Below are 72,089 nucleotides of genomic sequence, written 5' to 3' on the forward strand. Positions count from 1 at the left end.
AGTATAGTGGAGCTCGTGCAGTGTGATGGTTGAGCCAGGGAGGGGGAAGAAGAGCCAGCTAGACAGAGCCATCTACATCTACATCGACATCGACATCTACATCTACATCTACATCTACATCTACATCTACATCTACATCGACATCTACATCGACATCTGTATATTTTGAAAAAACCACCGTGAGGTGCGTGGTGAAGGGTACATCCCATTATACCAGTTGTTAGGGTTTCCTCCTGTTCCATTCATGTCGGTAGTATGGAAGAATGATTGTTTGAATGCCTCTGTGGGTGCAGTAATTATTCTAATCTGATACTGACAATCCCTATGTGACTGATACATAGAGGCCTGTAGTATATTCATAGAGTAATCATTTAAAGCCGGTTCGTGGAACTTTATTAATAGACTTTCTCAGGAAAGTTTAAGTCTGTCTTCAAAGGTCTTCCAGTTCAGTTCCTTCAATATCTCTAAGATACTCTACTTCAGATTAAACAAACCTATGACCATTTGTGCTGCCATTCCATGTATGCATTCGATATCACCTATTTGTCCTATCTGGTCTACTTGTCATACTATATAACATGCTGCATCCTCCTTACCAAAACGTCCTCAATCCAGTCACAAACTTGAGCAATATTCTAGAACTGGTCACACAAGTGATTTGTAAGCAATCTCCTCTGTAGACTGATTGCACATCACCAGTATTCTACCAATAAACCAAAGTGTCCCACCTACTTTACCCACGAATGAACCTGTGTGATCATTCCATTCCACATCCCTAAAAAGTATTACAGCCAGGTATTTGTATGAGTGGGCCATTTCCAACTGTGACTCATTGATATTAGAGTCAGGATACTACGTTTTTTTGGTCTTATGAAGCACACAATTTTACATTCTGAACATTTTAAGCAAGTTGCCAATCTTCACGCGACTTCGAAAACTTATCTAGATCTGACTGAATATTTATGCAACTTCTTTCAGATGGTACTTCATTATAGATGACTGCATCATCTGCAAAAAGCCTAATTTTACTATTCATAATGTCTGCACAGTAATTAATATACAACATGAACAACAAGGGTCCCAACACACTTCCTGGGGCACACCTGATGTTACTTCTACATCTGAAGACAACTCTCCATACTAGATAACATGCTGCATCCTCCTTACCAAAATGTCCTCAATCCAGTCACAAACTTCACTTGATACCCGATGTGATAATACTTTTGACAATAAGTATAGGTGTGGTACTGAGTCAAATGCTTTCAGAAATCAAGAAATAGAGCAGCTACCTGGGAAAAGTGCAAGTTGGGTTTCACGTAATCAATGTTTTCAAAATCCGTGATGGTTGGAATTGAGGTGGTCATTCTGTTCAAGATATCTCATTATATTTGAGCTCAGAATATGCTCTAAGATTCTACAACAAATCAATGTCAAGGATACTGGATGGTAGTTTTGCGCATTACTTCTACTACCCTTCTTGTGAACAAGTGTGACCTGTGTTTTTTCCAAGAACTGGGCTCGGGCTTTTGTTTGAGGGATCTATGATAGATTATAGTTAGAAGAGGGGCAAACTCAGTCACAAATTCAGTATAGAATCGGACAAGGATTCCATTGGGCCCTGGATCTCTGTTCAGTTTTAACGATTTCAGCTGTTTCTAAAAACCATTGACACTAATATTTATTCCATTCATCTTTTCAGTGGTACGAGGAGTATTTTGGGGGAATTCTCCTGGATTTTCATTTGCAAAGGAACGTTTGAAAATGGAGTTAAGTGTTTGAGCTTTTGCTTTGCTACCCTAAATTTTGGTTTCTGTCTCGTTCACTAGGGGCATTGCTCTCTTCACAGCCAAATACATTTCATTTACCATCTCTGTATCTACAGCCCTACACTTTGTTTTACACCTATTATGCAGTAATCACTGTTTCTTCTTTAAAAGTCTCTTCATAGTGACTGTATACCATGGAGGTTCCATCCCATTATGAAATGTTCTACTGGAGACATATCTATCTACTTCACTGTCAACTTTCTTTTAAACTTGGGCCAGAGTTTCTCTACATGCTTCTGCCCTGTTCTGAAAGCTTGAAGTTCCTCATTGAGATATGTGACTACCGATTTTTTATCTAGTTTACTGAACCTATATCTTTCTGCTTGTTTCACTTGTCCTTTGTACTTTGTTAATTGTCACCACAACTGCGTCTTGGTCACTGATACCATTTTCGATGTGGAGATCCGTGAAGAGGTCACGTCTTTTTGTTGCCATTAGTCCAATATGTTTCCATCATGAGTGGGGTTCCTAACTATCTGTTCTAGGTAGTTTTCAGAGAAGGCATTTAATAAAGTTTCACAGGATGTCTTATCACACCACCCACTAACAAAACAGCAGTTTTCCCAACTAATTGTTGGATGAGTAAAGTCTCCACTGATGGTTAGGGTATGATTGGGGAGCCTACAGTCAGTTCCACAAGAAAGTGTATGCTGCTATCTGTATGAAATAAAAGAAACTATTGTAGATATACAGGGTGCTCAGGGAGGGAAGGTCAACATTTTACACAGTGACAGTTTAAGTAATTCTGAACAAAAAATGTTATACGAACATTGGTCCACAAATGCTTCGTTAGGGAGGTATGAGTATTGAAAGGAACTTTAATTCTGCAAAATACAACTGGACCGTAATGTGATTTTCTTGCTAACAATGCACGGGTACATGCCATGTTTACACTATGCAACCTACCACTATTATAGTCATGTGAAGTACATAAGAGGGTCGTTTTTCTTTCAAACTCTGATCACTTAGTATAGAAGCTATGCGAGTGGCAGAAAGTGGACATGCACTGTATGCTACTGCGCAACTCTCGTACTACACACTCCTGCCATTGCTGACCTCAAGGCATCAGTCTACATTGCACTACAGCCATGTAAACATGGCTGCCGTCATTGTTGCTCCTGACAAGTGTGAATTATGAAGTGTAACTTGGTTTCTGCAAGCAGAAGGGAATAGTGCAGCAGAAATTCATTGGAGAATGAGCTGAGTGTACAGTGATAACTTGATGACTGATGGTGTTGTGCGTGAATGGTGCTGAAAGTTTAAAGCTGGCTGAAATGACATGCATGATGAAGAGGGCCAAGGACACAAGTCTGTTGTTACAGCTGACCTTATTGAACGGGTTGTCAGAATGGTTGGAGAAAATTGTAGGTTCACCATAACTGTTTTGTCTATGAAAATTCTGGAAGTTTCAAGAGCTGTCATACACTCTATCGTTACTGAACATTTAGGCTACAAAATCTTTGTGCTTGTTAGGTTCCAAAAATGTTGACAGACGCTGACAAAAGTCACCAAATGATGTCAGCTTTGAATTTCCTTGACCGTTATCATGATGGAGAGAAATTTTTGAAAGTAATTGTTATTGGAGATGAAACTTGGATCCAGTACAACACACCAGAAGCAAAATGACAATCACAACAGTGGATGCATCCAAATTCACTAAACAAACCAAAAAATTCAAACAAACATTTAACGACAGTAAGGCTACCGGGAGTGTTGCTTGTAGAGTTTATGCAGCCCGGAACCACTATCAATGCAGCTGCTTATTGTGAAACTTTACGACCTTTGTGGAGAGCCATTCAAAACAAACAAAGAGGAATGCTGACTTCAGGAATTGTGTTGATCCATGACAACACTTGTCCACACACTGCTGGCACAGCCCAACGACTCCTTGAACAATTTCCATGGGAGATTTTCGATCATCCGTCGTACAATCATGACATGGCGCCCAGCGCCTTTCACCTTTTCCCTGAACTGAAGACGTGCCTAGGAGGGCAGCACTTTCAAAGCAATGAAGAACTTCAAAACAATGTCAATGCTCATTTGAAATCATTGGTAGCAACATTTTTTGAAGAGGGTATTGCAAAGCTTGTCCACAGGTACGATAAATGTCTCAATCTTTTCGGTAGTTATGCTGAAAAGTAACCATAAGTGTACAAAACTTTTGGTGATAAAATAATTGTTTTCTATGAACTTGTCTTTTATTTATAGCCTATCAGAGGTTAAAAAATTAAATAAATAAATAAAAAATATAACGGCCCTTGTAGCACGTAGTACAATCTCCCATTGTTTGCGCAGTTGTATCGTGTAAGCCACATTGTGTAGTGTACCAGCGATGGATTGGTTAGCAGTGTAGTGTTTGGTGCGAACTGTGTTCATACAAGTGCTGCTGACAATGCCACATGTCTACAGTAATGAAGCATACGCAGATATGGTGGATGTTTATGGCTTCTGCAATGGTAGTGCTACCACTGCAAGAGAAGAATACCACAGATGCTTTCCAACGCGACGATTACCTGATTGCAGGGTGTTTACCAAAGTGTTTATCACTTTATGTGCAACAGCCTCTCTTCCAAGTAGACATTTCTCGTCTGAGTGTGCACATCAACAAACTTTGCGAGAACAGGGAGAAATTATCGCAAGTGGGCGAATCCTTGTATGAGCATGCGAAAAATGTCCGTGCATATGAATGTCTCTCAGACATGTGTATGGGAAACATTACATGCTGAAAATCTGTATCCATTTCATATACAGCGTGTCCAAAATATCCATGTTGGCGACAATGCCCAATGACTTCAATTCTGTGACTGGGTAATTGAGAATAGTCATTTGCTTACATACATACTATTCACTGACAAAGCCCAATTTTCATGACATGGAATAAACAACACACGCAATAATCATCAGTGATCATGGGAAAATACACACACTTCAGTGAATAGCAACTTCCAAGTTCATTTTGCCATAACTGTCTGGTGCAGTATGATCGGTAACCTTTGATAGGTCCATTTATTATCAATCAGCGATTGATGGGAGAGAGGTGCCTGTATTTTTTGGAAAATTCATTTGTGGAGCTATTGGAAGACATTCCTTTAGCCAAGCGAACTGGAATATACTTTCAACTTGACAGTACCATCCACATGTTACCTTACGTGTGAGGGCCATCTCAACCACACCTAACTTCATCGCTGGATTGGCCGTGATGGTGTTATTAATTGGCCTCCAAAGCCACCTGACCTTACACCTCTAGATTTATGTTTATGGGGTTGGATGGAATCAGAGGTGCACAAAGTGAAGGTAAATACACGAGATGAACTGCTTTGTCACGTCATGGACGCTACTGAATTGATTAGGAACCAACCACAGGCAACTGAACAAGCCACACAACATGTTAACACTAGCGCACAAAAATGTATTGAAATTCATGGAGGGATATTCAAATCTGTTCTGTGAACTGTACAACATCTGTATGATAAGTGTTAAAGCCATTTGTAAAAGATGTGGTACATCTTTTTTAACTGAATGCATGTAATGTGCATGTTGTAATGCATTATGTACTAAATGCAAAGTACATAAACATTATGTAAAAATGTGTAACATAACTGTACTTCTCTGTAACATTGTTTTCAAGAAAATCACTTTATGTCCAGTTGTATTGTGTATATGTTCATGTTGTACACATGAATTTTGCAGAATTGAAGTTCCTTTCAATACCCATACCTCCCTAATGAAGCATTTGTGGACCTATGTTCATATAACATTTTTTGTTCAGAATTACTTATACTATCACTGTGTAAAATATTAACCTTTCCTACCCAAACGCCTCATATGTTTACATGAAAATACATGCTATTACAATTGCATAATTACCTAATAGTTAATCCAATTGCCTCCATTATTGATTACAGCTTGGCATCTTTTTGGTATGCTTTTCATGTGATTTTCTGCATATTCTCTCGATAAGGATATCCATAATGTACTGATTTTATATGACTCCTGCTTCAAATTCCTCTTCTCCTGCTTCAAGCTTCATTTTAATATATGACCAAACATTTGTGATTGGATTTGCATGAGAAGACATTGGAGGCCAATCCATCATGGATATCCCACTGTCTTGTTTCCACACTGTACAGAGAAGGCTGCGATGTTTCAGATCATTATCCTCTTGAAGCACCTAGTTTGCCTGCTTTCTTTCTAAGTGAAATTATTGCAAACTTCTTGAAGTCTGATGGTATTTCAACTGTCTCATGTATCTTGTACACCAGATGGAATATTTTTGTCATGGACGGCTCTCCCAATGATATCAGTTATTCTAAGGGGATCTCATATACTCCAGAGGCCTTGTTTTCACTTATCTATTTCAGTGTTCTGTCAAATTATTCTCACAGTATCATGTCTTCCATGTCATTTTCACCTACTTCCTCATTTCTTTCTTTAATATTGTCCTCATGTTCGTTTCTTTATATAGACCAAATATATATTTCTTCCACTGTTCAGGTTTCCTGTTTTTAATACTGACTCGCCATCTGAGTTATATAATGCTGCTCCTCTTTTTTTGAAGGGTCTCTCTAATTTCCTTATGGGGACATGTATCTATCCCCTAACTACGCATTCTCCTTCAGCCTTGTATTGTCCTCTAGCGATTCTTGCTTAACCATTTTGCACTTGCTGTTGACCTCATTTTTTTGTATGTTTTGATTCCCTTTCACTTGCTTCATTTGCTGCATTAGTATCTTGTGTTCTTTTGTCAATTAAATTCACTATATCTTCAGTAACCCTGGGATTTCTACTGGACGTTGTCTTTTATTTATTTGATTCTCTGATGCCTTCACTATTTCATCTCTCAAAGCTAACCATTCGTCTTCTATTGTATTTCTCTCCCCTGTTTCTGTCAATTGTTGCCTAATGCTCCCCCTGAAACTCTCAACAATCTCTGGTTTGTTACATTTCTTCAGATCTTGTCTCCTTAATTTCCAACCTTTCGCAGTTTGTTCAGTTAGTCTGCAGTTCACAACCAATAAATTACTGTAGAGTCCACATCAGCTCCTGGAAATTACTTTCAGTTCAAACTCTGTCATAAGACCAGGAATGTCTCCAGCAATGGTACGCTAGGGATCAAAAGTATTCAGACACCCCAAAAAACATACATTTTTCATATTAGGTGCATTTTGCTGCCACCTATTGTCAGGTACTCCATATCAGTGACCCTAGTAATCATTAGACCTTGTGAGAGAACAGAATGAGGCACTGTGTGGAACTCATGGACATCGAATATGGTCAGGTGATTGGGTGTCACTTGTGTCATATGGTTGTAAGTGAGATTTCCACACTCCTCAACATCCCTAGGTCCACTGTTTCTGATGTGATAGTGAAGTGGAAACGTGAAGGGACACGTACAGCACAAAAACGTACAGGCCGACCGCGTCTGTTGACTGTCAGAGACTGCCAACAGTTGAAGAGGGTCATAATAGGCAGACATCTATCCAGACCATCACACAGGAATTCCAAACTGCATCAGGATCCACTGCAAGTACTACTACGACAGGTAGGTGGGAGGTGGGAAAACTTGGATTTCATAGTAGAGCGACTGTCGTAAGCCACTCATCACGCTGGTAAATGCCAAACAATGCCTCGCTTAGTGTAAGTGGTGTAGACACTGGATGACTGAGCGATGGAAAAATGTTGTGTGGAGTGATGAATCACGGTACGCAATGTGGTGATCCAATGGCAGGGTGTGAGTATGGCGAATGTCCAGTGAATGTCATCTGCCAGCGTGTGTAGTGCCAACAGTAAAATTTGGAGGTAGTGGTGTTATAGTATGGTTGCATTTTTCATTGAGGGGGCTTGCACCGCTTGTTGTTTTGCATGGCACTATCACAGCACAGGCCTACATTGATGTTTTAAGCACTTTCTTGCTTCCCGCTGTTGAAGAGGAATTCGGGGATGGCGATTGCATCTTTCAACAAGACCAATTACCTGTGGCAGAGTGGTTACATGACAATAACAGCACAGAGTCCTGAACTGGATTCTATAGAACACCTTTGGGATGTTTTGTAACACTGACTTCGTCCCTGGCCTCACCGACCGACATTGATACCTCTCCTCAGTGCAGCACTCCGTGAAGAATGGGCTCCCATTACCCAAGAAACCTTCCAGCACCTGATTGAGTATATACCTGCAAGAGTGGGAGCTGTCATCAAGGCTAAGGGTGGACCAACACCATATTGAATTCCAGCATTACCGAAGGAGGGCACCACGAACTTGTAAGTCATTTCCAGCCAGATGTCCGTATACTTTTGATCACATAGTGTATGTGTGGTGATGTAAGCCATAATGTAATTTAATGTGTGATGAAGTGTTTTGACCTCTACAGTGACGTTTAATTACCTACTTTGTGCCCTGTATACTACCTGTAAATATTATCTCTGTGTGTTCCTATTGTATTTGCAGCTTCATTGTTTACGTGCATTGCCACCCACAAATTGTTAAATGTAGCATTTACCTTTATTTCTGATTTGACAAATCCTGCATCATTTATTTGTTATGATGGATACTAATTAAATTAAAGTTTAAACATCTTCAAAATCCGCCCAAAACTCTTAGCTTTTGATTCCACAGACCAGTGACGAGATCATACACTGTGTTGTGCTCTCTGCTTATTAATCCCAGGCAGGCAATAGCTCCCCAAGTTAGATATGCCAGTACTGCATTGTGTCCCCAAGTTAGTGGCATTGTTCATTAATTGTGCTGTAATTTTCAGTTGTTGGAACAAAACTGTAAAAACTGTAACACTGCAATTTCTAATGCAAGAGATGGCCTGTGGAAAAATCCCATTCGATTACAAAAATCAACATTAATTAATTAATTATTGATATTGTTTGTAAGAGCTACTCAAACTGCCAGTAAAAGTAGGCACCCAGGTTCCAGTCCAGGCTGGAAAATTTTTGGTCAGATATGTTCTTTTCCTGTTACACAGTCAGACATGATGATGATGATAATAATAAACTTCAATGTAATTTTTTTCATTTTTTGCTGTTTTTTCCATTCACTTTTCACACTTGTAAATTACGTATGAATAACAATGAAGTGTAGCTCAAAACAGCAGTACAAAATGCCCTTCGTAATCAAATGTAACTGTAGAAAGTACACTGTAATAAAAAAAAAGAAGAACCCACGATGCACTATGAATGGAACAGAAGTCAGTAGAAGTGAGGTACATGCATAAACAAACAAATAATTACACTTTCAGAAAAACTGGATGATTTATTTAAGAGAAAGAACTTAACAAATTGAGCAAGTCAATAGCGAGTTGTTCCACTTATAGCCCTTATGCAAGCAGTTATCTGGCTTACCATTGATTGATAAGAGTTGTTGGATGTGCTCCTGAGGGATATCGTGCCAAATTTTGTCCAACTGGCATGTTAGGTCATTGAAATCCCAAGCTGGTTAGAGGGTCCTGCCCTAAATGCTCCAAATATTCTCAATTTGGGAGAGATCCAGTGACCTTGATGGCTGAGGTATGTTTTGGAAAGTGCAAAGACAAAAAGCAGAAACTCTTTCTGTGTGTGAGCGGGCAGTATCTTGCTGAAATGTATGCCCAGGATGGCTTCCCATGAAGGGCAACAAAATCAGGATTGGCAAATGGCTTAGAAAAGATGGGGTTATAACACCCTGCATAAGGTTGGGCACCTATTGAAGCACCACGAAACCAGAGAAGACAATTGCTATGCACAATCAGGCTTCTATCAGATCCAGTGTAGTGAGTACCCTTCTGCATACATAGGCCAAACTGGCTGCTCCTTTAACATACGGTTCAGAGAGCATCAGGATCTTAGCAATTCCAAATCCGCTCTCACTAACAACCTGTAGGATCATAACCATTTTCAATAGAAACACAAATTGCAGCATTCTACATATTCAACTTAAGGGCCTGGTTTTAAACATTTTAAAAGAAATTGAAATTATCCACAGCATTTGTCAGGATCCGTCTGGCATTTTGAACAAGCAAACTGTGCTTAAGCATGCAGTCCTGCTGAATAACTTTTCTTTTTTTAAGCAGAGTCCAGCTTCATTTCCTTCTCTTTCTAGTCCCAGGTTACTGTACACCAGTGTTTTTTGCAATTATTTATGTGGCCTTCAATAGGCTTAATGAATGTACAGTATATGCCTGTTTCCTATAGTGAGGTCTGCAAGGCCCACCTAGTTCATTTTACATAGCTGTAAAATTGTCCTCACTTAGTAGAAGTTTGAATGTTTTTCATATTATCCTATGGCTATGGTGCAATATTGTGTTGCACCATTATCTATGGCTTCACTAATTGAAAATTTAGCTATCTTTCATGATGTAAAATGCATCTCATGTCTTATCTTATGCAAGCCTCAATTAGTTGTTGAATGTTAGTTAGTAGGTGTTAAAGTGACCTCACTTTTAATGTATCCTTTTAGTGCTGTTGCTGCTAGCTATTAATTGGCATACTACTTTCTGACAGTATGGACTGTAAAGCTTCGCTACTTCCCCGTTCGTCAGTAATGAGAGTTTGTAAATAGGAGTGGCACATGTACATGTTCTTTTAACTGATGACTGTGGCGCGTTGTTCAACATTGCCACTTATCCACACATCAAAAAAGCTTTGCATCACCCTGGTTCCGAGAACTCCTGAAGATACACGTTGACTGTGGATACTGTATCGCAGACACAGTCCCTTTGACTGTTAGAGATGTCACTAAACCCGCCCAAAGATGTAAACAACCATGCATGAGCATTGCCTATTAGATGGAGGGAGTCCGACAGCTGATCAATTCCAGTCATTCCACCTGGAAGGAGGTAATGGCTCGTGTTGTCTGTAGTTCAACCACGCCTAGACAATCAATACTGTTCAACCATGCCTAGACAATCAATACTGTGGTTCGATCTTGTCCCCATTGTTACTTTGTGCCAGGAAGGGCTCTCAAGAAGGAAAGTGTCCAGGCCTCTTGTAGTGAACGAAAGCAATGTTGTTCAGACATGGAGGAGATACAGAGAGACAGGAACTGTCGATGACATGCCTCACTCAGGCTGCCTAAAGGCTACTACTGTACTGGATGACTGCTACCTATGGATTATGGTTTGGAGGAACCCTGACAGCAACACAACCATGTTGAAAAATGCTTTTCGTGCAGCCACAGGACGTCATGTTACAACTCAAACTGTGCGCAAGTGGCTGCACGACGCGGAACTTCACTCCCAACGTCTATGGCGAGGTCCATCTTTGCTAAGATGACACCATGCAGTGTGGTTCAGATGGGCCCAGCAACATGCCGAATGGACTGCTCAGGATTGGCATCACATTCTCTTCACCAATGAGTGTTGCATATGCCTTTAACCAGACAATCATCGGAGATGTGTTTGGAGACAACCCGTTCAGTCTGAATGCCTTAGACACATTGTCCAACGAGTGCAGCAAGGTGGAGGTTCCCTGCTGTTTTGGGGTGGCATTATGTGGGGCCGACGTACGCCACTGGTGGTCATGGAAGGCACTGTAACGGCTGCACGATACGTGAATGACATCCTCTGACTGATAGCGCAACCATATTGGCAGCATATTGCCGTGGCATTCGTCTTCATGGACGACAATTCGTGCCTCTATCGTGCACATCTTGTGAATGACTTCCTTCAGTATAACGACATCGCTCAACTAGAGTGGCCAGCATGTTCTCCAGTCATGAACCCTATAAAACATGTCTGGGATAGATTGAAAAGGGCTGTTTATGAAGGACATGACCCACCAACCACTCTGAGGGATCTACACTGAATCACCATTGAGAAGTGGGACAACCTGGACCAACAATGCTTTGATGGACTTGTGGATAACATGCCACAACGAATACAGGCATGCATCAATGCAAGAAGACGTGCTACTGGGTATTGTAAGTACCGGTGTATACAGCAATCTAGACCAACACCTCTGAAGGTCGCACTGTATGGTGGTACAACATGCAATGTGTAGTTTTCATGAGTAATAAAAAGGGAGGAAATTATGTTTATGTTGATCTCTCTTCCAATTTTCTGTACGGGTTCCGGAACTCTCGGAGATGTCTTTGGAGGCAACCCGGTCAGGCTGAATGCCTTAGTATATCTATGTACACCAAATGAAGGGGAAAAGTTGTTAGTAAATTTCTTGACCGATTTGCTTCAGATTTATACTCAATATTCTAATAAACGGTTGGACGGACATAGGCTACATTTAGCTTTGATATACACAATATTCAAATAGAAAATGTTGTTAGCAAAAATTCTGTAAAAGTTCTTGATGGATTTGATTCAAATTTTTACTCGATGTACATATATTAAGAAATAGTTGGTAGCAAAAATCTCGGAAAGTTCTCGACCACTTTACTTCAAATTATTACACAATGCTGTTATAAACATTCCGATGGACAAAGCTATATAGTTTATAAACAACAATGTAGATTACAAGAAAGAAAATGTTGTGCTGTGCTGTGCTGTGTTGTGAAAATGTGCGGTTTCGCGTTCTTTCAGTCGCTTTTAACTACACTAGCATGCATTTAAACCATCAACAAATTGTTTGTCCGATATTTATTCTTTCTCCTCACATACAGTTTTAGATAAAAATTGTATACACAACTACATGGCATACTGTTTTCTTCCTCGAAGTCAGTTTTAACAGAAAATGGAAAATTTGTATTTATGGATTATCGGCATACGATTAGAATACTACAATGGAATCCGAATCATCCGAAACTTTTGAATCCTATCCGTTTACAGATTAAAGATATTCGAAATACTGTCATTGAAGTTACTATCCTCACAGATGCAAGCAATAAGGTTAGGGTTTATTGTTCCATTGACATCGCCGTCACTAGAGATGGACTACACGCCAAGAATGTTTCAGGGATGGGAGAGGAAGTCGGCCGTGCCCTCTTAAAGGAACCACTCCAATATTTTGCTGGAGAGAGTAAGGGAAATCATAGGAAACCTAAATTAGGTTGGCTGGACATAGATATAAACCGTCCATCATACCGAATGCGACTCCAGTGTACTGACCGCTGCGCCAACTTGCTCAGTTCACAGATCCAGCAGTAAGGCCCCTGTTCTATATCTTGCGGCCGGTCTGCCGATCGGATCGGTAGGCGAGGGCACTGAGTGGCCCTGTTTTCGAAGGAGAGCCCCGCGTTATTCTGTAAGTATTTTGGAAGCGATGCTGCACGGTTCTAGTGGTTCAAATGGCTCTAAGCACTATGGGACTTAACATCTGTGCTCATCAGTCCCCTAGACTTATTACTACTTCAACCTAACTAACCTAAGGACATCACATCCTGCCCGAGGCAGGATTCGAACCTGCGACCGTAGCAGCAGCGCGGTTCCGGACTGAAGCGCCTAGAACTGCTCGGCGGTTCTAGTGAACTGAGGCACTGTTGTCAGTTCACCTCGCAGTACCGAATAGTGAATGTAGTGTACGCAGTTCGGCTCAAATTTCGCTGACTAGGTGTTTCCATGCATGCATAATAACGATAGGGTATTTGACTGTGTTCTGTAAACTGACATAAGTGCCATATTATGTCATTTTATTCTCATTTACATCGATGTCTTGTTTTGGATTTTATGGTTCAAATGGTTCAAATGGCTCTGAGCACTATGGGACTTAACATCTATGGTCATCAGTCCCCTAGAACTTAGAACTACTTAAACCTAACTAACCTAAGGACAGCACACAACACCCAGTCATCACAAGGCAGAGAATATCCCTGACCCCGCTGGGATGGATTTTATGTTTGGGAAAATGAGTTAGAAATGATGTGTAATACCACACTGTACAAATACATCTATAAAAACAACCGAAAAATTGTTTAAGAGAGTGTCAAAGAATAAGAAGATGCATAGAATGTGGTTGTAACTCGCTCCTAGAGATCCAAATGATGAAGTAGCCTACTTCTCTCTATGAGACATCAACGATTTGGATTTTAAAAATAAAATTTAAAAAACGCCTTTTCGAGAGCGTGTGGCGAGTGCAGCTACTAAAGTTCGTCGTAGTTTATACCACGCATCTGATGACTCAAAATGTTTCGTATATGGTGGTATAGACCAAAAATATTATGGCGCTGATCTTTCATCTATCTACTGTTATTAAGGATTCGATCACAGATAAATACTTGGGACAGGCAAGAGTATAAAGATGATTGCTGCTAGTTTCATTCACAGTAATTTAATTTGTGCTCTTAGATCCCTATCTGTCCACACAGTCGGTCGCTACGTATTCGGAAAAAAATGATGAATTGTTTGTGACAAGAGATAATATAAATGTCACTGTCAGTTGTTTCACGCGCAATTTTATCTTTCAGTTCTCAAACATATGAATGTCACGAAATCGAAGATACTCCTTACTGAGAAAGCATGCTCGTAAGTCTAAGTAACGAATATTTCAGAAAAAATACTTAAAGTCTTAGAATGTGTTATAAACACGAAGAGGAAAAAAAATTTTTTTACCAGTTGGGATGCGAACCTATGACTTTTTTTTAACCTTCCTGGGGCCCAAACGGACGGGTGGGGGAGTGGGCAGGGATCACAACCTGACGCCTGGCCACCATGTCCTGTTCCCAATCTTCAGGAAGCAGGGAAAGCGTAGGGATGTGGGGTAGATGTATAATGAATATCATTGGTTTATTCATTTATTTTCGTTTTTTAAAAAAATTAATATTAATACCACCGAGAATAGCAGGAAAGCGGTGTCGCGAGGAGTAGAGCGCAGCAAGACGTCACACTCATTGAGATTATCGGCGCACAATTTTTCGGAGCAGGACATTCCGATGACCAGAGAATATATTGGATTTAAGTGTGGAAGAGGTGAGGATAAACTATTCATGGCAGGAACCCCCCAGCTCTGGAGTGGGCTGTGCGGCTGGTCACGGCGGAGGTTCGAGTCCTCCCTCGGGCATGGGTGTGTGTGTTTGTCCTTAGGATAATTTTGGTTAAGTAGTGTGTAAGCTTAGGGACTGATTACCTTAGCAGTAAAGTCCCGTAGGATTTCACACACATTTTTTTTTCTGCAGTGAGTTAAGGAAGACACTGGAGAAAAATTGTCTGTGTTTGGGATTGCAGACAACTGCAGAATGGCGTTCATTACGGAAGTGCCAAAAATCAAGGATATTCTTCTCGCCATCAGAAAACAAGTAGTGAGCTGTGTGTGCGCAAATCCATTACAAGAGTTCGTCTTCGCTTGCAGAAAGTATCCTGCGTCCAGAAAGAGGAGTAGTTGAGTAGGTATCTGATGGTCAGTCGTACAGGTAAAGAGGGCCAACATCTGTCACATCAGTAACCAGACATCTCTTGCCAATTTGCACACCAGATGACGCTCGTCTGTGTCCAAAACATGACAGGCGACACACAACAGAGTGTCTGTGAGGTGAATCCCGTGAAGGCGTCATCGGCTACTTGCTTCCCGTTGACAATAATGTACCGTGCAGACTGGACGTCAGTGTCAAGCTAACAAGTGCACACTGATCGCCAAATGACACTCCAGCTGACGAAGGGAGGCTTCCCCTCAACCATATTCGGTGACCTGTGCTGCTGAAGGAACCATAGGTTGCCTTTGTGGATGTCAAGTGCTCTGGCATTATCACAGTAGGGAGATAGCTCAGGTCGAGGAAAAAGTGGCGGACGTAAAAGAAGGGCAGCAGGGCTTCCGAAAGTGGGAGGGATGCTGAGAGAGTATGTCGTGCAAGGGCCATCAGCAATAGACTCATAAGGCACATAAGGCAATGGCGCCACAACGCCATGTGAGAGCCAATAAAAAGGGCTATTGCTCTTCCAGGCACATGATACAAACCTAAACCGTCCCTGCACTGAGGAAGGGTGAGGGTCTCATACCTTATCTTGTACAGCAAGCCATGGCAAACAAATGAACACAATGCCCCTAGCATGTGGTGGGTCATGGATGTTGGCACAGGAAGTGTCTGTGCCATATGGAGGATATGTGACTCCAAGTACACATTTACATATTGTGTCCATTGTAGAAGATTGAGTGCTCATAAATGGATATCTGAGAGCCCAGCTCGTAGTTGGGAAAGTAGGCCCCGGGAGTTGAGAGCAAACGTGCACCGCAGATCACTGGCAAAATCTAGTCCTAAGCATTGGATAATATCAGCTACACGCAAAGAAGCAGCGTTGTTCATAGGAAGTCTTGCACCTACAGCCATGGCGCTACATTTGCAGTCGTTAATGCAGCTACCAGAAGCTTCGCCGTAGTTGGTAACCCATGCCAGTGAGATCCTGACCTCAGCATTACTCCAAAGGACGATGACGAGATGGTCTGTATAAGTAGTACAGCTGAGTGCATGGCCTCCGAAGTATATCGAAGTCTGCAGAGCAACGGTTCCATAGTGAAAGCGTACAACAGTGCAGGGAGTGGACAGCCTTGACACACCGATCGTTGGATCGATATGGGAAGAGTGAAATGGTCATTGTAGAGTACACGGGACGTAGCTCCATGAAGGAGATGCATTACGACTTGTCAGCGGCATCAGGGTATCGCATATAATGGAGTAGTCCTTCCAGGTAGTTACGATCGACCTGATCAAATGCCTGGCTTAAGTCAAGAGCTGCTAAAAGACAAGGCAATCGAGTGTGAGCAAGAGCAATTATTCCCGATACAGACAGAGAGCAGTGCGAATGTTATTGGCACCTCCCAAAAAGTTTGTTGGGGGAAAACCATGCCAGTGACACCCTGACCTCAGCTGCGCAGCCAACAGCCAGGTAAAGATTTTTGTGTCGCTGTTGAGGAACATCAGTGGGCAATAATCACATATCCGTGTGGTACCCCAAGTCCTTGTGGAAACCGTTAAGGCTACCATCAGGAATTAGCACGAAAAATGACATAAGTTCCTGACAAATTTCGGTCTACACTGGCGCCAGAAGGGGGCGAAATATCTGATGAAACTCCAGTGGGAGGCCATCTGGGCCATGTGACCTGTTTGTAGAACCCACTTGGATAGCATCATGTACTTCATCCTATGTGATGTTAGCAAGCAGATCCATCGTCGCACCTACGGGAACTGAGCCAAAGGACAGTCTGGAGATTACTGTAATGTTGTAGGATGGGATGTTGTTCAGAGTGCAGCATAACATAATGTGCATGGAGGGCAGACCCTATATCTCACTGGGTATCAAAACGCCGCCCATCATCGGTAATAAGAGCATAAATCAAAGTCGTCCGACAGTGGCGTCATTCCACTATGACACATAGATAGATGGATGCTCCTGCACTATCCATTGTGTGTGCGCACCCTCACCATTGTTCCTTCAAGGTGGCGGCGAGAGAGGGGTGTGAGCTGTGCCTTGGCATGATTCGCCACCGCCTGGTGCCCTGGCGAATACATCATCATGTACATTCCCAAAGAATGATGAAACAGAATACCTGAGTTCACTGCAACCTTTCATCCATAACCAATCAAGTCCTTTTGGAGGGCAAGCTTTGCACGGAGCACTCACCATGACTAGACAGACTGATAGGCATCATGGCGTCGACTACAAGCTGTTCATGTGGTGGCTTCCATGGTCCAGGGCCACGACACACCCTTTGGCAGGAGAGATTAATGGCGCAGATATATGTGTCATGGCTAGAGAATGCAATGGGCCAGACTAGAGCAGCCTGCACCCTGCTGTCAGTATCGCAGGAGATGTAAACACGATCGAGCCGCCTGGAAGGATGGATAGTGAAATGCGTAAACCCCAGACGATTGCCATGAACATACTTCCAGGAATCCACAAGGCTGAGGTGCTGGAGAGTTGTCGCTAGTGCCACGCATGGAGAGGGGCGTGGTAGTTGGTTTTTGGGTACCTGGATGCACTTGTAACTGCCTCCCATGATCAACGCAACCAGCTGACCTAGGAAAAGAGGCGTGATTGTCTCGCAGAAGAAGGTGGAACGTTCACGTCGGCGACCAAATCAGATGGCGCATAGACATTAACAATCCTGGCGCCACTAAACGTGAGAGCCACATTTCTGGCATCATGGAGGTAGGCAACTGCGAGGATATTGTCACATAGGAGGATTGCCACCCCGCTACCAGCAGGGAAAGCATGAGAGACATGTGCTGTAAAACCATGGGGAGCAATGAAAGTTGCAACATGCACCTCCTGAAGGAGAACAATGTCAACATCTGCAGCATACAACATGTCATGGAGTATGTGAATGGTATTGACTTTGTCCATGGCTTTGCGATAAGTTTCGAAAGCTGTCCTTTCCGGGAAAACTGGTGATTCAAGCATGGGGGAAGCACAGGGAAGTCCCTGTTAGGCTCCTGTGGAAGGACACATCACTATGATAGGGAGGGAGCAGACCCCACCAAGGGGGGTCCTTCGCTCTGTAGGCCTCCAGAACGTCCATCCTCAGCGTCAACTTCATAAGCGCAGGAGACAGACGTCTCACCAGGATGGTTCAGTGGAACACCATCAGAGGTACGCCCACAGGTAGCGTCAGACACAGAAACGGAGGCAACTACATCAGATGCAGGTAGGGGAAGGTCAGTGTCAGAAGGTGGACACTGACTGGGGATGGAGGCGGGGAAGGACATCATGTAGTCTGGCACCAGGGCGTCAGAGGACAGCATACCATCAATAGCAGGGTCCTCATCTTGTGCACACATCCGATGGAGGCAATCATCAGGAGCAGGCGTTGTCTCTTCCATTTCTTTGGCGACCGTTACTTCCTAACGTGGTGTTCCATGTTGGATGGCGGTCGGTTATCATCCTACATGCGGCTAGATGGCAGAAAAGTGGAGATCATTACAGCCCCATGATCAACAACCTTAGGGTTGGGACAGACAGCTTGTGCCTGGTAATAGTCATCATTCATTTGTACTGCTTCCAGCAGGAGCGTGTGAGACACAGGCAAAATGTCCATCGCATCGTCGAGAGGAGTTGATGCTGGTATCGACTGATGCAGAGGGAGTGCAGCAGGCAGCACCTCTGAAGACGAGTAAGATAGAGGTAACACATTGTGTGCTGCAGGAACAGCGACGTCTCCAATTGGTGTCTGAACCAGTCTACATCAGAGACATTCATAACAGACATAGCCTTCCTGGCCACAACCTAAACAAGTGCCTGGCTGGCCGTCATACATGACGACAGTCCTGCAGCCAGAAGTAATCAAGAACAAAGTAGGAAGGCACATGTTTCTGTAGTTCCATTTTTATCTGACAGACACCATTAAGGACATAGTAGGTTTCGAATGTCTTCCACGTTTCGGCAAAGTGACTGCAGACATTGCCGTAAGGTTTAAAAGTGGCCACCAAAACGTCTGACAGTACCTCAAATGGGAGGCCAAAACTAGAGTGATCAACCACGACAGTCCCTATATGTTCGCCAGAGTATCAGAAATTAATATGATTAGCTTGGTGCCGCACAACATCGACACACAGCTTGTCATTTGCCAGCTTTATGTACACAATAATACTGAATATCGAAACAATGAATTCTGAAAACATCTTGTGGTGGGAGATGCATTTCATCCTGTATACAACGTTCTACTTCATATGCCTTCAGTCGTTCGTGATCGAAAGGAAAAGTTAATTTAATTGTGGCTTGGCGGTAAGAAAACGCCATGGTAGTCGATGAAGTCGGACTCTGAGACAAGCTGCTATGCAGAAGTAAACAAACGCGCACTCGCTCGCAAGAAGCACAACAGGCAAGATGCAAACAACCTGTGCTTGCCTCACCACTGCCGAAGGCAGACTGTGTCCTTCAGCAATGCAGTTCGTTGCCTTAACCGCTTGGCTAGTACAATCCGTATGCAGTAAGCGCTTTGTTCCTGGTAATTCTAATCGAGAGAGACACAGTTTGATTTCATTGCCAAACGATGCGCGCCGGCCGAGGTGGCCGAGCGGTTGTAGGCGCTGCGCGGTCGCAGATTCGAATCCTGCCCCGGGCATGGATGTGTGTGATGTCCTTAGGTTAGTTAGGTTTAAGTAGTTCTAAGTTCTACCTCAGAAGTTAAGCCCTGTAGTGCTCAGAGCCATTTGAACCAAACGATGCGAGCGTGAGATGTAAAAGCATGAAATTGTGGAAGGTTTCCACTGCCAGGCTTCAGAAAATTCCTTTGCATTGTTATTTAAAAGTTTTAAATTCGTTTCGATGCTTAATAAATAAACCGTTTGTGGGAAAAAAGTACGCAAAGTTATTAGTACTTTCGGCTAACACTCATGTAATATATGTAAGCAGAGCCGGCATTTTGAAATGTAATGATTTTTAAGCTCTTAATTACGTAAAGATATTAAGTATTTTGTGAGAATATTGACTGAGAATATTGACAGAGAGAGGGGGAGGAAATTATGGACAGACAGACGGAGGAGAAGGAGATTAGGACGTATGTCTAATTCCCATACATAGTTAGCAATTGCAAAACACTCACAGGTTCACTAATAATAATACATACGCCTTGATGGCATTCCATGTTATCTTCAGTGCGGATGTTGTTGTTGGTTGTTTTTGGGGAAGGAGACCAGACAGCGAGATCATCGGTCTCATCGGATTAGGGAAGGACAGGGAAGGAAGTCGGCCGTGCCCTTTGAAAGGAACCATACCGGCACTTGCCTGGAGCGATTTAGGGAAATCACGGAAACCCTAAATCAGGATGGCCGGACGCGGGATTGAACCGTCGTCCTCCCGAATGCGAGTCCAGTGTCCAACCACCAGTGCGGATGCACTCTAGGTCTGGCCTCTTGCAAGAATCATGCGAGATGCTGTAAACAATGAGGATGACGACAGGGGACGCTACGAAAGCAGTGTGAGAGAAGTTGGGGGTTTGGGTTGGATGGGAGCATGCTCCGATAGCCGAAGCGGTTAAGACGACCGCTCGTGTTAAGTAGGAAGTCCGGGTTCGAGCCCCAGCCTGGCACAAATTTTGACTTGTCGCCACTGAATTATTCAATGTCCTCATACGGTTTACATCGGTCTGCATTTCACCATGCTGACTACGTTGCCTCTCCCTGTGTAGAGATGACATGAAGTGTATGAACACTAAAGAATGCAGACACACAGTGACATGTGACTGTCTGGGAGGTGTGCACGGATAGCCGAAGCGATTAATGCGACCGCTCGTGTTTTGTGGGAAATCCGGGTTTGAGTCCCGGTCTGACACAAATTTTCATGTGTCACTAATAAACTGCACAGCGGACGTCTAATCGTATTAACAGTTTGCGAATACATTTAGTCTAACGGTATTTCGTTTGATTTCTTACATTCATTTATTTTCGTAATTGTATTGTACCGGAAACATCTGCAGAACATTGCAAATGTTGACATTATGCACTGCGTGTCTTGTTTGGAAACAGACTTATTCCATTAAGTCTCGGTGCCTGTTGTTGGCAAAAGTGGGTATTACCCACTTTATTCTTCGTCCTCAAGTTTACATTCAGTATTGTTTGGATCAGTTTCGGCTTTGTTTTTCTCCGGCTGTCTTAGCTGTACGTTAACAGTGATAAACTACAGTCTGGATGGGTTTACTGATGAAGAATTGGCCGATGAGCACCTCGTGCGTGGGTTCATTGGATGCAGTGGAAGAGCAGCACCAGCAGCCAAGGCAACCACATCAAAGTGCGATTGCATCTATCCGAGTGTTGGTGCCGTACCCTGTGTTTTGTGCGTTTTTGTGATTGCATATTACAGGCTTTTTCACTGTTATGAAGATATTTTCGCAGAATGAAAAGTGATTGTGATAACGAACTGAATAAACCAGTTACATTATCACTCTTTAACGAACCATTGGAGATCACGGGCTCCTTATCCTGAAATACTAAAAAGACATCACCGAAAAACCTCAGGAAGGCGGAAGTCGCCTGGTATATGAAGCTAAAATGAAAAACTTACAAAGAGCATTTGTTACGGTGACATTAAGAAAAAACATTAATGTGTTGTTATACAGTCTTCTTAGATATCTTTGTTTCGCAAGGCTTTTAATGTTTTCTCTTTAATTGTTACAGAGGCTATCAGCAGACTCCTTACGTCCCTTTACCAGACTTGGATGTCTTTTTGCTGGCGCCAAACTACCCAAAACAAAGAATTGAATGACAGCACTGTATTCCACTTTATTCAACTTAACGAAATAAACACGACTATCTGATCAAAAGTATCCGGACACCTATTAATGAGCATTAGTATGGGCTGTGTCCAGTTCGAATATCCAGTGCAAGAAAAGTCAAAGGAACACCTAGAAATAAGTATACGGTATGGAAGTTAAAAAATGAAGACATCTCTAAAATGTACTCTGAGAAGGTTGCTGAGAATCCTACATTAGAAACCCCTAGTGTAAGTGATAACCTGGATCAGGAATGGAACGCTTGCAGGGATGCAGTCATTGAAGCAGCAGAAAAAGTGCTAGGGAAAGAAGGAAAACAACCGAGGAATTCCTGGTTTGATGAAGAATGTTAGATAATAAGTCGGGTGAAAAATCCGGCATACAGGAAGATGCTTGAGAAATCAAATATTCGTTTAGCGGTAAGAAATTATCAAGATAAAAGGAAAGAAGAGAAGAAACTGCATCGGAGGAAGAAAAGGGAATGGAAAAGAAAGCACATTGAAGAACTGGAGACAATTGAAAAAACAAATGATGTCAGAAAATTTTATCAGAAAATTAATAGTGAAAGAAGAGCATGTAAGCCGGGTATCAACCTGTGTAAAAGTAAAAATGGGACACTACTAACCGATGATCAAGATGCTTCAGAGTCCCCCATTGAAGATATCCCAGTCGCTCCAGAAGATGATGTCATAGTACTTCCCCCTTCCCAAGGAGAAGTGAACAAATCAATTGCCCAATTGAAGAACAATAAAGCACCAGGAACTGACAATATAACATTTGAACTATTGAAAGCTAAAGGAGTTGAGCTAAATAGTAGGATCTACAAGACTGTGTGCCTCATCTGGGAAAAGGAAGAGTTACCAGAAGAATGGAATGTAGGGATAGTGTGTCTGGTGCATAAGAAAGGAGATCCATTTGAATGCAGCAACCACAGAGGCATAACACTTTTAAATATTATATATTAAGTACTATCAAAAAGCCTGTTTAAGACTTCCACCTGTAGCAGAAGATATTATTGGGAGCTATCAATGCGGGTTGAGACAAGGAGAGTCAACTGTAAACCAGGCATTTACTCTCTGACAAATAGTAGAAAAGAGCAATGAATTCAATGTTGGTGTGCACCATCTTTTCATTGACTTTAAATCTGCGTATGACACAATAAACCGGGACAAACTTTATGAGGCAATGCGGGAATTTCGAGTGCCTGGAAAATTGGTGCATTTAATAGAGGTCACCCTAAAGTATCCCCAGTGTACAGTGCGAATGGAGTCAAGGCTATCACCTCAGCTTCCCAATCTAACTGGGCTGAGGCAAGAAGATGGGCTTTCTTGCCTACTTTTCAACCTGGCGCTTGAAAAAATGGTAAGCGAATCGGGTATTCAGACAAGAGGAACTATCTACTAATAAGTCTGTACAATTTCTGGGATATGCAGATGACTTAGATTTAATGAGCGGAACACTTAGAGATCTACAAAGTGCATTTTCAGCTCTAAGATTGAGTGCGGAGAAGATGGGTCTGAGAATTAATGAAGGAAAGACGAAGTATATGTATAATGGCACTAACCAACCCTTACAGCCAACCAACCCTTACAGCCCACAATAACCCTTGATGGAATTACATTTGAGCGAGTGGAATGTTTCACCTATCTGAGCTCAAAGATAGAAGCAAATGGCACCACCTTTACTGAAATTATGGCTCGCAGATCCAAGTTTATATCACGAGGGACTAAGTGCCGGCTTTACAAAACGCTGATAAGCCCAGTACTTACTTATGGCTTAGAAACATGGACAATTACGAAGCAGGGTGAAAACAAACTGAGATCACATGAAAGAAGTATATTAAGGAGGATTTTTGGACCTGTATATGAAAATGGGACCTGGAGAAGGCGAAGGAATGATGAACTTTATGACTGCTACAAGGAGGATGATGTGGTCAAGTTCATAAAGCTGTGTAGACTGAGATGGGCTGGACATATAATGCGACTCCATGAGACAAATCCCGCAATGAAAGCCTACTGCAGTGAACCTGGAGGAAGAAGAGCACGAGGTCGACCTAGGTTGAGATGGGGCGACGAGGTTGGACAAGACGCTACCAGAGTTGGTTGCCATAACTGGAGGTCCACGGCAAAGTCCAGAGAAATGGCAGAAAATTATTGAGAATGCCAAGTCCCATCCCGGGATGTAGTGCCAATGGAAGAAGAAGAAGAAGAAGATGTGTTCAGTCTCGCCTTTACCACGCCGCTTGAGACACTTCCAATGAGAGATCTGAATGTCTGTGATAAATGGCAGTCCATTCTTCCGCAAGCGCCAGAACCAGGAAAGGTAGTGATATTTGAGGCTAGGTTTTCGAAAGGAGTCGACGTTCTAACTCGTCCCAAAGGCGTTCCATTGACTTGAGATCGGGACTCTTAACCGGCTAGTCCATTTCAGAAATGTTGTCGTCCACAAACCACTGCCTGACAGACACTGTGTTATGGCTCGATGCATTGTCATGATGATACAATCATCGTCTCCGAACTGTTCCTCTACTACACGCTGTACACAGTACTTTAAAATGTGTCAATATCCTTCCGCATCTAGTGTTCTTTTAAGTGCAATAAAGGGATCACAGCCTAAATACAAAAGCCGCGCTTTGTAGCCGCGCGGTTATAGACGTCTTGTCATGGTTCGCGCGTGTTCCCCAGTCGGAGGTTCGGGTCCTCCCTCGGGCATAGGTGTGTGTGTTGTCCTTAGTGTAGGTTAGTTTAATTAGTGTGTATGCCTAGGGATCGATGACCTCAGTAGTTTGGTCCCACAGAACCTTACCACGATTTCCAAAATTTAAAAAACAATCTCACACCGTATTACCGCCTCCTCTGTACTTCATTACCGACACTACACATGATGGCACGCAACGTTCTCCACGAATTCGCTACCCCCAAACCCTCCCATCGGACTGACACAGAGTACACCGTGATCCATCACTCAGACTCAGCCGTTTCCAGTCATCGACCGGCCAGTAATGTCGCTCTTTGCACCACCTCAAGCCACCCTTACTGTTGACTACTAAAATATGTGGCTTGTGAGGAGTTGTTCGACCATTGTAGCCCGTTCTTTTTAACTTCCTACTCACTGCCATTGTACTAACTGGATTGTTGGTAGCATTTGGAACTCAACAGAGATACCTTCCCTGATTTCATGTGATATTGTACAACCACCTTCCTCAATGCTCGACGACCCTGTCCGTAGTACATGAGACCTACCTGGTGCTGGTTTAACTGTGGTTTTACTTCGCTTTTGCACTTCACAGTAGCATTACCTACAGTTGGCTTGGGAAGGTTTAGATGGGTTAATGTTCCTTATTGATCTCTTACTCAGGTGACATCCAATGAGCAGTTCACGTTCAAAGTCAGTGAGCTCTCCTGAGTGACGTACTCGGCTGTTATCGCTTCTCTGCTAACAATACAATACCCTCCACCTCCTTTTATAAGGCCGGGCGCGCTTATTGTGACCTCTAGTCCTGAACTGCGCTTTACATGGGAGAGTCCGGATAGTTTTGATGTGATAATGTAGGCATTTACCAACTTTGGACGACTTTCTACTGGCGCAAAAGTATCCAGAAGAAAGAATTTTATGACTGCACTGTACCCTGGTTAATGCAAGTTAACGAAACACACGCGACGCGACTGCTTTAAAACTCTGCATGTATACGTGAGACTACACACGTTATTCAGTAACTCACATCAACACCGAAAATCTGTTTCTTGCAGATCAGCATTACACTCGTACCTGTGCCAGTTCGATATTTTCACCTTGTCTCTCCAGATAACTCTTTAAAGGGCAAAAAATGAAAATGCATTTTTTTCTCTCTCTTTACAATTCTAACAGGTCTTTATGGTCCCCACTAACCAACAAAATATTATTATAATTTTTTTCAACTTTTTAGATTGAATAATATGGTGGTACATATATGTACCACTGCCCTATGACGACGACTACATTCTGTAAATGTGTAGCAAGTTCAACGCACAATCCCTCTGACGAGACAACAGTGCAGCGTACCAATCATCACGGTGTGAAAGAAACAGTGTCGTGTCCCGTTGCAGTGGCATGCTAAAATGTGTATATGGGTGGTACCGGTAAATTCGACCAATACATGGCCGTATATAAAAAATGGCTGTGAGAACTATGGGACAACATCTGGGGTCATCAGTCCCCTAGACCTTAGAACTACTTAAACCTAACTGACCTAAGGACATCACACACATCCATACCCGAGTCAGGACTCGAACCTGCGACCGTAGTGCTCGCGCGGTTCCAGACTGAACCGCCTAGAACCGCTTGGCCACACCGGCCGGCCATGGCCGTATATAGTGTGGGCTGGAAGTACATACATGTACCAGTAGGAGTAAGGTACAAAACAGGTTTCAATAAACATAGTTTTATTCATATATGTGCATGATCTTACATTATAAATTTCCAAGAAAGGTTTCAAACAATAATTTGCAATGATCTGTGAAAAGGTGCAAAACACCCTTTACAAAGCGCTATTTTGCAAGTATTGCAGCACAGTGTACTACGTTTTTGAATTTTCTTCGTACTACAATAAGCACGCCGTTGTCTGCTACCAACTTCAGGCAAATGGATGCCAGTATTAGCAAAACGGACAGCATTCACAACAGTCTTTCTACCAGTAGGAAGTTTTCTTTGGGAGACGGATAAATTTCCTGGTGAATACCCACTTTTCATTCTGGACGTAAAATCTGCAAGTAGCTCATTTGCCAACTGTGAACGAAATTCTAGTAGAGTCATCCACGTTTTCTTATCCTGCAGTCTACAATTCTCTCGATAAACAATGTAGCTGTTAAAAATAGTAGCATCAAACAGGTAATAAAATATTCTCATCCACCACCTTCGTGACTTCCAGCCCACACTGTATTTGGCCATATATTGGTCGAATTTATCGACACCAGCTATATATATGTTATAGGATGCCACTGCAACGGGACACGATACGTTTCTTTCGCACCGTGATGATTGGTACGCTGAACAGTTGTCTCGTCAGAGGGACTGTGCATTGAACTTGCTACACATGCTGCCTTCTTCTCCCTGTCTTTCCACTTGCATGCTGATACATTACCGGACTGTGTGAAATCACTTTCGGATTGTTTGAGTAAACGGTCTTCCCTCAGCAGTGATTTTGGAAAATTTTTCCTATTCGACCTAATTGTCCCACAGGAGAAAAGTTCTTCGCCAACAGACGTTTAATAAGACGAAGAGATGTAAAACAATTATCGAAGTAATTATATCTCAAATTTTGAAATGGCTCTGCTAGATCAAGAACCACTCTTTCACCTAAGCTAACAGTAATTTTCCCAAAGTCGGAATTACCAGTTATACCAAAATCCCATAATATAACCTGAAACTGCGCATGCAGCAACCCACGCTTTGAAGCCCCTCTTTATAGATTTCATAGGGATGCATTGCTTTAGGGCACTTCTCCCTTTGAACCTGATCATGCTTTCGTCTATAGAAATGTTTCTAGATGGATAGAATGACCCTTGGAATGATTTCTGTAGAAAGCTTATTAGGGGCCTTATTTTGAACAATTTGTCAAATTGTGGTGTGTTACGAGCTGGAGCTTTCGAATTATAGTATAGATGAATACATCGAATAAGTTTTTAAAAAAAGTTTCACTGGCATCACACTGGCAACTCTTTCCACGTGAAAATTTGGGTCATTGGATCAATAGAGCCTCATGCTTGGTACCTTATGTAAGCCCATTATTACAAGAATGCCACAGAAAGCTTTCCTCTCTTCTGTTGTAGTACAGAGATTTGTACCCACTGTTTGACTGCCATAGAGATTGGATTGTTTCACAGTATCTTTCCAAACATCAGTTGTAAAAAAAAGACAAAAATATTTCACCTGGTGTTTTATTACCTGTGTTTATTTTTGGACCATAAGGTTCGTGAAATTGTATCTACTAAATTTAGTGGGCAAAGACGTATGCTTGTACCAAGAGAACAAACAGTTCGTCAGTATTTTCATCAGAAGCTGCGTCTGAATCAGAGCTGGGAAAATTGTTATTCTGAAAACCTCGAATTTCTGCCTGGCTTACTAACTCGTTTCGCGAAAAATAATTGGGATCGGTAACTGAATCATCTGACGAGATATCGTCATCACTTTCGTTTACAGTTTCTGTGAAATTTGATAGACGTGCAGATGTTCTGTGTTGCTGTGAATACTCAGCTGCTGTGGATGGAGATGCTAACGTGCGGGTTTTGCATGGTGATCCATGCACTGTCACCGGCAGTAAATCTTCGGCGTCATCATCGCCTCCCTCTTCTGAGTTGTAAATGTGATCGTCGGTAAACGAATTGAGGAGATCTTCCACTTCTTTATCAGTAAGTCCCTTCATTATCTGAAAGGATTGTAAAGCCATTTGTTACTACGCTGTATAGTTGGTAATACCAAATATTATCAAGCGTCAAAGTCTTTGTTGTAATTGTTTATCAAATGTATAACCTGAAATAAATGGTTTGAAAGATAATTGAAAAGATGAAATAAAAATATAGTAAAAATTCTAGCGGACACATGATTCTGAGATTTCTGTTATGGCGCGAAATTTTCGTAGTGTTATTGAAACTGTTTCAGTATTATCTTTCGGGAAACATATTCCTAACAACTGATTATCAAAGTAAAAAGCCAAAACTCTATAGCTCTCGGCAATATGTGAAATTTCATTCAAACTAAAAGCGGAAATGGTAAAAAATGCAAGTAAAAACTCCCACATTCATGTGCCTCGTTGTGATACAAACTTATTTTTTTTTGAAAAACTATCACATAGCTGGCCGGCCGAAGTGGCCGCTCGGTTCTGGCGCTGCAGTCTGGAACCGCGAGACCGCTACGGTCGCAGGTTCGAATCCTGCCTCGGGCATGGATGTGTGTGATGTCCTTAGGTTAGTTAGGTTTAACTAGTTCTAAGTTCTAGGGGACTAATGACCTCAGCAGTTGAGTCCCATAGTGCTCAGAGCCATTTGAACCATTTTTTTTATCACATAGCTGAAAATTAAGGTCGTAAGCCAACTTATTTTACTGTCACATTATTATATTGTACTTAAAGATGCTGAACTGCAATACCTCTTCTTGTTTTTGCCGGAAAATTCACAAAAGTTGCAATAGTTGCAAAGCAGCAGCGGAAAGTGCCGACCAAAGACATTAGTCATTGCGCCATCTATAATATCGTTTCCAAGAGCGCTTAATGTTGTTGAATCGATAATATATTGTGTTTAGAAGGCGCAAAAGTTTGGGAAATAGAATTTTTTTAAGATAGGTGGTACATTATTGTAGCATGCCCAATAAAGGGATGAGACTGAGTCAATATTGATGGAACACCTTACTGATCTACCTGAGACTGCAGCCTTCAAGATGGGCTGGATTTTCTACTACGCTCTCTGTTCTGGACAGTGTTCTCTTCGGAAGGCACCACCTGCGCAATGGATCGTGGGATGAACAGGACACGGAAACAGGTATACACCCAGTAGCCGCGGCGGCGCGGAAGAAGAAGCAGGGGCGGCCGCTGTTAACGGAGAGCATCGCGCTCGTAAAGCTTCCGTTTACAGCCTGCTGCCATAAAGCTGCGATGACCAGTCGCGATAACCACATTCCTCCACCCCTCCCCCCACCCCCAACTGCGTATTGCCTCTCGAGACACCTCTGGCGACCTTCCGGAGGCTCCTATTCTCAAGAGGACGAGCGGCGACCGTGTACCATCGTCTACGATTTGTAAAAAAAGAAAAAAACTGTTCCTGCCGAAAGACAGGCTAGTTACGACCTAAAGGCAGAAAATTTTTACACAGTCGTGGAGGACTTCATTTATACCACCCGTGCAGTTTATTTGGTAAAGCCATCAAACATACCAATCAATATCTATTGCATTTATACACTGACGGAAAAAAAATCGTAGCACCAAGAAGTATAATTAACAGAGTAATGAAATTTCAGGAATAGATTTGTGTAGGTACCATATTTAAGTGATCAGTACTGCTAAATCACAAGTTAATGTAAGGACGAGGTAAGCCTTTGTAAATGTGAAATGATGGTACATTAATAACCGACGTAAGCGCCATTACAGGTGCCGGAAGTCAGTTTGTGGGATGGAGTTCCAAGCCTGTTGCACTTGGTTAGTTAATAAAGGGACGGTTGTTAGTGGATGGCGCTGGAGTTGTGGTCCGATGATACCCCATATGTGCTCGATTAGAGACAGATTTGGTGATCGGGCAGGCCAAAACAATATATCGATACTCTATACAGCACATTAGGTTACAACAGCGGTATGTGGACGGGCGTTATCCTGTTAGAAAACACGTCTTGGAATTCTGTTCGTGAATGGCAGCACAAATGGTTAAATCATCAGACCGACGTACAATTTTGCAGCCAGGGTGCGTGTGGTAGTCAAAAGTCTGCTCCTACAGTCATACGAAATCACGCCTCACACAATAACTACAGGTGTTGGCCCAGTGTGTTTAGCACGCAAGCAGGTTGGTTGCAGGCCTTCAACTGGCCTCCTTCTAACCAACTATCGGCCATCACTGACACCGAGAAAGAACCAGCATTCATCAGAAAACAGAACAGACCTCCATTCTGCCCTCCACTGAGCTCTCGCTTGACGCAAATCGCAATCGCGGTGGTTGGGGTCAGTGGAATGCACCCTACAGGGTGTCTGGCTGGGAGCTGTCCTTGAAGTAACCGATTTGTAAAGGTTCGTCGTGTTACTGTAGTGTAAATTGCTCCTCAAATTGCTACTGCAGCCAACGCCATACGCCGAACACGATGGTCGTCCTTCTCATTAGTCCCGCGTGACCGTCCGGAGCCCGGCCTTCTTGCGACCTTAAGTTCTCGTGACCGCCACTACCAGCAATCATGTGCCAAGTCTTTCTGCAATGCCACAGGAGAGACATCCAGCCCTATTACACAACCCCCTTCACACTTAGTGGAGTCTTAATAATGACGTCTATGTCACTTTAAAGGCATTCTTGACTAACACCAACTCATCACGCCCAATCTCAAAGGTAACAAATGCTCACGAGCGTTGCAGCTTGTAGCTAAAGCAAATCTGATTTGCATCCTCATAGTGACTCTAGTAGTGTCATACTTATGCAACTGGTGCAAAATGTGAATAGACGTAACTTTATGTCGCGCAACTCCTTCTTGATGCTGCGGTTTTTTTCCGTCAGTGTGTCATTGTGGAAAGAAATTGAGATAAAAGTTTTCCATATTATGTAAATTACGGTGGAATAAATCCCGCATAATCGACACATATGTGGTATAAAGCACTCCGTCTCCAGGCCACGAGTGGCCTACCGGGGACCATCCGACCGCCGTGTCATCCTCAGTGGAGGATGCGGATAGGAGGGGCGTGGGGTCAGCACACTGCTCTCCCGGTCGTTATGATGGTATTCTTGACCGAAGCCGCTACTATTCGGTCTAATAGCTCCTCAATTGGCATCACGAGGCTGAGTGCACCCCGACAAATGGCAACAGCGCATGGCGGCCTGGATGGTCACCCATCTAAGTGCCGACCACGCCCGACAGCGCTTAACTTCGGTGATCTCAGAGGAACCGGTGTATCCACTGCGGCAAGGCCGTTGCCCATATGTGGTATACAAGGGCTATTCGGAAAGTAAGGAACGATAGCTCGCAAAATGAAAACCACAGAGAAAATCAAATCTTACAGGGTGTCTGGCTGGGAGCTGTCCTTGAAGTAACCGATTTGTAAAGGTTCGTCGTGTTACTGTAGTGTAAATTGCTCCTCAAATTGCTACTGCAGCCAACGCCATACGCCGAACACGATGGTCGTCCTTCTCATTAGTCCCGCGTGACCGTCCGGAGCCCGGCCTTCTTGCGACCTTAAGTTCTCGTGACCGCCACTACCAGCAATCATGTGCCAAGTCTTTCTGCAATGCCACAGGAGAGACATCCAGCCCTATTACACAACCCCCTTCACACTTAGTGGAGTCTTAATAATGACGTCTATGTCACTTTAAAGGCATTCTTGACTAACACCAACTCATCACGCCCAATCTCAAAGGTAACAAATGCTCACGAGCGTTGCAGCTTGTAGCTAAAGCAAATCTGATTTGCATCCTCATAGTGACTCTAGTAGTGTCATACTTATGCAACTGGTGCAAAATGTGAATAGACGTAACTTTATGTCGCGCAACTCCTTCTTGATGCTGCGGTTTTTTTCCGTCAGTGTGTCATTGTGGAAAGAAATTGAGATAAAAGTTTTCCATATTATGTAAATTACGGTGGAATAAATCCCGCATAATCGACACATATGTGGTATAAAGCACTCCGTCTCCAGGCCACGAGTGGCCTACCGGGGACCATCCGACCGCCGTGTCATCCTCAGTGGAGGATGCGGATAGGAGGGGCGTGGGGTCAGCACACTGCTCTCCCGGTCGTTATGATGGTATTCTTGACCGAAGCCGCTACTATTCGGTCTAATAGCTCCTCAATTGGCATCACGAGGCTGAGTGCACCCCGACAAATGGCAACAGCGCATGGCGGCCTGGATGGTCACCCATCTAAGTGCCGACCACGCCCGACAGCGCTTAACTTCGGTGATCTCAGAGGAACCGGTGTATCCACTGCGGCAAGGCCGTTGCCCATATGTGGTATACAAGGGCTATTCGGAAAGTAAGGAACGATAGCTCGCAAAATGAAAACCACAGAGAAAATCAAATCTTACAGGGTGTCTGGCTGGGAGCTGTCCTTGAAGTAACCGATTTGTAAAGGTTCGTCGTGTTACTGTAGTGTAAATTGCTCCTCAAATTGCTACTGCAGCCAACGCCATACGCCGAACACGATGGTCGTCCTTCTCATTAGTCCCGCGTGACCGTCCGGAGCCCGGCCTTCTTGCGACCTTAAGTTCTCGTGACCGCCACTACCAGCAATCATGTGCCAAGTCTTTCTGCAATGCCACAGGAGAGACATCCAGCCCTATTACACAACCCCCTTCACACTTAGTGGAGTCTTAATAATGACGTCTATGTCACTTTAAAGGCATTCTTGACTAACACCAACTCATCACGCCCAATCTCAAAGGTAACAAATGCTCACGAGCGTTGCAGCTTGTAGCTAAAGCAAATCTGATTTGCATCCTCATAGTGACTCTAGTAGTGTCATACTTATGCAACTGGTGCAAAATGTGAATAGACGTAACTTTATGTCGCGCAACTCCTTCTTGATGCTGCGGTTTTTTTCCGTCAGTGTGTCATTGTGGAAAGAAATTGAGATAAAAGTTTTCCATATTATGTAAATTACGGTGGAATAAATCCCGCATAATCGACACATATGTGGTATAAAGCACTCCGTCTCCAGGCCACGAGTGGCCTACCGGGGACCATCCGACCGCCGTGTCATCCTCAGTGGAGGATGCGGATAGGAGGGGCGTGGGGTCAGCACACTGCTCTCCCGGTCGTTATGATGGTATTCTTGACCGAAGCCGCTACTATTCGGTCTAATAGCTCCTCAATTGGCATCACGAGGCTGAGTGCACCCCGACAAATGGCAACAGCGCATGGCGGCCTGGATGGTCACCCATCTAAGTGCCGACCACGCCCGACAGCGCTTAACTTCGGTGATCTCAGAGGAACCGGTGTATCCACTGCGGCAAGGCCGTTGCCCATATGTGGTATACAAGGGCTATTCGGAAAGTAAGGAACGATAGCTCGCAAAATGAAAACCACAGAGAAAATCAAATCTGTTTTATTTGCAACGGTTAACTACACCTTCCAGCTACTTCTCTACACAGTCGCCTCTCAGACTTAGACATCTGTAGTAGCGTTTTACCAACTTTTTTGTTCCCTCGTTATAGAAGACAGCCGCCAGTGCTTTTCGATAATTTTCTACTCTGGACTGCAGCTCGCTTTCTGTGTCAAAATATTGTCTTCATAGCCAGCGGTTCATGTGAACAGAGATGAACCTCAGGGGTAGCCAATTATGGGCTGTATTGTGGGTGATCAAACACTTCCCATCGAAAACGCTGCAGGAGCATCTTTATTCCCCCTGCAGAGTGCGGCTGAGAATTGTCGTGTAGAACGAACCGCATGACAGTTGTGTTATGTGGACTGCATAGCTTCAGGTGAAATCTTTCGCCAGGCCCTCATACTTGGCAAGAGACGCTAATTTCTATCCATCCTTATGTTCTCTCTGTGAGCTTAGAACTGAAGAGAGCGACATGATGCGATCGACAGGCGTACTAGACACAGTGCCGAACGCGTTGGTGCAAAGCTTCTTCATATTTTCACTGCATTTTCCATTTCGTGACCGATCTTTCCTTACTTTTCGAATAACCCTCGTAGAAATGTCATTTTAAATAATTGATATTTTGTAATGTTTTCCCTGAAAAAAAAACTTAAATCTGTATGTACAGGGTGTTCAAAAATGTGTCGAATACCTCGAGAGGTGGTAGTACTCATCGAAACAAGAAAAATAAGTCAAATAAACATGGGTTTGGAAACACATACTTTACGAGATAAACACATGGTTATAGGAAGGACTGCGCGACTTTTGGTTGCAGATATTAGCACAATGCACAATGCACAAAGTATGTACAGATGGTGTAGTACATTTACATTTTCTCTCTTCCACCACTTGTTAGCAACGGAAGACTCCTACTCGACAAGTGAAATGGTGGATATGATATTCTGCTACGGTTTAGCAAATGGACGTAGACTGCAAGCCCATGCCATCTACACTGAAAAATATCCACAGTACAGAGTGCAATCCGATAAGCTGTTAGGCAGACTTCTCCAGCGTCTGAAGGACAGAGGTACTCGTGCACCTCAGAAGACTTGCAGTGCGAGACCCCACACAGCCCTCACGCCTGACGTGTAGTGTGTGTGCTACGTTGAGTGGACGAAACACCTAGAATCCAGGGATGGGCTAAACTGCGATTTTCCGATATCAGTGATTCTTGTGAATCCTTCTTTTCGGTGACTGCGATCATTAACTGCGATTCGTCACACCCGTTGAATGTTAATTGCCCTTTTTAGTTGCTACTTGTGACTTCTACTTGCGACTTGTCATTCAAATCATAGCTAGACAACAGGTTCACAGGAAGAAGTACGGTACCCTTCAAAGGTCCCAACGCACCCCCCAAAACCACCTTGAGCAGTTCACCACTTGGTGTAACCAGTGGTTCCTTTGCCTCAACCCTCCAAAACCCAGGCAATCATCATAGATCGCACCACCCGCTCCTTCCGTCTCCATGATTTCTACCTCACCATTTAGGGTAGTCCCATCCAGCTCACCCCCACCCTGACATACCTTGGCCTCCCCCTCGACTGTCACCCCACCTGGACCCTCACCTCCTGACTATCCAGCAGAAAGCCCATTCCCAGCTCCACCTCCTGAAACTCCTGTCTGGCCGGACATGGGGATTGCATCCCTCCATCATCCTTCACACATACAAATCCCTCATCCGTCCTATCCTCTGTTATGCTAGCAATTCCTGGATCTCCGCATCCTCCCTCCTTTGCAAGTCCCTCCAAATCCTCGAATGCCATGTGCTCTGCCTTGCCTCCCGTATCCGCCTTCCTTCCCCTACATGGCTCCTGTGTGACCTCATCCCCTTCCCCCACCTCCTCCTTTTCCTCCAACAACTCCGCATCCTTTACACTGTCCACAGGCTTGATTCCCCCAGCCCCTGGTTTCCTCTTTCCTCTCCACCACACGCCCATTGCTGCACCTCTATCGCTGTATCCCTGCCTCTCTCCACCTCCACACCCTCCATCTCCTTCATCAGGGCAATTTCCAACACCTCCCCCTCCCAGATGTTGAACTTTGCTGTGACATCTACCCTCCCTTCCAACTGTAACCCGGCCTTGTTCCCTCCTCCCATCCCCAGGGCCCCCTTTTTCCTCTCCCTTCCTTCTCCCAGAGCAGATTTTTCTCCTTCCCTCCCTGAGTCCCTGCATCCGGTCTGTGACTGCTTCCCTCCCACGTCTTTCCCTCCCTGGCCCTCTTTCGCGCGTCCCCCACTCATCTCCACCCTCTCCTCCCCTCCCTCCCTCCCTTCTTCCCTCCTCCCCTCCCCTCCTTCCCTTCTTGCCTCCTCCCCTCCCGTCCCCTCCCTCCCTACTTCCTCCCTCCCTCGTCTGTATGCCCCTGGAAGATCCTTTCTGCTTGCACATCGTCATCAGTGTACTACGTCAGTGTTGTGTTTAGTGCTGTTCTCCTGTGTGTCAAGAGCTGTGATTTTAATTGTGTGCTGGACTGTACGTAATGCTGTTGTCAGTGACTGTTATGTGCTACGCTGTCCGTCGATATTTTTATGAGCCAGTGTGTGGTTTTGTTTTTGTGTGCGCTAATTTTTTTACGATTTTTATCTGCATTTTACAGCCGCCCCCTTTTTGTCTGTTCTTTTCCGTACTGTTCCCCCTTTTTTTATGTATATGTACACCATATTTTCTCCTTTCTGTTCTTTCAAATGTCTTCCTTTGTATAATTAATGTCTTTCGGCTGAAGAGCAGCGCATACACTGCTGCCAGCCCGCCCCAGATGGGGCATTGAAATACAATAAAGGAAAAAAAAGAAAGAAGTACGAAATTCGGCCAACAGATGGCACATTGCGTTGAGTGTTAAAGGCTACTTGTGACCCCTAGTTGTGCCTCAAATCGCAGCTAGATTCTGTATAGTTGTTGTAATATCTGTGACTTTTCAATCACTGTGGTTTACAATAGATACGCGAATTCTTGCTCACCACTACTAGGACCAGTGTGTGACGATTAGCAGCAGCAGAAGGGGTGTCTCACTCTCTTTTCTGGGGGAATACTTCATGAACAACTGCTGTGCCCACTTCATCTACAGCGCATTCAGGCCCTAAGGCTACAGGTTAATCATAGCAGATGGCGGTTCTGTCAATGGTTGTTGCAGAAGTGTGTCGCAGATGCATTGTTCACATCCAAAATTTTATTTACCAATGACGCAGGGTTCACAAGAGCTGATCTTGTGGATTGCCATAACCAGCATGTATGAGCAGATGTGAATCCCCAAGGAATCAGGGAAGAGGGCATAAACACGTATTCTCAATGAATATAAGGGCGGTTCTGTCAATGGTTGTTGCAGAAGTGTGTCGCAGATGCATTGTTCACATCCAAAATTTTATTTACCAATGACGCAGGGTTCACAAGAGCTGATCTTGTGGATTGCCATAACCAGCATGTATGAGCAGATGTGAATCCCCAAGGAATCAGGGAAGAGGGCATAAACACGTATTCTCAATGAATATAAGGGCAGGTGTAGTTTTCGATAGATTAACAGGGCCACAAAGGTTAGCTAGTGCACATTATCTGGACTTCCTCATTAATGTATTGCCTACGTTGCTGGAGGCCGTGGCATTGCAGCAACGAATATATATAGATGGTTCATACCTGAAGGCGCATCTGCACACTTTCAACACAATGTGTGCGAACATCTGACGCAGACATTTCAGGACCACTGGACTGGTCGGGGTGGGTGGGTGTGTGTGTGGGGGGGGGGGGGGGGGGGAGGGGAATCCCGTAAACTTTTGGTTATGAGAACAGTTGAAGGAATTGGTCTACGCCACACCAATCAACGGTGTGCGGACACTACAGGGTCGCGTCCTCAGTGCTTGCCAGCAGGTACAGCAACAATCAGATATGCTGCCAATGGTGCGTCATTCCTTACGTCGGAGGGCTGATGGGTGCATTGTCATGAATGGACGCTACGTTGAACCCTCCTGTAATCACGTGTTTTTTGTGCACCCTGTATTTGTCACACCTAATCCACTTCAAAATACACTGCCCAGTCACACTGATGTGACCATGTCAGCGTGCAGTAATCACTCATAGACGGCAGGAGGCAACACCAGCAATAGAGGGGTTGTATGAAGTGTGTTGGGGGGACGCGGAAAACAGTGCAGCTGTTGTCGCTACGCGGAAACGGAACAATCTACTCGACGTCCAAAAGTGCATGAGCATTGGCTTTTGATCCAACGGCCGGCCGGTGTGGCCGAGCGGTTCTAGGCACTTCAGTCTGGAACTACGCCACCGCTACGGTCACAGGTTCGAATCCTGCCTCGGGCATGGATGTGTGTGATGTCCTTAGGTTAGTTAGGTTTAAGTAGTTCTAAGTTCTATGGGACTGATGACCTCAGATGTTAAGTCCCGCCGGCCGAAGTGGCCGTGCGGTTAAAGGCGCTACAGTCTGGAACCGCGAGACCGCTACGGTCGCAGGTTCGAATCCTGCCTCGGGCATGGATGTTTGTGATGTCCTTAGGTTAGTTAGGTTTAACTAGTTCTAAGTTCTAGGGGACTAATGACCTCAGCAGTTGAATCCCATAGTGCTCAGAGCCATTTGAACCATTTTTTTTGTTAAGTCCCATAGTGCTCAGAGCCATTTGAACCATTTGATCCAACGGTGCAAGCATCTGCGAAACGGCTGCGTCCGTAAACCATTTGTGGGCCACCATGGTTACAGTATTCTGTGCATAACAACATGGTGCTATCCAAAACCAGTGCCGAGGCAACTTGATCCACCGCGGACCATAGATGACATGGGTGAACGACGGGTGTGGAGATGTGTACGGGCGAATAGACGTGCACATCTTGAGCAATTGGCCACCTGGATGAACCAAGGGGCTACCAAGATTGTCTCCTCAACGACCATTCAGCGAAAGTAGCTGTTTATGGGCCTCTGCAGAAAGTGCCTGGTTCATGCACCTACACCTACACATACATGGGTACTCCGCAAATCATACTTAAATGCCTAGCAGACGGTTAATCGAACCACATTCACAATAATTCTCTATTATTCCACTCTCGAACAGCGCGTGGAAAAAATGAACACTTATATCTTTCCGCGCGAGCCCTGATTTCCCTTATTTTATTATGATGATCATTTCTTACTATGTAGGTCGGCGTCAACAAAATATTTTGGCATTTGGAGGAGAAAGTTTGTGATTGAAATTTCGTGAGACGATCCCGGCGCAACGAGGAACGCGTTTGTTTTAATGATGATCCCTTCAAATCCTGTATCACGTCTGTGATACACTCCTATTTCTCGATAATACAAAACGTGCCACTCTTCTTTGAACTTTCTCGATGTACTCCGTTAACACTATCTGGTAAGGATCCCACATCACGCAGCAGTACTCCAAAACGGGACAGCAGTGCTCCAGAAGAGAATGGACAACGTAGTGTAGGCAGTCTCCTTGTTGCATCTTATAAGTGTTGTGCCAATACAATACAGTCTTTTATTCGGCTTCTCCACAACGTTTACTATGTGTTCTTCCCGATTTAAGATGTTCGTAATTGTAATCCCTTGTATTTAGCTGATTTAGATTTGACTGATTTGTCGTGTAACCGAAGTTTAACGTATTCCTTTTAGCACTCTTATGGATAACCTCACACTTTTCATTTTTAGTGCAACTGCCAATTTTCGCGCCATACAGATATCTTTTCTAAATCATTTTGCAATTTGTTCTGATCTTCTGATGACTTTAAATGGCGGTTAACGACAGCGTCATCTGCAAACAATCTTAGACGGCTGCTCAGATTGTCTCCTAAATCAGTTACATAAATAGGGTGCAGGAGAGGACCTATAATACTGCCTTGGGGAACGCCGTGAATCACCTTCTTTTTACTCGATGACATCCCGTCAACTACTACGAACTATGACTTTTCTGACAGGAAATCTCCAATCTAGTCGCATAACTGAAACATTATTCCATAACCATACAATTTGATTACAAGCCACTTGTGAGTACGGTGTCGAAAGCCTTCTGGAAAACTAGAAATACGGAATCAAGTAGAAATCCCTTGTCGGTTGCTCGTAGCACTTCGTGTGAGTAAAGAGCTAGTTGTGTTTCACAAGAACGCTGTTTTCTAAATCCATGGCGACTGCTGTTCGTCAGCAACGAAGGCTGTGATTTGCTCGCCAATACCATAACTGGACGTCCACTGAGTTTAGACAGATGGCCTTTTTAGATGAATCACGTTTCATGCTCCATCGAACAGATGGCCGTTGGCATCTATTGCATGTATCATCTGAAAGCAAACACCTTGAAACAGTTGTCAGAGGAGTGCAGGTTGGAGAAGAGAGCGTTATGGTCTGGGGAATGTTTTAGTGGCACAGTAGATCAACACAAGTATGCACAAGCAGCTTTTTTATCCTCAGCATGATAGCATCTACCAGCAGGACAATGCAACGAATCACACAGTTCACAGTTGTACGTGCGTGGTTCGAAGAGCACCAGAGTGACTTTGCCTTACTTCTCTGGTTACTGAACGCCCTGGATTGAAACCAATCGACAGCCTGTAAGACCACCTCCATCGGGCTGTTTGCGTCATGGATCCTCAGCCGAGAAACCTAGCGCAGCTGGCGACGGCACAGAGTCCGCATGGCTCCACACCCCTGTCAGTAACTTCCAGAACCACATTCACTCTCTTCCCGGACGTCTCACAGCGATCCGCACACCAAAATATGGTTCTTCAGGCTTCTGACGCGTGGCCACTTTAATGTGACTGGACAGTGTAGGAAAAGATTATGGAAAATAATTTCACTATGAAAAACGTTAGCCACCCCCTAAAAGGAATATACTGGTCACTTTGAAGCGCTGTAAATGGTGGAGAAATTGTATGAGACAGTAATGTGACTGTCCACCATTGACGTAGTCATAGCAGTGAACTGCCGTGTACGTGAATCAACGCAGGAAGTTGAGTCGAGTTGCAGACATTGTGAATGAAGTTGTCAGAGGAGTTGGTGTACCAACGCGGATTGTCAAATGTGTTTACAAAGTATGGCCGCCATGTAAGACGGACTGGGAACAGTTGCCGTGAAAAGACCCTAACTGACAAAGTGGAGAGTAGTCTCATTCCTTGTGAATGAGAATCGGTTTCGATTCCCACTGTCAGTGACTGCAGGGTCGTCTCAACCAGTTTCTGTGCCAATATTGCAAAAGGAACTGCTTGCACTGGACATCTGGAGTCAGGTATCTAGCAAATGGCCGTTACCCACAGTGACACGTAAAATTGTTCGTCTTCAATGAGCCAAACAAGGCAGAAAAAAGGACATTTAATTTTAACCTCTGTTCAAATGATGCAACGCGTCGAGAATACCAACGGCCTAGTGAGACGTTTAACCTGACGTATGTAGTTCAGGCCCAAAGTGGTTCTGTGATATTCTGGGGCTGGTTTTTAGAGGATGTTGGCCAATTCATTCAGATTACCGTGAACGTGAACCATGAAGCATGAGCCATGAACCATGACACGTGAGCAAGTATTGCCCTTTTTTTCTCTACGACGTTAGGGGAGAATCCTACAGACCGGTCACCTTGACCTTTTCACTGGCAGAATCTGAAATACTTAAAAATTTGTGAATTTAATAAAGCAGTCTGGTACTTAAACTAATGCCTTGTGGATGTACATTTATGATTTACCTGAAATTTTACAAGAGTGACAGGTCATGTAGAAGTTCTGTCAGTACAAAAATTGTCTTCCAGTGCCAATCAGTGCCTCTATAGGAAGATTTACGTTGTCGATGGTCCAGCAGTTAAACAAAACATAAATTGAATAACAGGGAAACAATAGATTCCTGCTTCACGTAATTAGTTATCAGCAACAACCAAGTTCACGAGATGTTCACTTCTAAACGCATACTACATCTTCACTGCAGAAGCCACGGAAATCTCCAAATACATAGGCGCGGATTCCTTAAAATGTTGAGCAGCAATAAAATCCATATCAGTGAACACGTTTCGGTTCAAGGGCCGAAGACCTGTGCAAGTAAATGCAAACCGCACTAGATACATTCTCCAGATAGAAGAGCTGGTAATGTCCACCAATCCAGCAACATCTTATTGGGAGAGTTTCGACGGCTGGTATTTTCTCATCCGCACACTGCGGGCTGGATTGAATGTTACTATGAATGGTCGCATTATTACTAGATCCAACGGTTGCAACTTCTGCGTTGTGTGAGGAGGCAAACTGATCAGGTGCACACAATGTTGTCTTAAGTACAAGATTATGGCGTGATCATTGCGGCATACGTGACCATCCAGTATGGGAAGCACTGGTTCGTCTTTGGTAGAAATGTGCTTTCTACAAACAATATTAACCACTTCGAAACTGATTTGGCGGATCTCCAACCACTTTCTTCAGCTGCGAAAATACTTCCTGGAAGAGCACCCTTTTCCCACCCTTGGTCTGTTATCGATTTATTGGGGTGGACAAAAAGAGAAGGAACAAAAATATCTCTAGCAGCATTTATGCACAGGAGGACGGTCACGTTCCTTCCTCTCTCTTTTGAAGGGATTTTGCTCTTTTGTTTTTCCCCTCTTTATGATATGACCGCCATATCATTCGCAAGAAGTACTGAAATTCCAGTTTCATCGCAGCTATGAATTCTGCTAGCAGAGGAACCGTATTTCGAAATCAGCTCCTCAGAGTTCGTAAAGGAAGGAGCTGAACTCGGTGTCTGTTTAAGGCCAAAGCTCTCTGAAGGGTAGTAGGTTTAGGACATCTAAGGGGAGGTTCAGGACGCCTTGCAATAAAGTCGTAATAAAACTGCTTGCTGGCAGTTTTCTTTTGTTTATTGAATTGGCGAGGTACTTTTAAACGTTCAGCCAACGCAAATGCTAACCTCAAGAATTCTCTCCTACTGAGTGGCATGAACCTTGTGGGCTTTCAAATGAAAATAAATGACGAAATGTGATGTGGTGGGGCCCTCAGCTACGCACCCTCTGACTCAAAGCTGAAATATTAAAAGTTTTGGCTGGTTTCGTTGTCTAGGGGATGGGATACGTAGTTGCCGCATTACAAGCCAAATACTTCTGAGTCTGCAATATACAATATGAATATTCACATGAATTCAATGGTCCACGGTTCCTATCACACGGCAATTGCGAATTTTGAATGTTATATAGAAATTTATAAATGAAAGATTGCAATTAAGTAAATTCTGCACATACTATTTTAACGATCTTAAATGATGGGTACGACAGCAGAAGTACCTTTAAGAATGCCCTTTATTACTGTAAAACACTTACTGGTGTCGATGGTCCAGCAGTTAAACAAAATATAAATTGAATAACAGGGAAACAATAGATTCCTGCTTCACGTAATTAGTTATGAGCAACAACCTAGTTCACGAGATGTTCATTTCTAAACGCATACTACATCTTAACTGCAGAAGCCACGGAAATCTCACAAGTCGGCACTACGAAAGATTTCTATCTCTCGCGACCACGCGCAAACTGCTACACTCTCCAAGTCTTTCCTGTGACAGTGCGTCCGTCGCGCCGTACTGTGCAGGACTCTCTCCGTGTCCTGCACTCCGCATTAACGAGTGCTGTGATTGGCTAGAGTGTTCCCGCCATGTCTTCAAGCCAATGCGTGCTCACAGACATATTGAAACACATATGAAATACTGGATTTACATTTAAATAGCTTGAAATTAAATAAGTATTCTTACAGCTCGACCATAAACAAGCTGTAACACACATTATTAAATACATAAACAAATTAAATAAACATATATCAAAGTAATAGAAGCAAAAGTAGGTCAGTAGCCTAATGTCTCTGTGCTTTCTAAAACACAGTAAATATTTGACCAATTTCTTCATGAATTGTATATATCGGATATAAACAAAGACATACACGAATAAATATATTGGTAAGCATGCTACTACCGCTTTTTCGTGTGGCTGTGGAGCACTTATGGCCTGGCGCAATTAATAGTAATCAGCCACTTTGACCTCCAATAACTCATGTACTATTCAAGTTACATCCCTGTAATTCATACCAATTTAGGTTTACACTAATAGCTTTCTAAAGACACTTCGATCGACAAAATCGGATGAACCATTTAGATTTTGGAAATTCGTTGCTCATTGTTACTTGTATAATTTACAGTCAGATACTAAACTTTAAACTAATAAAGATATTGAAAATCTGATTACACCATCAGAATTGTCATGCAAATAATGGTAATGTAGTTGTTTCTTTTTGAGGTATCATGATTCCAATGGCTACTATTAGTTTCTATATGAACTGTGAAATGTCTGCCATTAAGGTTTCACAAAGTCCGCCATCTTTGGCCCTCCCTGCATGTCTCCTTCATCGACACAGCGTCACCATGGAATTCCCAGCCACGTGGTCGGCCTGGACCACGCACTGGGGCTACCCCTCTTGCTCTGGCTAAGGTACAGCACCACGCGGTCGCTGATGAGCCCCGACTTGCCGTGCTGCCTGTGTGGCTACGCCAACTCCGAACTTAGAATATTTTCAGGGCGCCACAACTCGCCCATTACCTCACAACCTGTTGTCTAAATCTTTCATGTACAGAACTCGTTGTATTTCCATATCCTCTTTGAATGTCTTCTTAAACCTGCCCATCTGATGTTAGATCGACAGACGCATCTGTTCTCATTATTTTTAATCGATCATCTAAAGTGCTCCTGGGAACATGAGAAGACTCAGCTGCCTGCCTTGCTGATATTGTCCCTGATGTTGCTTCATTTACTGCCATCGCATATTCTCTTCAGTCCCTTTTCCTTTCACTTTCCCTTATTCTCATCCATTTCACTCTGAAAAGTGAAGAGAAAGAGTTATTATTATTTTGTCCCTAACGTTCTGACTAGTTGGTACTGAAAGACAACTGGCCAGCCAGCATTGTACAACGATCGATCATGCAATAAAAACGGCACCGATTGTATTGTTTAGTAAACGATTTGTCTACAGTGTAAAACAGTCTCAGACTTCTTGTCGCGTCAATTCAGAGCAAAACCTCGAACTGTTGTGGTGGCCTTATATAGCCCAAATACGGCTTCTGATTGGTCGGTAGTTAGGCCATGCTGTCGCAGATGGTGTCAACGTCCGCACTGGTAGCGCCACGGCTCCCGCCGCAGCGTAAACATTGCGACGAATATTTCTCGCTCTTCTATGCATCGAGAGCTCTCTTCCATGAACTGCCAAGATTATATCCGTCGTCTGGTTGAATGTTTTTTTCACACGTTCTTTTTTCTACAGCTTCTTTAATTATAGTGTCCCAGTACGCAGAGGCCTGGGACAAAACTTTTGTTTCTTGAGACAGTATTTTATTTTTGTTTTGAGGCAGTGCTCAGCAACTTCAGATTTTCCAGTTCAAGTTTTTTAATATGCCGTTGATATTCTGCATAGCGGTCGGAAACGGTGCGTATATACTGACCGATGTAATTGCTTCCTCACTCACATGGCATGTTGTAAATCCCAGGAATACTGAGGCAGATACTGTCCTTAAAAGGGCGTAATATCTGTTTTGCTTTCTTCGGAGGTCGTAAAATACATCTGATATCTCGTCTTCCCAGGACTCTCCCTGTTTTGCTGGATGTAGCGCTGCAAAACGGAAGGAATGTAGTCGGTGGCCATCGCGCGAATTTTCAACATTTTAACATTTCCTTTTCTTGGAGAACGCTGACTTAATGTCACGCGACCTATAGCCATTCCTTCGGAACACATACTTCAGATGATTTATTTCGGAAAAGGAGTGGTCCTCGTCAGAAACGATTTTTCTCTGTGTACCAGCTACTCTCTTCTTGAGCAGATGACGAAAACTCTGGGCGCCAAGATGTAAATCAGTGTGCGTCGGTTTGCGGTACACTGAGTTGTACCAGAACATCTAAAAACGGCAGCCTTACCTCTTTCTCTGGCTCGAAGATGAATTGGATGTTTGGGTGCATGTGGTCATACGTTCAAGGAAGTGCTCAAGAACTTCTATCCAGTGTGGCCAGACCACAAACGTGTCGTCAACATAAAGATAAAATGAAGATGGACGAAGGGGAGCCGAATTTATATTGTATCGTATTGTATGTTTACCGGAGGCCTAGAAACGACAGAGAGGCTCCGTCCCCGCCGCAGCCGCAGTGGTCCACAACCCCACGACGACTACTGGAGTCCACTTCACCCCTCCACCACCCCACACCGAACCACTCTTTCAGGGTTATTTTGCGGTTCGGCCCCCGGTGGACCCCCCAGGGAACGTCTCACACCAGACGATTGTAACCACCATGTTTGCGTGGTAGAGTAATAGTGGTGTACGCATATGTGGAGAACTCTTTTACGCAGCAATCGTTGACATAGTGTAGCTGAGACGGAATAAGGGGAACCAGACCACATTCACTGAGGCAGATGGAAAACCGCCTAAAAACCATCCACAGAGTGGCCGGCTCACCGGACCTCGACACAAGTCCGTCGGGCGGATTCGTGCTGGGGACCAGGCGCTCCTTCCCAATCCGGAAAGCCGTGTATTAGACCGCACCGCTGGAGCCGAATTTAATGCACGATCCTAAAATTTTCCCTAAAATAGTTGGCCCTTGCAGGTGACAACGGAGAACCCATGCCATTCCGTCCGTCATTTCATAAAATTTACCGTCGTACATGAAGTAGGTGGTCGTCATAACATGTCGGAACAACTTCATCGTTTCAGGAGGAAAATGCTCTGCCAACAGTTTCAATGTGTCCTCCACATTAATCTTTGTAAATAGTGAGACCACATCCAGCCTGACTAAAATATCGTCTGGGCCAACTGTAATTCGGTTAATTTTCCCAATGAACATCCGAGAGTATTTGATCTGATGTTCACAGCGACCTACTATCAGAGTCATCAGCTTAGTTAAATATTCCTTTAACAATACAGTTAAAATAAATGTAAAAAAATTCAATTACTCACCTCTTAAAAGTGTTCCACAGTTTTGAAACTAACTTTTTGCGTGCTCCTCTCATACAGACATCTTTAAACACTCACAACTCACAAAAAAACTGATCGCAGGACAAAATGCCCGACGTATCATGAGCATAATCATGGTGTCTTTCAGTTCATCCCTTGTATATGCTGCCACTTAGTACTAGAAATGAGAACTAGCGATGGCCAGTGTTGTAAGACGGTCGATACTGTGGGACTCCCATATAATGAGTACGTATGCTATGTACATTCCCAATGCCGAACACGGCCGTAGGGGCTGCACACATAAGTTTCTGGTTTCTCGAACAATCACGCACCCTACAGCATCTCGACTTGCCTGCTAAACCAACCATTCTTAATCGCCTAGACTATATCTCGGGCTATCTGGAATGGATTCAGTATTTCCTTGCAGGTAGAGCTCAATATGTCGCTCTTAAGGGAAAAAATCGACAGATGCAAAGGTAGCTTTCGGAGTAGCCCAAGGAAGTGTGACAGGAGCAGTACTGTTTACAATGTACAGGGTGAGCCTGAATGAAGTTCATACTGAAAATTGTTCATAAGTTTTTAAATGCTTAACCAATTCTCATGGAACCGAAAACGTTTTTTTTTCTTTTTAATGGTAGAATTTATTACATTACATCTCATTTATGTCATTGGAGATATCAGTGGTGGACAGTGGCGCTGCGTCTAACCTTGCGTGAGCAGGCTCAACTGGTATCCCGGTATGAAGTACGGCGATTCGTGGTACAAGTACAGAGATGGAGCGAAACGACCTCGTGGCTCGGCGGATGCAAAGACCAAAAGGTATTGCCACACGAAGCTAATGGACACAGGTTCTTTATCACTTGTTAGAAGAGGCGGTTGACCCTTAACATCCAGGACGGAGGAAAATGTGCAAATAGTTCAGGAAATTTTCACTCGAAGTCCTCAGAAATCACAAAGAAAGGCACCTCCCGAAGGTGGTTTAGCCCGACAAGTAGTCCAAACTGTTCTGAAAAAAGAGTTGAATTTTCGTCCATGCCAGCCATTTCCGCCGGAAGATCGTGCTCATCGGTGGGAAAATGGGGAGATAATGCTCGGTTGGTATTAAGCCTCGTCCGAGATTTTCGGTAATATCTTGTAGTCAGGTGAAGCCGGGTTTCATGTTGGGGAGTTTGTTAACCGGCACAGTTGTCATTACAGTGCAATAGAGGATCCGAGGGTGGTTGTTGAACAGAGTCAACAGAGCCCAAAGGTCACAGTGTGGTGCGACATACATCCTCGGCAGTTGTTGGTCTATATCTCATTTGGGACACAATGAATGCAGAACGGTACCTTGATGCTTGAAAATTACGTTCACGGTATTGTAGCCACCTGGAACAATTACAGTGGCCTAATCTTTATGCAAGATGAGGCCCTGCCTCATTTCGAATATCCTTTCCGCGTGTGGCTCGACACGCATTTTCCAGGACGCTATGTGAGTTGTTGTGGCCCCCTTGAATGGCGGGCTAGGTGTCCTGACCTAACGCCCTGCGATTTCTTACTCTGGCGGTGGACAAAAGAGGAAGTTTATCGCACAAAATCAAACATTCTTGATGAATAGGAGCGAATTCGCCAAGTTCTTGGAAACATGCCGACGGATTGTCTGCAGAAGTCTATCGCAAACGCCTACATCCGTTTACGGAAACTGGCGTTTATGTTGAACTTTAGCTATGCATAACAATTCTGCCATTGCAAGGAAAATTGGGTAAGTATTAAAAAAGTTGTAAATAGTATTTAATAGGGAGTTAATTCTTCTTCATCATGTACATAAATGATTAGTAGAAAGAATCGGAAGCTCTTTAAGATTGTTCGCGAATGATGTGGATGTACTGTAGATAAGTATGTAGCTAAGCCATAAGACTGTATCGATTTGCAAAATGACCTACGGAGGATTTTGATGAATGGTACAGTCTCTGGTAGTTGACTCTCAACGTAAAAAAAAGTAAGATATCGTGCATACATAGGAAAAGAAATCCACTGCTGTACAACAATACTATTGATGACAAATTGATAGAAACAGTATCTACAGTAAAACATCTAGGAATAACTATTCAGAGCGGCCTTAAGTAGAATGAACATATAAAACAAATAGTAAGAAAACGAGATGGCAGACTGAGATTCATAGGAAGAACCTTAAGGAAACGTAACTCATCCACGAAAGTGGTGGCTTACAAGGCGCTTGTTCGACCGATTATTATTTTTCATCAGCCTGGGACCCTTACCAGGTAGGACTGACAGAAGAGATAGAGAAGATACAACGAAGATGGGCGCCTTTCTTCAAGGGATCGTTTAGTCTGCGCGTAAGCGTTACAGAAATGCTCAAAAACCCCCAGTGGCAGGCGCTACGAGAAAGGCATTGTGCTTCACGCTGACATACATCCCGCCTAATGACCACGACGAGAAAATTCGAGAAATTAGAGTTAATACAGAGGAGTACCGACCTTATTTCTTCGCAAGCGCCATTCGCGAGTGGAACAGGGAACGGGGGATCAGTTAGTAGTACCAGAAGTGTCGCCCCTCCCCCCCCCCCCCCCCGTCACATACACCGTTAGGTGGCTTGCAGAGTAGTGATGTAGATGTAGATCTGGTACGGCTGATGAAAAGCTGCAATCAGTATCTCCGTAGTTCAGTAGTTCTGAGGGATGGAATCACCAATGAGTGGTTTCAGCTCGGTTTGGCATGCCTGAAGAAGCTTGTGGTCTCTTTTCCTTGCCGAACTGAGGCCGCTGTCAGGGCTAGAGGTGATGTCACACGAAAATAGCGTCGTGTCTTCAGGGAGGGGGGGGGAGGCAGACTAATTTTTTGTCCGTCCTTCTATTGCCACCGTGCATGCTGTCAGCTGTCAGCTGTGTTACGTCTCAGACGATTATTCTATTGAACAACAAATTGTTTCTTTTACAGAACGGTCTACTGTGCTTACTCTGGACGCTTTGTAGTTCCTTCTTCCTGTTCACCATTCCTAAGAAAACCTTATTTAACCACGAAAGAAGTGGCTTATAAAACACTGTTTCAACCGATTCCTGAAAATCATGATTCGTCAGTCGGTGACACTCACCAGGTGGGAGTTCTAGGAGAGACAGAGAGGGTTCAAAGCCGAGCGTTTCTTCACGAGATCGGTCAGTAAACAATGGAGCTTTACCGAGACGCTCAATAAACCTCAATGAGAGACGCTACGATAGAGACGCTCAGCACCAGGCAGAAATTTGCTGCTGGAATTCTGAAGTCGTACATTCTGAGAACTCAGGCAACGCATTCCTTCCTCTCAGATGCACCTCTAGAAATGAGAGCGATGGATAAACAAAAAGAAAATAGAGGTCTCAGGGTACTTTACCAACGCTCGAATCCCGCAAGCAGGCGCAAATGCATGTAGATTGCAACAGTTACGCGGATATCGAGATATTTGCAAATAACACAGGAAACGTATTTGGGGGATTTAATGGGATGTCATTGACCACGAGTGGGAAAAGGAGAGAGCCCTATACTGACTCTTGTGTGACTCCACAGCTTATCAGAGAGGAAGAGGGAGAAGGTAGTTTCAGTATTCCTCAAGCTGAAAGGGAGTACTTCCATTCCGCTTCGACAGATATTTTACGACAGCCAAGGCATGAAGTTGTGAGCCCAGGGCAAGTTTAAGGCATAAGATTTGGTTGGTTTTTTTTGGGGAAGGAGACCAGACAGCGTGGTCATCGGTCTCATCGGATTAGGGAAGGACGGGGAAGGAAGGCGGCCGTGCCCTTTCAGAGGAACCATCCCGGCATTTGCCTGGAGTGATTTAGGGAAATCACGGAAAACCTAAATCAGGATGGCCGGACGCGGGATTGAACCGTCGTCCTCCCGAATGCGAGTCCAGTGTCTAACCACTGCGCCACCTCGCCCGGTAAAGGCATAAGAGATACAAGCGGCCGCTTGGAAACCAAACTTAGAGGGGCGCCAGTGGCTCACAGGTGCACCAAGTCCAAAGTGTGTAAACGGAGTGTATTGTGATTAACACGACAATAGAAGCAGAAACTTTCCATTTAACATGGGTTCACGAACGAATAGTTTGCGCGATAACTGTAAACACGTGTTTATGGAACGCCTCTGACCTCAGTGTGAAATATCACCATATTAGTATCAATGTACTGGAAATATAAACTTTTCGATTAAGTCCCCTGTATAATAAAATTTCATCCATGAACCATGTCCCTGGGTGAAAGAAGCCTCTCAAAACTCAAACTGATAAAGACATGCAGAGTGACAATTATTGACCCATATGAGAAAAAAAAACGTAAATTAGTTACAAACTACGGCGTGCACACACTTTATTCAAAATGTAAACTTCACTACAGATATTCGGATTTAGGTTATGACATGTTCGATATGCCTGCTGTCTTTGACGCAGACGAATAGCGAAATTCTGCATGACCCGCTGAAGTGTCGGAAGCCACGCGGGATTAGCCGAGCGGTATCAGGCCCTGCAGTCATGGACTGTGCGGCTGGTGCCGGCGGAGGTTCGAGTCCTCCCTCGGGGATGGGTGTGTGTGTTTGTCCTTAGGATAATTTAAGTTAAGTAGTGTGTAAGCCTAGGGACTGATGACCTTTGCAGTTAAGTCCCATAAGATTTCACACACATTTGAACAAGTGTCGGGACGTCGGTACTGTCGATGACCTCCTGAATGGCTGTTTTCAACTCAGCAATGGCTTTTGCGTTATTGCTGCACATCTTGTATTTAATATAGCCCCACAAAAAAGGAGTCATATGTGTTCATATCCGAGGCTCATACCCGTGGCTTCTGGGTACCCTAGAGCCAGAATGCGGTCCTCGAAGTGCTCCTACAGGATATCAGATACTCTCCTACTTCGATGGGGTCGAGCTCCGTCTTGCATGAACCACATCTTGTAGAAATCACGGTCACTTTGAATAATGGGGATGAAATCTTTCAAAACCTTCACATACCGTTCGGTAGTCACCGTGCTGTTAAGGAATATCGCACCGATTATTCCGTGGCTGGACATTGCATACCACACAGTCATCTGTTGAGGGTGAAGAGACTTCTCGATCGCGAATTGGGGATTCTCAGTCCCCCAAACGCGCCAATTTTGCTTACTGACGAGCCCATCCAAATGAAAGTGGGCTTCGTCGCTATTCCAAACCATACATACCATACTAATTCCCATCATGCGCCGCGGTCAACGTCCTGACGCAAACCGTTCAGAAGTTATGACGATTTTATTTCATATAGTTCAATTATTGTCACTCTGTATATTACACAATTTTTTCTCGAGACCCATTTTGTAAACTGTTAAATCGAGATGCTGAAAGTAGTACCTTTGAGCCAATAGGTTCAGATTCTATTCTGAAAGATTTTTAGAAGTTAAAAGCTACAAAAATTTCAATACTTACCCAACAGAACAACTGTGAGCACAGCCACTGTATAATTGTCGAAATCATACATGATTTTATTAAAAGAATATTTCTCTTTAATATCACACACAAAAGCATGTTTTCGTTTACAGTTCCATCATTTTTCGACTAATTGCATGGAGAATTATCTAAAATGTAACTACTAACTGGTAACTTTTCTTCATGTGTAAAATACCAGTTGACGTACTTAAACAGTGTTGTACGTTTAACACGTCAGTATAACATCATTTTTTTATTACTGTCCCACTTTTTCTGACGGAAAGTGAAATATTTTATATATTATAGAATTAAAAAGATCCATGATTAAACTAAAAAATAAAAGAAATTTCATATATTCATTCTTTCCACCCAGTTTGTTAGCTAGCACGATTTTATTGAAACCAGAGGAATACAATAAGCCTAGATCTTTCTGCTTTCACTAAAAGATTTTAAAGATCTTAGGAATTGCCTTAAATCGAAAATGAGTTGTTTCTTCTTTTAATATTTCGCATAGCAATAAGATTGGACTGGCGCTCTCAGGATTATATATCGATACTTAACAGACGGACAGACAGGCAATCGGAAGACAAATGACAAAAGAACCGTGTGATGTAATTACAAATTAACAATCTGCGGATTTTTTTTTCTTTTACTTGTGCTGTGAAATCTTACTTCTTGCTAAATTTTGTGATTCTAGGTCAACGGGAAGTACCTTCGCGGTTTTGATGAGAGCGTTTGCGAGTATCAAAGTATATGACGTAAATGGCCGTCTCTTTTGAGTGCACTTACCTAGCAGATTCACGTTTTCACACCGCCAGCGAGCCGTAGACTTTAGTATGTGATATAAATTTCAACTTGATGCGTGAATCCTTTCCTGAGAACATATGTGCTTCACAGTCGAGCATACAGACAGACAGATGGAGAACAGAGTGATAATGTGAGGGCTCGTTTTGTACTGACTGACGTACGGAACCCTAACATGAATCAGTTTCTTCGGTCAGTAGATTTAGCAGAGCAAAACACCGCGTTATGGCCTTGATCAGTCAATCAGGACCGACCGACCGCAGTGTCATCCTCTGCCAGCGGCGTAACTGGATGCGGTATGGAGGGGCATGCGGTCAGCGCACTGCCCTCCTGGCCGTTGTCGGATTTCTTGACCTTGGAGTAACCACTTCTCAATGAAGTAGCTCCTTAGTTGACATCAAGAGATTGAGTGCACCCCGTACCAGTCAGACCACCAACAAAACATCCCTGGCAGTACCGGGAATCGAACCCAGATTCTCCGCATTGCTGCCACTCTCGCTGACCACTCAGCAACGGGGGCGGACTCACTAGATTCAGATTCATTTTTAAAGGTCTTACCAAGAGCCCAAGGAAAGGCGACTAGCCGGCTGCGGTGGCCGTGCGGTTCTAGGCGCTGCAGTCCGGAACCGCGGGACTGCTAAAGTCGCAGGTTCGAATCCTGCCTCGGGCATGGGTGTGTGTGATGTCCCTAGGTTAGTTAGGTTTAAGTAGTTCTAAGTTCTAGGGGACTGATGACCTAAGATGTTAAGTCCCATAGTTCTCAGAGCCATTTTTGAAAGGCGACTGATGTTTGAGGAAGACGATGGGGTACCAAATAATACACCACTTGTGTGGAAAAGTGCCCCCGACACTGCTCCCTGTGTGCTACAAGAGGGTCATTTTCTGTCGACGGAAAGGATTTCGAGGAGTGATACTTAGTTGCTGTAAAACGGAAAAATGATAAATGTTCGTCTTTCCTCAAACATCACTACAGCTCTTTTGCGCAAAGAGTGTGCTTATCTCTGCAAGCAGCGCGTGTATCTCCACGCGGATTCAAGTTGTTAACGTGTCGAACGCCGTTATTTATAAACAGCTGTTTGCGGAAGCAGGTAGGAAATAGAGCAGTTTGTCTGTATGACGTTTTCACTTCATTTCAAGATTTGAGGTAAATAGGAAGGAGCATCTAAAAACGTAAGCCTTTGTGGCTCAGTCAGAGAAGGTGCGGTTCTTTGACTGAGTAAACATTTTAGTGAAATGAAGCTCCACACATCAGCAACTGAGATAGGCTGCAGAGAGCGAAAACCAGTCATGGATTCAAAAGGCGATTACTGTATCAATAACAAATTTTTATTGAATAGTTTTTGATCACAGGTGCAATACAAATTGCTGAAGGCCACAATTAAATTTCAAAATTTTAAAATATGTTACCATAATCTTTTAAAGGCAGAAGGCCGCAATGTTTAAGATTGAAAGATAATTTTAAGAATAAAAGTTGCAAGGCTGAAAGCCCACAATTAATTTTCCAAAATTATAAAGTAAGCGTAAGCCTTAAAAGTTAAATAGCTGAAAACATAATTAAACACCGGTAGCAAAGACAATAAAGATAACGACACTCAGAAGCCATCAGGGAGGTCGGTCTTCCCTCGTTCACTTAGGGGAGACAGGTGGTAAGCCCAACTACACTTAATCCGTCGGAACCCAACCGGGGGACAGCCACAGACCGACCGACACAACGACTTGCGTGCCATCAATCAGTACATGAGAACTCAAACACAAAAGGTTATGAACGTGATAATCCACAATGAAGTATGTATTAGGTGTCAAAATTCACACCATGATGGACAGCGATAACAGGTGAGTAAAGGACGCTGCCTGAAATTACGTTAGTGGCTAGGGCAGGTAGCCGGAACACTAACGGCTAAGAGGCAAAAAATTCCGCTGGTACACTTGAATTTGAAATACGTTAATACAGTTAACTTCATCCAAAAAGAACACAGCCTGAATTTACGCATTTGGCCAGGGCAGGTAACCAGAACACTAACGGCCACAAGGCAGAAAATTCCGCTGGTGAACTCGAATTGTAGTCAACCAATAGAGTTAATTGCACCGCATGGAGGCTAAATTTCAGCAATAGAAACACTCTGTGTTGCTCACAGGAAAACCTCCCCAACAGCGAACCACCGAAACGAACCACCACAACATGAATGGACGTGGCTTGGGTAGTTGAAACCACTACTCAACTTTGACGTCCTGGGTCGATGAACCACGAAGCTCGTAGCGATCGGACAGCTAAACACGCGCTCCGACACTGCACAGGGACTGCCAGCGGACCCAGCCGACTGCACCGCGCGGGGATAACTTCCCTGGTCCGCAGCAACCGACCGACTCACTGCCAGTACGCCGTCAACATTTAAAACAAGTTGCCCGAGGAAATAACACCAACTACACACACAGTTTGACAAACACTTGCACGAAGACTTGAACGATACCCAACAGTATCTAACCACGCACGAAGACAAATCAGGAGTCAATGCGGACACACGTTCCCGGGTTCGGTTCCCGGCGGGGTCAGGGATTTTCTCTGCCTCGTGATGGCTGGGTGTTGTGTGATGTCCTTAGGTTAGTTAGGTTTAAGTAGTTCTAAGTTCTAGGGGACTGATGACCATAGCTGTTAAGTCCCATAGTGCTCAGAGCCATTTGAACCATTTGAATGCGGACACACGCACACACGCACAGCCGACTCATGGCCGGTGAGCCAAAACGCATCGTCCAGTAGGACGACCGATCGACGATCCACCAAGACTGTGGCCCAGCTCAAGTATTGCATGGCGGCAATGGTCGGGCGAGCCATGCTGAAGCAGACTTCATTGCTGCTCTAACCCGACTGCACTAGTGCCGCATTACAGCTCCCCGACTGCCAGGTCCGGACTGCACTCCAGACGCGTTCCCACTGACTAGCAGATCCGAACTCGCGACCCGAACTGGCTTCCGACAGTGTTTTTTTTTTTTTACTTTATTGTTATTTTAAAACCTGTACAACAGACAGGCTGTCAGCGGCATTCTACGCTGCTCTTCAGCCATAGAATACACAATTAGAAAAAAAACAGGAAGAATACATATAAGTTCCAGAACGGTGGGCAATAAAACAGTAGACACATAAAGCCGGCCGCAGTGGTCTCGCGGTTCTAGGCGCTCAGTCCGGAACCGCACGACTGCTACGGTCGCAGGTTCGAATCCTGCCTCGGGCATGGATGTGTGTGATGTCCTTAGGTTAGTTAGGTTTAAGTAGTTCTAAGTTCTAGGGGACTGATGACCACAGATGTTAAGTCCCATAGTGCTCAGAGCCATTTGAACCATTTAGACACATAAAGACAAACATGGAGCCGTTCACACTCGACGATAATCCACACGGCAAACTTTTGAAACGACGCACACACACTGAAGATGGCGATGGCACAGGTGACCGATGGAGTGCGACGGTGAACACTGAACACTAAACACGACGGCACACACGAGACACTGAGGGCGATGATCTCCGGCGCGCGAAAGTCCACGTAGCGTGTGTGAGTCCGGGGACCTGCCAAGAAATGAGGAGGGGGGTGGGAGAGGGAGAGGGGAGAGCAGAGATGCCATGGGCAGAGGAGATAGGAGGAAAGGAGGAAGGGGGAGGGGAAGCCCGGGGGAAGAGGGATGGAGGAAGAGGGATGGGGGGAAAAGGAGAGACAAGGGAGGGAGGGTGCCTAAAGGAAAGGACACCGGAAGTGGGGGGGGGGGGCAGGATCAAAGTTGATAGGAGGGGTAGATGGAGGGGAGGAGGACAACATCAGGGAGGGGGAGCTGGCGGAAGCCACCTTGGTAGAGGGTAAGGAGGGTGGAGAGATGGAAGCCGGGTGGGATGTGGAAAAACAGGCGCGGCAGTGGGCGGGGGTGGGAGAGGATGGGCGAGACAAGCGGGTGAGGAGGATCGAGTTTGCGGGAGGTGTACAGGATCCATATCCTTCCAAGGAAAAGGAGGAGGTGGGGGAACGTAATGAGATCGTACAGGATCGGCGTGGGGGAGGGGAGACGGATGCGATAGGTGAGGCGGAGAGCATGGCGTTCAAGGATTTGAAGGGATTTATACTTCCGACAGACAACGACTGGGAAGTAATAGTAGTCCAGCAAAGATACTATGAGAGGGGATATATTGATACGTGCTGCTAGCGCCGCTCATGGTCAGGCAAAGCAGCAACTCAGTGACAGTAGTAATTTAAATTAACGTAGTGAGGTGGAAGTACGTTAAAAACACGGTGTAAAATACATGATGGCAGGAACACAAGCCACGCACGGCTCATCTATGTTCCTTCTCTTCTCGGGAGACACCACCTTAAACGTAAAGCACCCCGTGCGGGCGAGAGATATCGCCTGCTGCCCTGATGCGGAGAGCTATGTCGGCTGTAGCGTAGTTACTAGTACTGGTACCCAAGCTGCTGGACCTCATCGGAGGAGACAGACGAAGCGTGTTTGTCAACGTCCTTTCTTCCTTTATCCTATCCCGATTCTTCACGTTTTTTTCGGAGATACGGACTCTATCCGTAGAGGAACAACTCCGGAATTGGCATTTCCGTTAGGTGCGAGCACGGTGCAACCGAAAATGAGCGGCAAATGCCTGCAGACGATCCATCTCCACACGTCGCGTGTTTTCACTCGTGTGGCACCAGTCAGTAACGCCGAGAGGGAGGCACAAGTAACGGGCTAGCTCGCTGACACTTAATCCGCGTCCCAGGCGCAGTAGCATCAACAGAGAGGACGCTCAGTCCACCTGCAATCACGCAGACTTACCACGGGTAGCGACAGTTTACTGGTTATAAGCCCGCACAAACGGACGTAAGCGCAGGCACCAGGGGTCGCTATCGACAATAAGCCCCTTCGTAGGTCTACTGGCGAGTCACCACCCGCTTCAGGTTGAGCAGCCCCCAGGCAATAATTAGGATCTGGCCAACATCTGCTGAAGCGGAAAAGAAGTATAAACCTACCACACCACGGTTTGAAACATGGAATAATCGCAGTCTGGTGCAGGCTTCTTAGATCGTTGTGGAGACTCTCAAGTTATACGCAAAACAGCCGTCATCGGCATGAAATTAGCCTCGTAGGAAACCAGGCTACCGGATGGGGGTCCAAATCGGAAGGAAAATTAAACGTTTTTCTGGAAGGGTAAGGAGGCCCCCTGAAGGGATAACGATCAAAAAAAGTCGTATGGACATATGGTGAGAAATGTGTTCCAAGGTAGGTACACTCACTCGGGGGTGGTTGAAAGAACACACAAGAACATACCGTGCTTGTGATTTAGCTCCAAACTCTAGAGGGCAGTGAGGTAGAGTACCATGATATGGTAACCACAGTAACTTTTGTACCAACAAAGTCGCTACCAGGGTCACCCCTAGGAAGCGCAGATACGCCGCGCTTGTGAGGTGTTGTGGATGACTAGTTCCGCGAGGCAGTCGCCAATAATCCCCAGCCACACATTGAGGCTGAGCTGGTGCTAATGGTTCTCTGTCAGCTTACCACACGGGTGGGCTTTGTAAAGGTTGACTAAACTACCCCTCGTAAAGGTAGCCTCATCTGCGAAAAGGATGGAGACAAAAATCCCAGAACTGTGGTGACATGTGCGACGAACCTGCGACAAAACCGTCGCCGGGGAGGCAAGTTCGAAGGTAACAAAGCTTGCACGTGTTGTAAGTAATACGGGAGAGAGGTAGTTTTCAAGGAGGTCGTCTGGCTTCCTCCATGCTGACAGGCCACGTACCTTGTGGTGATACCGGTGTCACTCCACGTTCAGGAGGTTATACCTCTCTGGGAACACATTCGCGGCCAAGTGGCCATATGACCATTTTTGCTCCTAATCTCAGGGATCGTTTCCTACAGTTTGTCCCAATTTAGCGAAATCATCCTGACTAAAATAACTATCGTACTGAAACTCACTCTGCTCATTAAATGACCTGCTCAGTTCCTTTCAGTGACAAGTGTATCATTTAAGCTCGAATATCTGAACTATCCCTCAATATCTGCATCATCATCACAAAAACACCCTGTTATATCGTCTCTTGCGCTTCATCATTATCTGGACGGGAAGCTTACGCCAGTGATTCCTCAAGTAAACTCAATCTCTTGTTGGAGGTAGGACGATTCGTTGGAACAAATGACAGTTTTACGTTGGTTTGAGCGCTACGGTCTGCAGTTGTTCTCCCCTTAATACAATTCAATTACTGAGTGGGCTTGTACAGTGGTTCAGCCACTGGATTCGCATATTGAAGAAATTGGCTCGGGTCTCAGTTCTGCCACCTGTCTTTTCTACAGCTATTACAGACGAAATCCGAACTAATTCCAACTCGAAGAAATAGGTTGGTTTCCTACACCATCATTGTCGAATAACACACTGTGGTTCATCTGTAATGCCATTACTGTCACCAAACTTGACGTAAAAATTTCGAGAGCCCTCGTTCAAACGTGTGTGAAAAAACACAACTTTTTCCACCACACGTCAAGCATAATCACCTAATCTCCTTTTCTTATTCTTCTATAGCCACTATGAGTCCACTGAATGCAGGTTTCTTCCATATTTTACAACTTCATTCCCCTTCTACAGTCAGGTACCTTCATGTTTTAGCATTCCTCTTGATAACATCGAACCATCTCATCTGGCGTCTTCAGTGTCTCCAGTGAACCGTTGCTCCACCTGCTGCAGTCTTAATGTGAGACTAGTACATTCCTATTTCAGCCTAAGGATGTCTTTTATCAGGACCCTATTCAGAAACTATAGACCACTATCCTGAACCTAGATAACGGGCACCATTTTCGGTAACTGAGTTAGAAAAATAACATTCAAGAGCAATGATGGAATTAACTCCTGTAACATCGTTTATTATTCAATTGTAGAAAGTTTTAGTATACAACAAATGATCGATTGTATTGATGAGATTAAAAATGAGAAGAACTGAAATCATTAAAGTATTCAAATGGGTTTATTGGCATTGTTAGGTACGAAATTTTCTTTTTAAAGAGAGAAAAAACATGGGATTCAAATTAATGCAAAAATGATTATTTCAATTTCAAGAATGAATTATGCAACTGTAAACAAACATGTGTGTTATACAAATTCATGACTACAAAAGGAAGTATCAATCATGGAAATTTGACCTATATTTGATTCAAACACAGTATTTTCCCAAATAATCAGCCTGGACATGAAAGTTTGAAATAAGCATATTAGCTAATTGGTTTGTGCCTGTGTTCATGCTATTGAGGGTACATACAGTATCTTCATAACTAAGTTGTCTTAAAATATCGCTTTCAACACTGAATGAAGCCAAGACGTTGAACCTATCTTCTGAAATGAACTTGTGAAGCCCCTTTTGATCAATTCTGATAATGACCTTTTTCCGCAGCTGTTTGTCATAATAAGGCTGAGGGGACTTCAGAAGTAAGGGACACATTCAAAGGCGTACCCAGGATCTGAACTGGGGGGGGGGGGGGGGGGGGCAGGTCATACTAGTCTCAGGAAACAAGGACTCGAGACAACATACAGCACTTCTTATTAAATAAAACAGTAAACTAGTGAAAAACTGCGAATATCTTCTAAGGGGGAGGGGGGGGGGGGGCAGTCCATGGACACATTATTATGGCAGGTAAAATAACTTTTATTGACTCCTGCACTACGAACTGACAGGGACATATGACACTATTTATCAGAATAGTCAACAAGTCTCCGTAAACAACCGTCGAAAGTCAAATTCCTCGGCGATCGAAACCCGCTCCCTGGTCCTGGAGCCATTCGAGAACCACTGTGTGAACGTCCTCACTGTCGGAAAATCTGCGATTGTTGCGAATCGGTTCCACGACTGCCTGGACACAGTTGTCTGTGGTCCATGTCGATGGCCTTCTTTCCCGATCAACATCACACACTTCTACGCTGTTTCGATCAAATTGTTGTCACTATTTTACGATGGATGCGACATTGTATTTGGTCCAAATGAGTCAGACTTTCACAGTGAGTCTGTGTGGAATTTAGACGTTTCGCCCAACAAGGGTTGTACTGCCCCGCGAACTTGAACTTTGGAGTACGTTCCCAGTTGCCGCCCCATTTCACTCCCACGCTGCGAAGCACTTGTTATCGCCGCAGCAGAACTGTGTCTACAGGAAACCCGGTACGTGCCTCTTTTCTGACGAGACGCCACTTTTGTTGCGCAATAGTCTTAGGCTGGGTCGACATGTGTAGCTTGCTTATGGAAGTCCTCTCGTACTCGTATGTTCTTCGAGCGACCTCGATATTAGGAAAGTGCCGGCCGGAGTGGCCGAGCGGTTCTAGGCGCTACAGTCAGGAACCGCGCGACCACTACGGTCGCTGGTTCGAATCCTGCCTCGGGCATGGATGTGTGTAATGTCCTTAGATTAGTTAGGTTTAAGTAGTTATAAGTTATAGGGGACTGATGACCTCAGAAGTTAAGTCCCATAGTGCTCAGAGCCATTTGAACCATTTGATATTAGGAAAACAATCTTTGATGTTCTATGAGAAGTGATGTGTGAAGAAATCGACGTCCGACGAAATCCAACTCATTTCAAACTGCCAAAATTCCATTAACCAGTGTTGGAAGTCTTGGCGATCTTGCCAACTGAAATGCCATGTATTTGACCGGGTGTCACTGGGAATTTGATACGAAGGGGAGTGAGCTTTGAGACGTAAATGCTGACTTCATGCATATGTGTTGCCCAGCTTAATAAGCCGATGCAAGATAATTATGTGCACATCTTTGAAAGTTTGTAAGAGAGCCCGCCTCGCAGTATGAAAATTTTTTAATCTTAAATTACTGTTTTGTGTGCCACTAGACTGCGGTCCAGATAGGCTACTCCAAATGTGGCTCAGCGTGTTACCTGCCATTGTGTGGCCTGGTTCCTGGTCTTGTTCTTGAGGTCGGTGCCCAGCATCGACATCTGCAATGTGAAGAGTCGCCTTTATCAGAGCCTAAGTTTCTAGGCCGTAAGTTGCTACTAGTAGGACACAACTTTCAAATTTTAAGTTTATCAGAACGTCATTGCCATCAGGATAAAACGAAACTTTCTGAATGTTTCCCTACTCAAACCTGTTTCTAATGTACCGCCCCTCCAGTTATGCGTAGATACACTCAGCAGATATTATTTTCGGCTCTTAGGTTCACCTTTGGCAGCCGCAAGCCTGGGGATGGCAGCAGTCACATTATATGGGGAAGGACTTAAGCCCTGCACTGGAAATAAAATAACCACAACGTCTGGCAAATGGCAACATTTCATACGTTGGTATTGAAGACGTTGTTATGCTGGCTCTCACATAAAAGTTTTCTTTGCCTTCTGTACTTGGACTTCGATTTCGAGCTCTGATGGAGTGTGCTACTGTGCAAGACGATTCTGGCATTCGCTCGTTCATACTGTAAAGGACCACTTCCCCAGTCCACCATTGACAAGTGGGGAAGCTTTGCTTCGGTCGATCGGATTGTGCAGCTGCCCTGCCATATAGGCAACGTGGACTCAACGGTGGATCAGGAGATCGGGAACCAGTTGTCAAGACAGTCAACGGCTGAAGAGTACTATATATACAATACGATATTCCCAAATTTATTGCCAAAGAAAGTGTACGCTTCCATCGCGCGTGCATTCAAGTGTCGAACTTCAGTTTGCGCGAAGCGGGGTCACGCGATAGCGTGTAGTCTGAGTGGCAATATGTTGGCTTGGCATAGCTCATACAGCCTGGTGCAGCGTCGCAACCTGTGGTCACAGCCCCCACAGCTCGGTTGGCACTTGAAGGCATTAGCTCCAGTACTGGTCTGCAGCTCTGTGGGATGGCGGCATGGGCGGCCCCAAACTCTGGGCATCGGCATACGAATAGTAGAGTGACGTTGCACAAATGCTGTTCTGTGGATGCTGGAAGGATCAGCAGCTTGTCGGCTGGCTAGCTACAGGCGCTGGCTCATACATAATGAAGGCTGGATGGCCAGATATAAGCCTGGTCATTCCGTGTACCGGAAACCACACTGATCGGTACTTGATCGCCAATACTTTCCACCACCCTGTACACAAGAAAGCGGTCCTGAACACGTTTGTTCATAGAGCCAAGATTATCTCTGACGACGACCACCCACAGTCTGAATTGCAGAACTTAAAATGTGTTTTCTGGGAAAATGGATACAGCAAAAGAGACATCGCAAATGATTTCAAGGGCCGTCGACGAAAGACACTTGGCGAATCAGTACAAGAGGCCAAACGGACTGCATTCCTGCCGTACTGTGGAGCAACTAGCAGTAAGTTAAGACATCTTGAGGCGTAGCGCCGTATAACGATCCTGCCTTGGAGGCGGTTAAGTGGGAGATGTCTCAGAGCTGGATAGTGACAGATGGTGACGCGAGACTGGACGCACACGTAGTTCATGTATCAGCCGATAGAGGACAGTATTGGATAGGGGGACTGTGATTTTGGTTTCGGTTGTGCCCACTAGAGTGCACTAAAGTAATAGAATGTTTTTCATAAACTGTTCTAGTATTTTCATAAAGTGTTATATGTCTTTTTATGTATGTAAAATGTAAATGTATTTTAGCAGTATGAATGATGCGTGAATGTGGTTTATGGTTAATATGGAGATAATTGTTTAACGAGTTACGTAGTAGGATATAGTGTGGGAACATTTCGAAGAAGTATGGATATGAACAAAGGGGATTTTTGTAGAATAGATTTGTAGAGTAAGTTTATGGTAAAGGGAAAGTTAATTCAGGTACAAATAACAACAGTACATAACTTTATGCATAGACAAAACTTCAGCATATTAATAATTACGTCGGTAAAAAGTGCAGTCGTTAGGTTTACTATTTTGCGATTGGTTATGAATGAAAAGCGCGGACTGACGCGGGAGAATGTTGTTTTGCTATTGGCTGTTAAGTAAACTGACCAATGGTAAAGCAATATTCTTCGCGCGCCTTTCTCTGCTGGAAGAGAAGACTTAGTATTCTAGAGAGGAGTCGAAGCCTAGCCATGAAACAGATCGGACGTGTGTAGTAGTAGTAGTTCCGATGGAAACGATAAGTTGCCGGATCTAGCAGTGTTTCATACATCAAAAGTGTTGGAAAGTGACGGCATAATTATTCCGATGTGTGTGTGGAAATTTCGGAATTTTTAAGTGAATCTTGTGACGAGAAAGAGAGGAGTCGAAGCCTATCCATGAAACAGATCGGACGTGTGTAGTAGTAGTTCCGATGGAAACGATACGTTGCCGGATGTAGCATTGTTTCATACATCAAAAGTGTTGGAAAGTGACGGCATAATTATTCCGATGTGTGTGTGTGTGTGTAGAAATTTCGGAATTTTTAAGTGAATCTTGTGACGAGAAATGACATATATATTCTGCGTGGCGTATTGAGCAGGTCGGTGGCTAAAAACTGTGACTGCATTTGGTACCGACAGACTTAATATTTGGCGAGCATTATCGATCTGAAACAATTAATATTTTTGCAAATATTACGTTTCCGGGAAATGCAACACCATAAACTTGCTAACGTGAGTGAAAGGGATTGTGAGTGACTGTGTTAAGACTAGCACGGGCTTGGCAGTGATACTTGTTCACCTAAGTTTCAGAATATATTAATTGAGGACAAAATTTCCAACCTTTCATTTCGTGTTTCTCCCGAAACGTAGATTAGTGACTTTAATTGCAGCCTGGTTCACGTCGAAGTACAGTAGGTTTCACTCGGCTTCTGCTGAGACAATGTCCACAGGTAGGTGCAGGTTGGTCGTAAAGGGACGGAAAGAACCGCGCCGCCGCAATCTGCTCCAGAAACATGGGCTAAGATCAGTGTTCCGGCCCACCCCCAAGATACGAGATATGTTGCGCCCTGTTAAAGACGGCATTGCTCTTCGAGTGTCCGGCGTGTATGGTGTAGCCTGTGAATGTGGCAGCATGTATATCGGACAAACAATTCGCATGGTTGTGGAGCGTTGTAGTGAGCACAAGCGCCATATAAAACAAAGGGAGCTTGACAAGTCAAAAATGGCTCTGAGCACTATGGGACTTAACATCTGAGGTCATCAGTCTCCTAGAACTTAGAACTACTTAAACCTAACTAAGCTAAGGACATCACACACATCCATGCCCGAGGCAGGATTCGAACCTGCAACGGTTGCAGCAGCGCTGTTCCGAACTGAAGCGCCTAGAACCGCTCGGTCACCCCGGCCGGCGCTTGACAAGTCGGCCATAGCGGAGCATTGCCTAGAAAACGGACATAAAATACAGTTCGAATATACAAAAGTGTTGGCCCATGCATCTACGAGGGGCGTTCAGAAAGTAAGCTCCGATCGGTCGCGAAATGGAAACGACTATGAAAATCCGATAAAGCTTTGCACAGATGTGTTGGGTAGTGTCTCTAGTATAACCCCAGTTAGCATCACGTCGCTCTTCTCATTTCTGAGCTCGCAGTGAGTGCGTAAAGATGTCTAGAAAATAGTGTCTGCCGCCAAGTACGGGGGCCTGGTGAGAAATTTCGCCTGAAGCTATGCAGCTAACATTACATAACTGTCGTGCTGTTTCGTCTTCACGACAATTCTCAGCCGCATTCTGCAGGGGCAATGAAGATGCTCCTGCATCGTTTTCAAATGGAAATGTTAGATTACCCACAATACAGTCCGCAATTGTCTCCCCCTGAGTTTCATCTCTGGTCACATGAACCGCTGTCTTTGAAGACAACATTTTGACACAGACAACGAGGTGTAGGCCAGCGTGGAGAATTGGCGGAAAGCACTGGCGGCTGCCTTCTATGATGAGGCTATTGAAAAGTTGGTACAACGCTATGACAAAAGTCTAAGTCAGAACGGCGACTACGTAGAGAAGTAGCTGAAAGGTGTAGCTAATTGTTACAAGTAAAACATTTCTGATGTTCACTGTGGTTTCAATTTGGCAATCAATCGGAGCTTACTTTCTGAACAGGCCTCGTACATATTAGGACTCCGTTATAAAGGAAGTGGCCGAGATTCGTTTAAACAACGACAATTTCAACAGAGACCAGGGGTACACACTCAGCAGGGCATGGGGGCGGGCGTTGGACATCGAAAGAAAGCAAAGACAGATGCGCGACGTGGGAGCGGCAGTTTCAAACGTGGCGCCTGCCCCTGGCGCCACCTGACGTCACCGGTGCCGCTACGGGCAATAGCTCCGCTAGCTGCCCGGGTCGACTTTGAGTCTATCTGATTGGCTGCTGATGATATCATCATGCCTATATAAGCGAGAAACCGTAGCAGCCCCAGCAGTCAGCGAACTCCTGACGACGATGGCAGAGATGGCCATCGAAAGCCCGAGGATTTTATTCGAACTGACGCGGCTTGAATACTGAGAACGTTTTATTCATGTAAGCCGTCGCAAAAGACTTCGAGGACACATGGGCAGATATAAATAGCACCTTGCTAACACGTTGTTTGGCTGCATAGTGAAGCTGGTGCAATGCTGAGATGGTACCATCCTGCATATGGTATTGCTGCAAAGCCATAGTGTTATGGACGACCAGTTGCTCTGGTGAAGTTGTTAACTATGATGTACATTATCTAATCGAAAGTATCTGTTCACTTTTAAGTAATGCGCAATTGACGAGTAAATGTCAGGAGAGGAGCACCCGCCAGTGTAAATAGAGGCGGGGAATATTGTGTTGCCGTTAGACAAGCAGTGACAACTGAATAGGTCAGTCAGAAGAGTTCTGTGCTTCGAATGTGTACGGATCTCACACACATCCACACATCTCTGGGCTCCTCTGTGTCCACATGGTTTCTCAGTGTGACCATGAGTGGCACTTAGTTACTGCCGTGGACGCCGGCGTCAGCGGCCTCTAGTATTACTTAGGCCGCCGACGGAGAAAAATTCATTTCCGGTTGCGCAACTGCAGCTATAAGGCTGGCTGGGTAGAAAGTTGGGGTTTGATAAGGAGGTGCTATATAAGTAATGTTTGTCTAAACGCTGTCAGTCGTTATGAAGCCGCATGTGCAAGAGCATTGGACACACAGTGAGCATGCCGCGTTGTAATAGGAGGAGAAGGCGTTCGCACATGACAGTGTATAAAGCTGTCGATAATCTTGTCATTAATACGGAGAACGGTGTGGGTGCACAAGTGATTTTTCATGGCCATTCAGTGTTTTGTAGATGTGATTGTGAAGTGGAAACTCGGAGGAACAGCCACAGCTAAACCGAGACCAGCAGGACCGTCGATAATTGATGAGGGTGGTTGTAAAAAAATTGTATGAAATCAGCGGAAGGAATCACTCGTGTCTTCCACAGTGCTACCAGCAGACCAACTCACTCAATAACTCTAGGCGCTTCAGTCTGGAACCGCGCGACCGCTACGGTCGCAGGCTCGAATCCTGCCTCGTACATGGATGTGTGTGATGTCCTTAGGTTAATTACGTTTAAGTAGTTCTAAGTCTAGGGGACTGATGACCTCAGATGTTAAGTCCCATAGTGCTCAGAGCCATTTGAACCATTTTTTGACTGTGTATTGGGATATAATGGTCAAGCAGCTTCTCATAAGACTCTCATTTATGTAGTCAATAATGCTAAACGACAGTTGAGGTGGCGTAAAAAGCGACGCCACTGGATCGTGGATGACTGGAAACGAGTTTTTTGGAGTGCTGAATCATGCTATAGCCTGTGCCAACGCGGTGGAAGGGTCTGGGTTTGGAAAATTCCTCGAGAACTTTACTGGCTGTAATGCATACTGCCGATAGTGAAGTAAGGGGTGTTTCTATGGTTAGGGTATGGCCTCCTTATTGCGCTTGAGAAAACGATAATATGCAAAGATTCCTGAAATTTACTGGCCTGCCTAGGACTCCGACCTTAACCCAATGGAAGACCTTTAGGATGACATAGAATATCGGCGTCGTTTCAGACAGCAGCATGAAACACAACTATCTTCTTTGGTTTCGGATCTTGAGGAAGAACAGGCTGCCATTGCTCGATAAACATCGAAACACCTCATTGAAAGTATCCGCAGCAGCATTCAAGGCGTCATAAAGTCGACGGGTGGACACATCCCGTGAATGTCTTCTACACTGAGGCTTTAAAGAAACTGGTATAGGCACGCGTAGTCAAATACAGAGGTATGAAAACGGGCAGAAGACGGTAACGCGTGTGCAACACAAGTGTATGGCGCAGTAACGATGAAGTGGGGATTTTCCCGTACGAACATTTCACGAGTGTACCATGAATAGCAGGAATCCGGTAAAACATGAAATCTCCGACATCGCTGCGATCGGAAAAAGGTCCTGGAAAAACGGGACCAACGACGACTGAAGAGAATCGTTAGTAGTGACAGAAGTGCAACCTCTCCGCAAATTGCTGCAGATTCCAATGCTGGGTCATCAACAAGTGTCAGCGTGTGAACCATTCAACGAAACATTATCGATATGGGCTTTCGGAGCCGAAAGCCCACTCGTGTATCCTTGATGACTGCACGATACAAAGCTTTACTCCTCGCCTGGGCCCGTCAACACCGACATTACGTCCGCCACCCTAGCTTAGTGGACAACGCGCCAGGTTGTCATGCTGGGGGGGCCCGGGTTCAATTTCCGGCTAGGTTGGAGATTTTCTCCGCTTAGGGATTGGGTGTTTGTGTCGTCTTCATCATCATACTTTCCTCCTCATCGACGCGCAAGTCACTGAAGTGGAGCCATCTCAAAAGACTTGCACGAGTCGATCAGGTCTACCCGTCGCGAGGCTCATGCCACATCGGACTGTTGTCGACTGAAAACATGTTGTCTGGTCGGACGAGTCTCGTTTCAAATTGTATCGAGCGGATGGCCGTGTACGGGTATGGAGACAACCACCCGAATCCATGGACCCTGCATGTCAGCAGGGGAGTGTTCAAGCTGGTGGAGGCTCTGTAATGGTGTGGGGCGTGCTCAGTCGAAGTGATATGGGACCCGTGATAAGCCTAGATACGACTCTGACAGGTGACACGTACGTATACATGAACGTTATTGAGTATCCAGAATGAGATTTTCACTCTGCAGCGGAGTGTGCGCAGATATGAAACTTCCTGGCAGATTAAAACTGTGTGCCGGACCGAGACTCGAACTCGGGACCTTTGCCTTTTGCGGGCAAGTGCTCTACCATCTGAGCTACCCAAGCACGATTCACGCTCCGTCCTCACAGCTTTACTTCTGCCAGTACCTCGTCTCCTACCTTCGTCGTGCTTGGGTAGCTCAGATGGTAGATCACTTGCCCGCGAGAGGCAAAGGTCCCGAGTTCGAGTCTCGGTCCGGCACACAGTTTTAATCTGCCAGGAAGTTTCATTATTGAGTATATCTGGAATGCCTTGCAACGTGCTGTTCAGAAGAGATCTCCACCCCCTCATACGCTTACGGATTTGTGGACAGCCCTGTAGGATTCATGGTGTCAGGACCCTTCAGATGTTAGTGGAGTCTCTGCCACGTCCTGTGGTGGCACGCAGCTCGCGGGTCCGTACGCGATATTAGGCAGGTGTTCCCGGGGTTTTGACCCTTCAATGTAATATCCGTCTGGATTCTTTCGATCAGATAAGTGTATGAACAGCAAAAGGCCTTATAACACTTATCTGGGACGCGTGCCGTGGTGTCACATTGGGCAAGATAACAGTTGACCTTAGTTGAACGATACTTGGACGTGTCCGAAAGAACAGATACCATCGGCGACCATACAGCTCGTTAGAATGAAATTACAATAAAATGAACACCCTTAGCTGCTTACAGGCGTTGACATACGTCAACGGAGACAGATGAAAATGTGTGCCCCGACCGGGACTCGAACCCGCGATCTCCTGCTTACATGCAGACGTTCTATCCATCTTTTTTATCCATTTTGTTCGTTATTGACCGTTGTGTTTGGTCGTTGCGGACGTCGCAAGACATCCTGTTCAAGTTCGGTGGTTGATCCTTCTACTCAGTTTTTTTTATTACAGAGGCCAACCGGCTCTCTGACCAAACACGCTGAGCATCCATCTGAGCCACCGAGGCCACAGAGGACAGCGCGACTGCAGGGATTTATCTCTGGCACGCCTCCCGGGAAATCCACATTCTCAACGTATTGTCCCGCACTATATTCGTAGTGCCCCCGCCCATTATACTCATTACTCGCGGCGCGTTGCCGATTCCCGTAAGAGTTTGGGCGCTGTTTGTGCATTCGTACAGAAGAAGAAGATGGTCAAGTGGCCGGTGAGCCTTAACTATATATATACTAAGATGGTATCTGTTCTTTCGGGGCACACATTTTCATCTGTCCCCGTTGACGTATGTCAACGCCTGTAAGCAGCTAAGGGTGTTCATTTCATTGTAATTATATACACGATGTTAAATAAAACTATCCGCAATTTCATCGGACGATACTACACATCAAAACAAGTCAAAAATGTCTTATGAGCATGGGTCCTACAAAGCATAAGTTCCGACTTATGACATACGAACACGAATTCATAGGAGGCGCTCTTTAGAAATGATTCAAATGGCTCTGAGCACTATGGGACTTCACATCTGAGGTCATCAGTCTCCTAGAGCTTAGAACTACTTAAACCTAACTAACCTAAGGACATCACACACATCCATGCCCGAGGCAGGATTCGAACCTGCGACCGTAGCGGTCGCGCGGTTCCAGACTGTAGCGCTAGAACCGCTCGGCCACTCCGACCGGCGATGTAGACATGGCGGACCAGTGTAGCTTGTGGTCGGGTGGTTGCAAGTGCGGGAGCCGGCTGGTCGTCTCGGGCCAGGCAGTGTCTGACGCCCCCGTAGGGAGCGGACCCGCGCCGTCGGAGGGCAACTGGTGGTGCCACAATGAGCGGAGCGCGTTCTCATTAGTCGGCGCGCGACCCCGATTGTCGCTCGGCGCTGTCAGCCGGCGTGTTTGCGTTCCTGCGCCGGCGACAATGCCTTCCGCGGCGCTGGGCGCATTGTGCGGCGCCGGCCCCCGCCGTTTTAATTTGGCGGGCCGACCCCTCGACCGCGCTCCGGCGCTCCGCTGAGCGACAGCCGCCGCGTCACGTCACGCGCCACCGGCCGCCGCCGCCGCCGCCGTCGCCACCGATACGGCCCTTGTTTGCCACTCGGAGCGGCGCGCGATTGCTTCCTCCGTGCTCGGCCGAGCAACTCGTAATAACAATCTGGCGCATTGCGCCCATCGCGCATTTGATATCGATCTTTCACCGCTACTGTGCACCGCTTTACTGCACATGAATGTTCTAAAAGTTCTCATACCTACGGCAACGACATCGAACGAAAAGTATCGATACTTAGTTCCTAGACAATATCGCGAGAAAAGTATCTTACTTAACAGCGTGTCCCAGTTCAGTTATGACTGCTTGTGAAATACCATTCTGCAATGCTGTCTCCTGGTGAGTTTACATCTACATCTACATCCATACTCCGCAAGCCACCTGACGGTGTGTGGCGGAGGGTACTTTGAGTACCTCTATCGGTTCTGCCTTCCATTCCACTCTCGTATTGTTAGTGGAAAGAAAGATTGTCGGTATGCCTCTATGTGGGCTCTAATCTCTCCGATTTTATCCTCATGGTCTCTTCGCGAGATATACGTAGGAGGGAGCAATATACCGAGTGATCAAAAAGCCAGTATAAATTTGAAAACTTAATAAAACCACGGAATGATGTAGATAGAGAGGTAAAAATTGACACACATGCTTGGAATGACATAGGGTTTTATTAGGAAAAAAAAACCACCCCATATTGCTAGACGCGTGAAAGATCTCTTTCGCGCGTCGTTTGGTGATGATCGTGTGCTCAGCCGCCACTTTCGTCATGCTTCGCCTCCCAGGTCCCCAGACCTCAGTCCGTGCGATTACTGGCTTTGGGGTTACCTGAAGTCGCAAGTGTATCGTGACCGACCGACATCTCTAGGGATGCTGAAAGACAACATCCGACGCCAATGCCTCACCATAACTCCGGACATGCTTTACAGTGCTGTTCACAGCATTATTCCTCGACTACAGCTATTTTTGAGGAATGATGGTGGACATATTGAGCATTTCCTGTGAAGAACATCATCTTTGCTTTCTCTTACTTTGTTATGCTAATTATTGCTATTCTGATCAGATGAAGCGCCATCTGTCGGACATTTTTTGAACGTGTGTATTTTTTTGGTTCTAATAAAACCCCATGCCATTCCAAGCATGTCAATTTGTACCTCTCTATCTACATTATTGCGTGATTTATTCAGTTTTCACGTTTATACTGACTTTTTGATCACCCGGTACTGCTTGACTCCTC

At 44.7% G+C, this 72,089-nt stretch overlaps 3 pseudogenes; all 3 read right to left on the minus strand.

The window, feature by feature from the left end:
• Positions 1–31,408: 31,408 nt before the first annotated feature.
• LOC124616811 lies at positions 31,409–31,526 on the minus strand (annotated as a pseudogene).
• A 901-nt stretch (positions 31,527–32,427) lies between these two features.
• On the minus strand, positions 32,428–32,545 carry LOC124616812 (annotated as a pseudogene).
• A 901-nt stretch (positions 32,546–33,446) lies between these two features.
• On the minus strand, positions 33,447–33,564 carry LOC124616814 (annotated as a pseudogene).
• Between the last annotated feature and the right edge of the window lie 38,525 nt (positions 33,565–72,089).

This window comes from Schistocerca americana, chromosome 5 (genome assembly GCF_021461395.2).
Source record: "Schistocerca americana isolate TAMUIC-IGC-003095 chromosome 5, iqSchAmer2.1, whole genome shotgun sequence".
In the NCBI taxonomy this organism is placed as follows: domain Eukaryota; kingdom Metazoa; phylum Arthropoda; class Insecta; order Orthoptera; family Acrididae; genus Schistocerca; species Schistocerca americana.